Raw genomic sequence first — 53,511 nt, 5'->3', positions numbered from 1 at the left:
GGAGGTTTTAGAGAGAAGTTAGAAGTGAAAAAATGAAAGAGGAGTGGAGTAATATATATAGGGTATGCTTGATCCTTTGTGGCGGCCAAAGCAGCCACAATGACCAACGGATATTAGGCATTTGTGGCAGCCTGGGCGGCCAGAACGTGCCAACGGTACAACTGTAGTTTGTGGCGGCCTTTGCCGCCACAAAAGGTAGCGGTCTAATCCTTTGTGACGGCCTGAGCGGCCATAAAGTCCAACGTCATTGTGCTTCCTTTGTGGCGGCCTTTGCAGCCATAAATGCCAGCGTTCACTTGCTTTTGTGGCGGCCTATGCAGCCACAAATGGACATGTCACTTCAGTCATTTGTGACGGCTTTGCCCCTCACAAAATTTATTTTTTGTGGCTGTAAAATCCCTCACAAAATTCTTAAAAATTTAACTGGATTTTATTGCTGGGGCGGGGGCTTGTGGCTGAAAAAGCCCTCACAAATTTTCAAACATTTAACTGGATTTTGTGGCTGCCTAAGCCCTCACAAAATCACAACGTTGTGATTTTGTGAGGGCTTAGGCAGCCACAAAATCCAGTTAAATGTTTGAAAATTTGTGAGGGCTTTTTCAGCCACAAATAAAGACCAATTTCAATTTTGGTATTTGTGAGAGCTTTTTCGGTCACTAACTTGTGAGGATTTTATTCGGCCACAAAATATTTATAAAGTTGACCACAAAATAGTGTTTTTCTTATAGTGCCAAATAAGATAAAGGACTTACACACAAATAAGATAAACTATATTTATTAATTTGAGTCAATAGTGCCACATCAACATTTGTTAGTCACGTCATGCTTTTTACAATGAAAATTTATGTGAAGGATCAAAATTCATAGTTTTTGACATTGCAAGAATGTAATTGAAACAAAAAACTTATGCTATGTTTTGTTTGGAGGGACCATATTTTATCTCACTTTCTAATGTAAAGTCATCCGGAAAAATAAGAAGTTAAAAATTGTAGGAGGGAATAGAATACTTAATGTTGCACCGTAAAGACAAACGTTCACTTAAAGGGATTAAAATAAAAATAATATTATATATACACGAGACGAAACATATGTCTAAATATTTTCTTTTTAGATGTAATCAAAGATAATACTTTTCAACTCAACTTATTTTTAAAGCCAAAATTTCTTTTACAAATATATTTCTTTTTAATGAAAAATATGCTAAAATGATTCACTCAAAGATACAATCAAAGGTCATTTTCAGTTGAAAAAGTAATTTATGCACTCTAATAGTGGGTGTACTCGTGCAATAGAATACTCACACAATATGTAAAACAATTTTGTTGAAAATTCACACACACACAAAAATGCACCATTGTATCAAATTAAAATATATATCAACACTATGAAATTTTAGAGCACAACATATATAACCTTGGGAGAACGCAATCCACCCTTTGCCTCTCTTCATTGTCGTCAATCACAAATACGAATTTGCAAAACAAAAGGAACACAATGAATTGAGATACATGTTGAATAAAAAACAACAAATGAAAAAGTTATTGAGAAAGAGAAAAATGTTTGCGAAAGAATAAGAACCCAAATGGCATGAAAACTAAACGAATAGTAGAAAAGGCAATACACTAAACGATGTCATTGGTAAGGTGTGTTAGTGGTGCACTCTAGATCGGTTTTTAAAAGATATAATCACACTTAGTTTGGTTTAGATGACAAATTTAAAAAATTCTATTCGATTTAATTTTAAACAATTTAATTTGGATCAATTTTTAGATATTTAAATTATAATTGTAAAAAAATATATTAATATTAGTATACAAAAATGTTAAAATAGTAGATTTGATACAAAATATAATATATTCAAATTTTATATTTCAGAATAACAATGATTGAAATATTTGAGATATATATGAAATAACAACAAAATAAATTAAAATAAACTAATAAGTATTATTGAGAAAAAAATTAAAACCAACAAGTAATATATAAATGCAATAAATCATATTAATAAAAAATAAATAAATATTCAAATTTATGATTGTAGTTTGGTTCGATTTTGAATAAGAAATCTGAATTCTAATCTGTATAATTTTTCACAAAATAACATTTAAAAATATTTGATTTAGTGTAATTATTTATTTATTTTTTTTATTCACTAATTTTGTTTTAATTAGTTGATAATGTGTGCACATGAAGTGGAAATTGTACTAAAAGAAAATGAGATGGTAATGTAGTAAATGAATTTCTCTCTTTTCTTGAGCACATATCTTTTTACTCTATTTCCTCTTATTCTCAGATTACTAAGAGTTCTAAACTAACCCATATTGATCCGTTTGGTCTTAATGATTATGCTTCTAGTGATTGTAATGTTGAGAATTGCAGGACAAATACTAATACTCCACATGATGACATCCCTCTTATCCCCCGGGCTGTCCAACCACCTTTTGTGATTGTTGATCCTCCTTGTTACCCCTCTCGTCAACGTAAGTCTACTCAGTTACATGATTTTCTCTATTTCACTTACTCAACTTCGTTTGTTTCTTTCTTAACCTTTATTCACAGTTTGTCTGAGCTCTCTTCCTATAAAGAGGTTGTTCTTGATCCTCTTTGGCAGCAGGCTATGACAGAAGAACTATCTGCATTGCACAAAACCAATACTTGGAAATTAGTACCTCTTCCTCCTGGAAAACGTGCTATTGGGTCTCGTTGGGTATACAAGATCAAAATTAAGTCTGATGGGCCAGTTGAACGCTATAAAACACGTCTTGTTGCTAAGGGTTTCTCTCAACAATATGGTATGGATTATGAAGATACTTTTGCTCATGTAGCCAAGATGACCATTATTCGTACTCTTATTGTAGTTTCATCTATTCGTCAATGGCTTATTTCCCAAATAGATGTCAAAAATGCTTTTTTACATGGTGAGCTTCATGAAGAACTCTATATGGTCCCTCCACAAGGAGTTTCTCATAATCAAGGGGAAATATGTAAGTTAAAAAAGACTTTATATGGTCTTAAACAAGCTCCTCGAGCTTGGTTTGAGAAATTCTCTACTGTGATCACTTCTCTTGGTTTCCGCTCTAGTAAACATGATTCTGCATTGTTTATAAGGTCCACCACTTATGGTTGCATTATACTTTCTCTATATGTTGATGATATGATTATTACAGGTGATGATGTTAGTGGAATCAATGAGTTGAAATTGCAGTTAGCCAAACAATTTGAGATGAATGACTTGGGAACTCTTCGCTATTTCTTGGGGATTGAAGTTGCCTACTCTCATAGAGGCTACCTTTTTTCTCAATACAAGTACATTGCCAAGATTCTTGACCAGGCTCGTCTTTCTAATACTAGAGTAGCAGATGCTCCTCTTGAGTTGAATGTGAAATATGCTCCATCGGACGGTGTTCCTTTACCAGATTCCACTTTGTATCGTACTTTGGTTGGCAACTTAGTGTATCTTACGATTACCAGACTTGGCATTGCTTATTGTGTTCATGTTATTAGTCAGTTTGTTTTCTCTCCCACTACAATACATTGGGCAACAGTTATTCGGATTATTCGTTATCTTCGAGGAACTCAATTTCAAAGTCTTCTTTTTCCATCGTCATCCTCATTAGAGTTACGAACTTATTCTGATGCTGATTGGACTGGTGAACCACAGATCGTAAATCCACCACATGATTTTGTATCTTTCTTGGAGACTCTCTTATTTCTTGGAAGGGTAAGAAACAAGACATTGTCTCTCGCTCCGCTACAGAAGCTAAGTATCGTGCTATGGCATCCACTACCGCTGAAATAATTTGGTTGTGTTGGCTTTTGTCTGATATGGGTATCTCTCTTTCTGAGCCAACTCTGATGCACTGCGATAACAAGAGTGCTATTCAAATTGCTCACAACTCGGTCTTTAATGAACGTACCAAACACATTGAGATTGATTGTCATCTTACTCGTCATCATCTTCAGCATGGAACCATTACTCTACTGTTTGTCTCTTCTTCTTTATAGATTGCTGATTTATTCACAAAGATGCATTCCATTAAACATTTCTGTTTTTTAGTTGACAAACTCTCGATGCTCCATGTTAATGCATCGTGAGTTTGAGGGGAGATGTTATATAATGTTATTGTATATTAGTAGTAAGGGCATTTTAGACATTTCTATTCTTTTGTATATAAACTCATTGTAACCCTATTAACTCAAGTTTGGTTCATTCTATGTTATGAAACCCTAGAGTGGTTGTCTCTCTTCTTCCTCTTTTCATTATTAACACTGCCATGAGTGGTACAAGTGCTAGTGACATCCTAACTCTCACTACTGCAAATGCAACATGTAATCATCTTTATTATTTTCACTCATACTTTTTTTGATAAAATTATTTTGGGGGAAATTGAGGGTATAGATGCAAGACTTAGCATCAGATTTTGGATTTTAAAATTTGAAATTGGTATTAGAGCATTGATGTTAGTAAATCTATTGGTCTCAACAGTTGCAATGTGTAATGACTATAAGAGATCTATTTATGTTATCTGGAACCAAACATCATTTTAGGATTAACCTAACAATTTAGACTTTAGAGTATATATCTCGACTGTCAAATTAGTTCAATTGTTGACTGTATTTTGGTTTGCTACTGACTGTATTTTGATTTTGGTTAGATCTGGTGTTATTGTGACATTGGAGCTCGAAGGCTTCAATCCTTTTCAAAGCTTGAAAGTAATAAAACTACTAAGTTAAGCTTTACCATTTGGCTCAAATGTTTTTTCACCTCTGATTACTCTTTGTAATTGCTTAGTACTTGTGACTTAGAGGTAAACATGAAGGGAGTTATGGCAGAAATTGTTTGAGCTTCCTCTCAATGTTCAATGGCTTGCTGAACGTGTTCTCAACATTTTGTCCGAGAAATCACAAGCTTATGCTCTACAGGTACATAGCTCTGACCCCTGGCTTTATTTTGTTGTACACAACTAGATTGGGGTGATGATGTATACTCCATATCATTAGAAAACATTTTTCGTGTTGTTCAAATTACAAATTACTCCATGTAGCTGATACATGTTGAGGTTGTCTGCAGCGTCAAATGGTTGAATCAATTTGTATATTGAGTCTATTACATGTGTTTCTATATAAACTTTTTCTATGGTAACTTCCGCATGTGTTTTTAATGTTGTGGCTTATTTTGAGTTTTTTTATACCCAATATAAAATTAAGAGTTGTTTCATTGTTTCAGGTGAGTATACAAGTAAGGGATAATGAAGATCATAGTGTTATTATGAGTATTGAGAACCTGCTCAAACACTTCAGAGACGAAGTTGCAGCTTTCCACTGATTATATATGTTTACTTTGCTACTGACCTAGTGCTACCACTACAGTACAACATAGAGACAGTTTTAAACTGATTACATATGTTAGTTTTTTTTTATTTATAATTATTTGGATTTTATAATTGAATAAAAGAAATATTGTATTTGGCATTATTTATTTATTTTTATTTGTAATTGCTATGTTAGTTTGTTTATTTTATTATTTTGAATGGTTTTTATCTTATGGGGTGTACTTTTATTGGTGTGAAGGCAAACTAGAATAAGATTTTAGTTTTATCTGTATTATTTTGAGTACTTAGAAATATTACATAAATATATTATATTCTTTAGTTATATATGGTGAAATAATTAATGCTTTTAAATGATTTTAGTGTATGAACTTTTTAGATATTGAAATAAAATTAAAAAATTGCTTTTTTGTTCTTTTGGATATGAAAATAATGAATTAAAAAAAAAAAAAAAACAGTAACATTTAGAGGCTGAATTAGTGACCAAATATTTAATAAAAATAATAATTTATGTCACAAATTTTGTCTCTAAATGAGTCGCTAATGACATATCAAATTAATTCAAAGTAGTTGCTAAATCAATCTCAAACGTTAGTCACTAATTCAGTCTCAAACATCGGTCTCAAAATTCAGTCACAAAATCGGTCACAAAATTCGATCACTAAATCGGTCACTAAATTTGATCGCTGATTTGGTCGCAACAGTTAGCGACTAGCAGTCTAACTACTGATTTAAATTGGTCACTAAAGCAATTGCTATTGAATTTAGTGATCGGTTTTCTTCGTTTAGTGACCGAAAAATTAGTATCTAAAAACATTTTTTCTAGTAGAGATGGACAATGATCTTCACCCTTTTTTGATTTGTTTAATTGTAATATTGATATTGCATTCTTCTAGTATCTTGGCTATACCTCTATAAGGTTTCAGTACGTGAAACTATTGAACTATTGTGTGCTGTATTGCAAGATTGTTGATTACTAAGTTAATAGCTAAGTAATATTTTTTGCACTATAATGCTATAACTAATTGTAGATAATTTTTTAAACCTTTCAATACACGTGCGGTTTTTTATAATTTTTTTAAAAAATTTAACAAAAATAAGTGTTATTCTTAGAGAGAAAAATTAGATATACAAATAAAAAATTATTAAAGAAACAATAATAAAATATATATTATTAATAGAAAATTTTAAAAAATTAAGTATTCAAATTAGAATTTAATTTATATACACCGTTAGAATTTTTACACAGTCAATCACAACGGTAAAATCAATAAAAATATTTAACTTTTCATCAAAATTACGATTAGAGTGTTTTAGCGAATTGATTTTTGGAGAGAAGGATTTTAATTAATTAAATTTATATTTTAATATATATTTTATATTTACTATATATATATATATATTATACTCATTTATCACAAATACACCCTTAAAATTATCTTCATGTTGTGGAGACAATATTGGTTACTATAAATGTTTAATATAAAAATTCAATATATAAGCGATAAAAGATGACATTATTATCATTTAGCAAAAAATTTAAAATTACAAAACTATACCATATACCTTTAAAAGATTGAAGATAAGTCGACATCTATGTGTTATAATTTTTCTTTAATTGTCTTCATATATTAAAATTATTCTTCATTTTTAATACTATATAAATATTATAAAATCACTATAAAAAAATAGGGTTGGTTAAATTTTTAATCTTTATAAAATTCTAAAATTTATTTTTAGTCTCAATTTTTTATATTTTTGTAATTTTATTTTTATTATAAAAAATTAATATTTGTACTTTTTAAAAAATTTCTATAAAATCAAAATTGAATAATTTATTTTAAGAACTAAACTTAAAAAATAGTAGTTTTGTAAAAATTAAAAACATATTTAACTCTAAAAATATATTTCTTTCTAAATGGGATCAAACAAGTATTCTACAAATTATCTCTTACAATATTGTATATTACATTCTTTTACATAAAAAATTATTCAATATTTTTTGAACAATTGTTAAAATTTTAATAGAAATTAATTAATGACTAATACAGAAATAAGTAACTTAGTGTGGAGTGTGGACATATGCTCCAATTAACTTGTGTATTTGTCCAGTTCTCAAAATGGTTGTGATGGTATAAATTTTCTTACAAAAAAAAAAAAAATTAGATAACAATTGAACTCTTATTAGTAATAAATGTTAACACTTATCATACAATCATGGTTGTTGTTTTACTTTAATGTATAGAGATGTATAGATTTTTTACTTTTAACACCACTCATTTTCCCACTCTCATTCCATTATCCCCTTACACCTCAACTAAACCCTTTCTTCTTCTTCTTCTTCTTCTTCAATGTCTTCCATAAACTTCAACCCTTTCAGTGGAAACTGGTTCCCATTCTCCAAACCCCCAACTCCTCTCTCTCTCCCACCTCTCAACACTATCCTCAACCTCTCCCATTCCCCAAATTTCGCTTCCACATCTCTCTCCACCCCCAAACCCTCCACCACCACCACCACCACCGCCGTCGAAGACGATGAATCCGGTCCATTCACCAAAATGGTTCAACAATTCTTCCACGAATGCGAAACCCTCCCCGACCACAGACACACACCACAAGTCGAAAATATCCTCAAGGGAAACGACCTGTTCGAATACAGACCTAATGCGACCGAACAAGAATTGAAAGAAAACGATGAGTTCATGGAATCATTGAAGAACGATCCAGTGATAAAGATGTTGTTGAAAGCTGAGTTAGGCATTGAAAAGATGAACGAAATTGAGTTGAAGAAGAACGAGAAACCGTTTAGGAGAGAGGATAGAGAGGTTTGGAAGAAGGTTCCGAATGTTATTGGGCTTGATGGTTTGCCCATGCCGAGAAAAGCCCAATCGAAGTTGCTTGCGAAGATAAAGTTTTGGGATTTTGCTAGACAGTTTTTTTTTGGGCTTTGGGGGTTTAGACAAAGACCTTATCCTCCTTGTAAGCCTAATGATGTTGCTCAAGCTATTGGGTATAAGAGACTTGAGACACGCTACTATGATTGTAAGTTTTTCGAATTCGAGTTTTTATATATATTTTTATTTATTTGAGTTGTAGAGTTTGTGTTGTTAGGTAATTTGGATTTGATGTGGTGATATGATTTTGATTGTTGGATTGAATTGGATGGTTCAGGTTTCTGAATTTGTTAATTGAGTTAGTGTTGTTAAATAGCGGCTACTGAGGGGCTATATTGTAGCGGAATTTAAACTAATTGTTATTATTTTGTGTTACGTTATTTAGTGCAAAATGTTGTTGCTATGTGATACTATGATTGTTAGTTTTTCAAATTCGAGTTTTGTAACCATTGGCTTTTTGTTGTTAGAGAAGCATGAATTTGACCTAGTTATATGATTTTGATTGTTGGATTGAGATTGGACGGTTTGAGTTTCCAATTTTTGTTAATCGAGTTAGTGTAGTTAAATATTGGATACTTAGCGGAAGTTGAACTAATTGCTATTCTCAATCGAGTTAGTGTTGTTATTTAGTGCAAAATGTTGTTAAATGGCAGGTATAGCGGCACTTTAACATTATTGTGTAGCAAAATTTGAATGGACCGCGAGTTTTTGCAATTTGGGTAGACAACATTTTTTAGATTAAGATTGGAAAGTTCACGATCACGCTTACATTTTTTGTAAGTCGAGTTAGTTTTGTTTAATAGTGGATATAGAAGCGCTATAGTGCTATAGTGTAGTGGAATTTGATCGAATGGTGGATATAGAAGCACTATAGTTCTATAGTATAGTGCAATATGTTATTTAGTGCAAAATGTTGTTAAATAGTGGATTAAGCGGCACTATAACATTGTTGTGTAACAGAATTTGAATGAATTTCTATTTTTCACGATATGCAATTGACAACATTGGATGAGTGCAAAATACGAAGTTGGATAGTTAGCTGTCCAATGTTAATTCAATGGTTTAAATTGGAGACCGTTTTATTGTGTGAAACTGTGAATTGGAATCAAATTCATAAATATGTGCTTGAATATGCGTGTGTTGAAATGTTTGATTATTTAGTTTTGTTTAGATTCTTTGATTTGGTGTTGGTATTAGTAAACACGAATGTGAGACTCATTTCTAGGCCTTGTTAGGGATTTAGATTCTCTGTAGTGGCAGCATAGTCATTGATTTTGGATATTAGATGAAGATAGGGAGACTAATATTTTGAGATGTATTTTAGAGTTGATTTGGTTAAGTTAGAATACGAGACGTTCAATTTTTATCCAACAGTAAGAATACCTCACTTCATTGTGCGCTTTCTCTAACTAGAATCCGAGTCTCCTCACGATAGGAAAAAATGTGACATCTAGTAGTTTTATTGGATTTCACTACTCTTTCAATGGTTAGAAAATTAACTCTTGATATTCTAACACGTCCGTGATTTGTTATTAATGAGCACATAGTATTAAATATTAATGAATAAGATCAATTGCGAAGATACTTACTTTGCTCTATAGGATACCCATGTTACCCAAATGTGTCTATTCTATGATTCAAACAATCAAAGCCCTAATACTAGGAGTAACGTCACTTTGTTACAAATATCTTCTTTAGAAGATGTGATTAAAAGCTCTTTTAAACACACAATAATCTAATAAAAATAGCTTCCCAACAAGGGTTGGGCTTAGTTAGCAAGATGCTTAGGATTGAATATGTTGAGATCTAAAAGGTCTTGAGTTCGACTGTGACAGTTAGGTTAACTATTGGTTGGAATGAATAACCATCATAAAAAGGTCCTGCTTGGGCTCATTTCTGTTGGTGATCCTTCATTGGTAGGCAGTCACTAACTCAGGTGCACCTCACATTGGTTGTGAAACAATCTATCTTCCGCTTCTTTAGTTTTTTCTTTGCCAAAAATGAAAATATATTTAAGACAATTTAGAAAGGATAGTTATGCACACTGTGTAATTATATACAGTTATTTATTAATTAATTACTATGACATGTGAATTAAATGTGATATATCCAATCAATGTTATATTTATTTGTTTTAGGTTCTGTGGTAAAATACTAAACCCAGGATGGATGTAACTATTCGACTACTTCATGTGTCTTCTCATTGTTGTTTGTTTGTGTATCATGTTGATTCTATTTTCTATTCAATTTAGTTATCATGAGGAGTGGTGTATGGTTCTATAAGGATCGGCTGGGTCGAACGCGAGGACCTCTGGCATTGCATACGCTTAAAACTGCTTGGGGTGCTGGGGTCATTGATAAAAACACTTTCATTTGGGGAGAGGATATGGATGAATGGGCTCCCATCCACATGATTTACGGAATGGAGCGTGCTATCGCAACTTGGGAAGGTATGTTGAGTTCCATCTTTTTTACTTTATCTAATATATTTTCTTTGATAATCTATTGATTCCATATGTGCACAGTCTTTTATTTATTTATGGAAATTACGCAACTTGGGAAGGTATGTTGAGTTCCATCTTTTTTACTTTATCTAATATATTTTCTTTGATAATCTATTGATTCCATATGTGCACAGTCTTTTATTTATTTATGGAAATTAGGAACGTAGCATTTTGTTTTCCTTACAAAATGCTTTATTGATAATCTAATGACATCATTCTTTATTGATAATATATTCATGATCATGTTTGTCAAATTTCAATTAATTTGGATTCTCACAGGTGTGTTATCTAATTAGGAACATTTACTTATTTATAAAGAGCATATTACCCATCAAAATAAAGTAGTGCGATAGAGTGTCAAGTAAGTTTTCTATTTGTACGAAAATTTATAAGCTGTATCTACTTTAAAAATAACTTTTAATTCAATAGTCAGATTGGTAAATTTCGAATCCTATATAAAGTTATTAATTGGTGTAAGTCTCCAAGTTTGGCACCGGACTAATTTAATCGTGTCCTTGGATGTATATGAATTTATATCCATGTGTGTGTATTAATTTTATGAATTTTGAAGGATCTTACAATACGTGTTATGATCTCGTGATTTACAATCATGAGTCCCCTTCCCGATCTTGGGTAGGATCTCAATTTCAACTACCTTGCTTATATCTTCTTCCAAAGGATTAGCACCCTTACGGATCTGCCAGGCCATTTTTTGGTATAATTTTGAAATGTGCCCCCATCACTGCACTCCCTACTAATCAAATATCTTATTCCTAAGCTAATTTACAAAACTAACCCTTACACTTCAGCTGCTCCTACATAATTCCTCCCCATCTAGACTCTCAAAACCTCACCCCTTGGCTGTGCTACAGGCTGCTGGGCCTGTGACTGGGAGTGTGGTTATCAACTGATTGATTTTCTCTCTTAACTTCATGCACTGTGAATGAAATCACAATGAGATGAGAGGAATTATTCTGTATAGTTATCCAAATTTAATAGTCTTATTCCTCTCTCAGTTGACAAAGGAGAACCTAAGCTATCCAAATCTTTTTTTGAAACATGTTTTGCTAAAACATTGAAAAATTGGAACATAACATAAAATCCAATTTTGATAAGAATCTTGATAATGGTTTCTTTAATTCTTCACTAAAAAATGGTAGAACTGAAAGAATAAGTTATAGCTTCTTACTTATTATTAAAGGAATTCTTACTACATAGTTCAAACAGAACAATGTATTGAAGTCAGTTCATGTGCATAGCTTTCCACATGTTCTTAAAGACATGCCAATGAATCTTTTCAATGCTTAAGAATACTGCATATTAAACTAATCTGCCAAGGGCTGAACTTTCATAATTCATTAAATCTGAGACCTTGGTTTGGCATTTTTTCAGTTCGATTTAGTGCTTCAGCGACAGCTTTCTTTCACAAACTACAAAAAGGTATACCACCATGGGTTCCTCTTAAGGGATTTGAAAAGAAGACTTATAAGGAGCTTCAAGAAGAGGCTATAGAAAGCAAGAGACGTGATTTAGCAGTGTTGGAAGCTAATGGTGGCCTTTGGCCTGGAGTTAGAATTCCAAGTCATGCCCTATTTCTTTGGGCTAGTGGCACTGAACTGACCCCTACTTTGGAACAGGATCACATGCCCAACAAGTACATTCCCAAAGATCTTAGGTATGTCTGCTGGGACAGTTTTATATAAATACTAGCGAGCAGATGGGCACATTAGTGTCCGTTTGTCCGGGTTTTTTACTGCGCTAAAGTGTGTACATATATTTTGTTTTTGTGTCTCTTTGAATAATTTTGATTTTGATTATGTTGGATTGTAATACATTTTTTTACACCAACTGCGAAATTAAGAAAGAAAACTATCGTCAAACATTTATTAGGTGTGGTGAGAATTTAAACATGAAAAAAGAAAACTGAAAAGGGTATATTTGGAAAGTAAAATAGGCTACACCAAAATGAGTATTGCCTTTATATATCTCTGTATATTGTAGATATAGATTATAGAATTTTTTAGAAAATAGGCCTTCCATTTTTGCAAGGTTTCACTGAAGTTGTTTCGAAGTCAAATAATAAAAAATAAAGAAAATCTAGAGCACCCAAGTTTCTATAATACTCGTTTTAGGGCTGGGTCTCAGAATACTATTTAATATATATAGCCTTATTGTTGATTTTCCCTTTCTTTTTGTTTTTTCCTGGGAAAAGTCTATGTCCCCCAGTCTTTGTTTTTCTCTTTTTCATTTCAATCTACTTTTAGCTTATAGAAAGAAAAAAAAAAATTCTGCAAATTACAGCAAGAAGTTTTAATAAACTGTGATTGCATGTTCTCCACTTTATTATTGTTACAAACTCTTTCCTTTCTACCTGCCCCTTCCTTTATGTATATATATATTATATATATTTCAACTTGTATATTTAATTATTTTCTTTGGGTTGGGGGGATGGCTGTGTGAGATAGAAAGAAGCTGGCTAAACTTATTCCAGGATTGAGGCCATGGGAAGTTCTGAGCATAGAACAAGCAATGGATCAAATAACATTCAAGGGTGAATGGTACCGTGAGCCACTTAGTTCATACAGCACTGGTCCTCCATTCATCGAGACCTGGAATGCTGATATGATGGTATGTATGTCTTTCCATCAAAGGATTTGGATTCATTTATAACTTACCTTGAGTTCTGTTTCCTCTCTTTTTCTTTTATATGATAATTATAGGTATGACATGCTTTACCAATTACAACTTTCTGTTTCATATCTTGGTAGAGAGCAAATGTGAAGTGGTTTTTGTCATAACATGGTATTTTATTTGCTTTGATTATTTGCAGAGGTTCTACGATATATTTAGTGGCCTTAGCAATGTAGCGGTTGACACATTGTTGACGACACTTCCTGGCTTTGATAAAATTAAGGAAAAAGTCATGCAGAATTATAATACAAGAATGGCGAAATTGAGGAGAAAGCTTAAGAGAGAGGGCCGCCTTAAAGAGGAGTTGCCTGAGGAGGAATGGCCTAAAAATTAGAATTCGTACAGTGCCATTTCTTATGTGTTTATGCAGATCATATGGTAAGACTTCATTGTGTTTGACTAGTTCAATTTTTTGTAACTTGATTCACTTTGAACTGACCATTGTAACATCATTACTAAAGATGATTTATTTTCCAATTTGTTGGCTAAAATGATGAAAATGAATTGGGGGGAAGTGAGTTAATGTTTGATTATATATAGTCGCTATTTCCTGCAATTTTAACTCGGCCATTTCAGATTAGATGGTTGTGATTTTAAATTTTATTGTAAATTAGATTTGTGAATTTAATGGTTGTGATTTTAAATTTTATTGTATAAATTTTATGTAAAGGTGATAGTGTCCCACTTATTCAATGTGTATGAAGAAAGATTTGTTTTTTGGCATGTGAGGTGAGCATTGCCTTTCATTATTATTATTGTCCTAGTTGGATTAGCTTCCAACTTATGTGAGCATTTTAATTGAAATAATTATTTGATTTTTATTGTATTAAAAATTCCATTTTCACTTTTAAAAAGGTTCTCATGTTGAGAGATTTTATGAAGAAGTTGATTTCAATTTCTGAGAAAAGTTTGATTCATTTTATTTTATTCTTTTATAAGACTTTATTGATAAGTTTATCCAAACTAGCTTGATAAAGGAATTATAACATATTTGGTGAATATGCAACAATAGGGGCTTCATTGAACAAGTGTATCGAAGATACTTGAAATTATCATTTGTTCAATGTTGAAGTGATTATCGTTCAAGATTACTTTTATAGTGGTGAAGAAGTGATTACCTCTAAGTAATTGTTTGGATTCACAGTTGAAAAGTGCAAACTCGCAATGGCTTTAGACCGTCTTAAAAAATCAACTTGTTACTTAATAAAACAGTTAAAAAAAAAAAAAAATTGCACTTGTTAAAAAAGCCTCATTTTTCAATATTTTTAAATCTAAAATTAATAAAACTTTATCTAAAACTATTACTATCTCAACAAAATATTAAATTAATTAACTTTAATTAATAATTAAAAAAATATATCATATAAATTGATTATTATTAAATTAATAAATAATTGTATATTTTAAAGTATCTACAAAATAATTTTTCATAATATTATTAATAATTTCACTAAAATATTATTATAAATTCTAAAAATCTCATAGTAGAATTTATTTTAGGTTTTTTTGTCTTAGGTCCATGATGGAAACACCATGTAAGATTACCCTAGAAGGACAATGGATACGTAGTTCTTTGACGATGATACAACTTTGTTGAAGGTTTGTGGAAATTTTTGAAACTTTTCATATTTAAAAATTTTCGAAGCTTTCTAAATTTGAAAATTTGAAAATTTGAAAATTTTCAAAATGTAATCTTTATTTCAAAAATTTCTAGATTCAAAATTTTTTGAAAATTTTCAAATTTATAAACTTTCCAAATTTTTGAAATGTAATCTTTATTTCGAAAATTTAAAACTTTCGAAATCATCAATTTTGAAACTTATTATAAATGGTTAAAAAGGTAAAATTGTCTTTTTATGTGTTTTGTGGTAACAGGTTTAGGTGTGGGGGTGCAAAGTATAATCCTCTAGATTATCTGTGAACCAAGATTTTGAAGAAGTCCAACTAGAGACAAAAGTTTGTGATAGACCGAATGAATCATTTATGGCCAAGACACGGTTGATAAGGCGTTAGTGTGTCACGGTTTCTAAAAGTAATTTTTTTAGTATTATATTTTTTTTCTACAACTTTTCCTAAAAAAAAATTTAAAAATAAAAAATTAGATTAAATAAATTATCTTAAAATATCATTTTTAAATATTCCATCTATATATTATAATTATTTTTTAAAATAGTAGGATCATTAGATGTGTTCATGTAGGATTTCAATAATGTCCAATACACCAACAAATTGCTTAAATAGTCTGTTTCTAGTATGGTTCTGGATCTTTATTTCTTTGTGATGTTGATTGCTGGGCATAGAAATGAGCTTGTGGTGAATATGAAGATATAAAGGTTACGTGGAAAATGATTCAAATTCAATCATTGACTCCTAAATGTGCATGCACCATGAAAATGACCAATAAGTACTCTTCATATTCGATACTATGCTTTTAGCCAAATTGAATAAGGATATAGATAACTTATCCTAATGTTTCTACATGGACAAGGCATGTGTTTGAAGTTTTTTAGTAGGATAAGCTAAGAAGGGAGCATAGAGAAGTAATAAAGATTTGCAATGTATCATAACTTTAATTATATGGACTTGTAAATTTTGTTGCAAGAAAAAATTTCAACACCATCAAGCATTTTCATTTTCATTTCTAACAAAATAATTGTTGCATACTACAAACACTTGTTATAGAACATAATAATGGCTCCAAGTCTTCTACAAATAACAACACATTACACATAATAGCAACTACGTCTAAAATTACATTTGTTTTTTTGACAAAACGTCTAAAAATTACCTATGAGATACATTTATTCACTATACTACGGAACTTCATAATGGACCAAATGTTCAAAGATCAAACATTATCTTAATGAAGAAGACTTTGATCAAAGTGCCACAAACCTACAAGCAACAAAAACAAATGTTATGTTAAAGTCAACTCATGCATATATTTTAGATTTTTTTTTCTTTGATTTTCTAGTAAATACACAATTTCATCTCTAAAATAATACGATTGTATCAACTTAATCATCTACATTATCGTCATTTTCAAATAATACTAAAAATTATAAAAATATTAATCATTGAAGTTATTCACTTAATTTAAAATGCATTTGTTTATCATTTAATATTAGTATAGTTCTTGCAAATATTATTAGAAGAAGAAATTTAACAAACATTTTACAATTTTAAAACTTAATTTAATATACTATTAGTATAGGGAACTATGTGAATAAAATCCTACAATTTCAAATTTTTAATAAAGAAATAAGATATGTATACATACCGTGACCCTTTCCAACTAATCTGAGTTGTGTCACATACTCTGCTATCTTCTTGATTGATTGAACCTGTCCAAGGAAAATGCATATAAGATAAGAACTGAACCAGTGTCACACCTAATTACTCTTTGAACTACATTTTTTTCATATCATTTATCATTAAATGTCTATAACATATATAAAATATAATCTAAAAAACATGAACAATTGATATCAAGGTAATATATTCTTAAAAAACATGTACAATTGAAATCAAGGTTTTAAATCATGGTCTAAATACTATAGTTAAACACTATTTAAATTGAAGTCGTGTCTGATGTCCTACATGTGTCTATATCAAATTACGATAAAGCAACCATACATGTGATCATATTTATAGCATTTCATTTTATCAAATAATTACAATCTAGCAACAACAACAATTACGATCGAAACGCAATTATAGAGACATAAAAACCTTACCTGCTCATCCAAGAACTCACTCTCAATGAAGTCAGCCAATTGAGGATCATTATTACGATCAGCCACCTATATTTCATGAAGCATAAATCTTAGACTTATTAATCATTCAATCATAACACAATGTTTTATTCCATGAGAGAAAGAGGCATTACACTGTGAAGATTCAGAAGTTTCTCATTTACTAACTTCTCCAAAGACAGAGCTAATTCCATGGCTAAATCAAATAAAAAAACAAAAGATGATTAAAAGGGTTCCAACATTATGTCACATGAAATTACTTTCATTTTCTTACATTATCATATACATCTATGTGTCTGATATTTGTATCTATGTACAAAATACAAGATCAAGGTAAATAAAAAAATAAACAGAAAACTTACCATACAATGCATCTCCCTTTTCCACATGATTAAATTCTGAAGGGGGGCTCACAATAGGGTGCAGCACCACTCTTCCACCACGAATGTTCTAAGCAAATAAATACATTATTATATTATCAAAAAAGGACATTTTAACACACATTCTCTAAAAATTTAGGGTATTATATAAACCATCATTATTGGTTCTTTTATATAATGCCATGATATTTATCATGGTCCCAAAATTAAGTTATTTTAGGGACAAACACATGTGCAAAAGGGTCTTATAAAATGTGAGTGATATTTCTATAACTCAAATGCTTATCAAAACCAACATGATTTACTTCCTAAGTTAAACACTAACCTGATATTTCATAAGCTTTTCGGCATGCTCTCTTTCTTCTTCACTAGATTCCTTAAAGAATCTGTTTTCCACAAAAAAAAAAAACATCACAAAATTTAAAATCACATTTTGAGAAATTAATTTAAAACAAGCTACAAGATTAAGGTTATGAGGAATATTACTTGGCAAGTCCCTTGAGAGCTATGTTATCTCTGTCGAAGTATGCAAACAAGGAGTGGTACACATAGGAAACATTGTACTCCACACTGCATTTAGATCATTAATTAGATCATTAAAAAAACATAAAAACTCTTAGCAATTAAAAAGAAAAATACATTTAAGATTGTTAGTTGAAAATTAAAATAACAAATCAAATAAGATACTATTTTGATTTCTAAGGGAAAAACCATTGTGTTCCAAAGTAAATTTAGATCATTAGAGAAACCTAAAAACTCTTAAGTAAAATGATAGAAATGTGATTAAAATAAATAAAAGGTGATGCATATAATAAATAAAAAAATCATATAATATTAATAAATAAAATAAGTAACATCACCGGTTAATAGGGCCTAAAATACTTAACTAAAAATTAAAATAACAAATCCAATAATATATTAATGTAATTCCTAAGGGAAAAAATAGATCTATAGATCTTAATATTTTTACAACCAAAAGTAATAAACTAGGGCCTCAGATAAAAAAAAAATACAAATAACTAAAAACTCTTAGCAATAGTTTGTAAAAAAAATAAAAAGTCATAAAAATAATAACATATAACATACATTAAAAAATTAAAACAACATCTCAGATTAATAGTACCTAAGATTCTTGGGTGAAAATTAAAAACAAAAAATATATATTATAATATTGTGATCAACAGGGGTGAAAAGTAGATCTTTAATATTTTTTACAACCACACAGAAAAAAAAAAGTTGATCTATCATGTGTCATGAAATCAAAAAAAACTAAAAAAATAGAAAAGATAAAAAGATAAAAAGATTGATAAAGTTTTCTTACTTAATCTGCTCATTAATAGCAGCTTCAGATTGATCTTCAAAGTTCTGACGAGCCAAAGAAACATTATGAGCAATAGGAACAGCAAGAATCTCTTTCTTGACTTCTTCAAATGGTTCAAAAATAACACCAGTTAGTGTTGTTGTTGTTGGTGGTGGTGCATTACTACCACTAGCACAAACCTTCAAATCCTTCCTCAAAGATGAAAAAGAAAGATCAAAGCTCAAAGAAGAAGAAAAAGTGAGTGCTTTTGGAGATTGACCCATTATAGGAGAAAGTGAAAAGATCGAAACTTTGGAACAAGAAAGAGCCATTTGAGAAGAATGAAGAAAAGGGTATTCGAGAAAATGAAGAAAGAAATGAAGTTTATAGCAATGGCGGGTTTGGGTTTGAGTTTTGTGTTAATGGTGAGAAGGATAAAGGTGATATAAGTAGTGGTGGAGAGGGGTATTTTGGGAATTTAGGATTTGCGGAAATTGTTGTAAGCCGTTGGATTGGGTTTGAGGTGGAGGGTTGAGATTGAAAGATGAAAAGGGGCGTGTGGCGGACTCGTGGGTTGTGTAGTGTGAAAATGTGAAATGGAAATATCCGATCCACGTAGCAATCGAGTATTGATCATCATATTCGGTCCACTTATTCATTGTATCACGCGCTTCATTACTTTTTGGTGCCATACTCGCTACTCACATTTCAATCATGACTAGATGCCGTATAATTGTTCAATTATTAATATTTATCAAACTGTAATAAAGTTTTCTAAAAAAAGTATTTAATTTGTTTAGATAGTTCTTAATCATTATTAAAATATATTATGATATATTATTTATAATATATTAAATAATTATTTTTTTAGTTAAAAAATTGAATAAAAAATTGAATGGAGTGAATAAAACTGTTTAATCTTAAAATAAGATATGCAAATTGATAAAAATAGGAGAATCGATATTGAAATTAGGTATATTTTTAGTGGTAGTTGTTTTGAAGTCTTAGATACTTTTGGAGCATAAACATGACAATGATCAAGACCATTAAGAGATCAAATATCACATTTTCATTCAAATTTTTAAGGCACTTGGTATATAAATCATATATTCAACATTTAGTTTATTCTCAGTCAATTTGAAACTAATCGCTTTGATTTGAATCTCAACAATTTGTACTTTTGTTACCAACCAACATAACTTGTTTCTTGACTACGACCGCTTAAAGATTTTCGAAACAAGCATCCAATATAAGGATGCACTTTTGCTCCTTCACCAAGTTGAACTATACACTCATACCATTGTTGGATAATGAGGAGAGTTTAGGATATTATCACATATATTCAACATTTAGTTCATCAAAAGTCGATATAAAACTAATCACTCACACTTGAATCTAAAATATAATTTGTTAAACTTCTATTTTATTACTAAGTGTGTTCCTTTTCATAAGTTTATTTGGTATTTTTGTTGAATTGTTCAGTAATTCATAACATCTGCTTGCAAGCTTGATGTTTGGGAGTTGTGTTATGTACTAAACTATTTGGACATGTGATCATTCAAGTTGTCTTTATCTTTCATGCTTTATGCTTGGAGGCTATATTTTGTATCCATATAGACTAAGATCACTAAAGGGTTTACCAATGATCTTAATATTAAGTGGAGTGAATGGTATGTATCGTAATGGAATATTCATTCATGTTTGATGAAGTAGGTATTTTAGTCGACCGAACTCATAACTAATTTATTAGGATGACAACTCGACTGAATGGATACACAACTCTATTGTTCATATGGTATAAAAATATGGGAATCATGAAAAAGTCTTTTTCATTTTATACATAGGGAGGGAGTATTTTTTTCTAGTCGATGTTTCTATCATCCACTATTGTAGAGGTCATCCACCACCACATTTAGGTTTCTGAACGAGAACATTATTCTCATATTTTAAGGAAGATAGATATAGACATTGTTTCTCTATAAACATGTTTGAGCTCACACTTTCAATTAGTTTGATCCATGGAACAAGTTTAACTTATGATATAATAATTATAGCGCTTACTAAAAACAAGTATATTTTTTACAATTGTTTTTGGTAAAATTTAAATTTGATACATTAAAATTATAAAAACAAAATTTTTATCAGCAAATTATCATCTCAAATATCTTAATTATGATTAATTAGATAAAAAAATCCTAATATTCACTTAGTCTTTTTCTTGACTTTATTCCATAAAATGATTTTCTTATCTTTTTTTTCTTGACTGAATTATTTTCTTAACCTTTTTTTTTAACGAATTTTATCTTCTTAACTTATGCTGTTATGCATATCTATTACTAGTACCTTCCGTTGAAGTTTCTTTTGCTTGAAGACCACATAATCGTGGGTTCAATTTGTGACTTTATCATTTTGAAATATTACTTGTATATTTATTATAAAAGTAATTTAAATAAAAACGATGAAGCTGTGGATTTAGTCAATATTTATATAGTATTTGGTTATAAATTTCTTCGTTTACACGTATAAAGGGAACGGATAGAAAATCAATTCTTATTTTATAAGGGCATGTCGTTTTTCTTTGTTTGCCTTATAGAAGAAGATAATTCCATTCAAGGTCAGCAAGTGAGAAGAGATAATTCAATTCAATAATTTGAGTATTACACAAGAAGAGCTTATATATAAGTTAGTTTGAATATATATATATATGTGAACATTTTTTAGAATATACTTTATTTTTATTTTTTTTTACACTAAAATACCTCACTCCCAATTTAATTTATTTGATTATTCTAATTTCTTGAACCTAATAGGAAGTCGTTGTCCCAAAGTGTGCGATAAATTTTTTTCACCTAGTTGGAGGTCGCTGGTGGGCGACCTCACACTAGCATTTTAATTTTAATACATTAAAAATAATTAAATTAATAAATAATACATTAATAAATAATAATAATTAATTATTATTATTATTAAAAATGATTAAAATAAATAATAATAATAATAATAATACATTAATAAATAATAATAATATTAATTATTATTATTATTAAAAATAGTAAATTATATTTGTCGAACAATATTTATATATGTCGAACAATATCTATGTGATCCCCGTTTGCAACCACCGTCATATCCTTCTGTGTCGTCGACCTCTCAATCAACCCCACAACAACAAAACATAGCACAATCATCTATATCATCATCTCACCTATATGTCCCTACAGAAGTTTCATGTTATGATCCACCAATGACTCAGTACTACGTTCCGTCGATTCCATAAATACCAACTCCCGATTATCTAACAGAAAGTGGACTTTTCTATAATTTGTTTGGAACTCAGTGCACAACTCCTGAGTCAACTTATGATGTGTTTGACTCCATGTATAATCCTCAGTCTCAAAATGATATGGAAGCAGGTGATAGTGGTTTTAATCCACCTACAACTTACATTGAGAATAATGATCAAAATCAAGATGAACCTCGGCTCGTTCAAAAAGCTAGACGAGTTCGAGACAACCTAGATGTGGAACTGGAGGTCATTTAGGTGAACATCAATAATATATATATATATATATATATATATATATATATATCTTTAATTTAATATATTTTGTTTCATGTTATTAATATAATTTTTTTAATATATTTTCTTTTAAATTTATAATATAATTTACTATTTTAAATTTTAATTATTTTTAATTATAACAATTTTTAATAATAATAATTATTTATTAATGTATTATTTTTTATATATTAATTAATTAATAACAATTATTAAATTCATATAATAATGGTTAAAATGAGCCAAAAAAATTAAAATCTAGTGTGAGGTTGCCTCTGGGCCAGTGACCTCCAACTAGGTGAAAAAAATGTTCCCCTTCAGCTTGTCGCATACTGGGCCAGCAACTTCCTACTTGAGGCAAATAAGTAGGGCAACCAAGTAAATTAAATTGGGAGTGAGGTATTTTGGTGTAAAAAAAAGGATATATTAAAAAAAATCCTATATATGACTACTCAAAACTTTCAATAATTTTTAAAAAAATCCTACTATTTTTATTTTATTTATATATGAGACTATTCTACCCAAATTCTAATATTACTATTCTAGTTCAATTTTTTTATCTCCTCTTTGTGGGGATGTGTATAGGATGGTGTTCTCAAAGTTCAATATAGAAGTGTGATCTGACGTAAAATTTGGAGGAAACATAAATTTGTTTAAATTTTATATATATAAAAAATTGTTTATGTTAAAAAAATTTGAAAAATGAATAATTATTAATTGTTACAAAGTTGTGAAAACCAAATTATATAAGTAATTGTAATTTAATATATGCTCATCGGTGATGAATTTCGACTAGACATGACATATGTTAATAAATATGTTAATTAATATAGATATTGTTGTGTAGGTTGTTGTAATTTTGGGATTGTATTTTATGAGTCGCATTGTTTTGTTTTTATGAGTTGAATTGTGGTGGTTAGATTATCGTTGTCGAGATATATATTTGAGTCTACGTGAAGATGACATGCTTTATGTGCATCTTTTCTTGTTACACGAATTAACTTAATCAAATGATTTGTACCGTGTAAATTGTATCATATAGATTGGTATGTGTAGATCATCATTGCATAATGTAGATTGATATGTGTATATAGACTAAAATTTATTTTACCAATTTTTTTAATCATTAAAGTCATTTTTTTTATTAGGCTCAATTTTGAAGATTAGAAAAGACTCTCCAAAATCTTTAAGATGGAACAAATACGCAAATTTTTGTAGACCAAATTATAATTGAGACGTCTATTATAAAAAAATGGATGGAATAATTTATAAAAAACTGACAAAAATAGCTCATATAATTATAAAATAAAATAAGCTTTCCAACCTAAATTCCTACTAAATTTTAATTATTAAAAATTTAAATCAAATTTTGATCTACTACTACTCTCTAATATATTTTTGTAAATTTACAACTTAAAATTCTTATATACAATATAATATTATACTTTTTATTTACATATTAAAATTTTAAAATTTCGGCCAGCCCATTCGATTAAGATTTAACGATTTAAAAAAATGCAAATTTCAATTTTTATTTTATAATTTAAAACGTTGAGTTTAAATTTAGATCGTCTGATCTTGATCGAACGATCTCCAATGTCCTACCGCGTAAATGTGTTACTATGCTGCTTTAGTAGACTAGCACAACATATGATCCTACATAAACGATGCTTAAAAATTACCTGAAAACTCTAACGATGATCGTCGATACTCCTAAAAATTATAAGTTCACGACTCTCTCCATCATTAGAGTTGATATGGTGACATATTGATGTGTCAATTCAACGAGTTCAAATTTGATAAGTATATATTCTTTATCTCTTGTGTTCGTCAAACGAGTCTCAATCTAATCATTTTTCCAATGATTTTTGAACGATTTTTAAATATCAATCTACTCTAAATCACTTAAAATTAGAATTTGCCTTAATTCATATTAGATTTAAAAAACAAAGAATTAATAAATCAGAAAATAACAAAAAAGAAAAAGGAACGTCACAAGAAGATTGAATTGAATTCTTGGTGAGTGGATTTGGGTGAGAGTGGGGAAATGAATAATCCATAAAAGGAAAACGCCAAAAGTTGGGCAGAGAAGCTCTTTTGTCTGTAGCTTTTGACAGCTCAACTTTTTCTTTCAAAGGCTGCATAAATTTTCAGTCTTCTTATTTGTTTGGATACAAACATTTTTCTGCCAATTTTGTAAAGCAAACATTTTTTTTAGATAATAATGACACTTTTTAACACAAATATAAATTTATCTTATTAACTTTATTAATCACTAACTATGTCCAAAAAAAACTTTCTTAATCACTAAAATATAAGTAGTTAATCTCTTATTTAATTTGTTAAAAATTGAGTGTTGTATAAAAAAATAAATAATTAATAGTTAAAGTATTTTATGTAGTTAATGCGATATTATAGTATTACATTCAATTTATAATAAATTAAGTAAATAATTGATAAATATTTTAATGATTAATGAGATGTATTCTATATGAAAAAAAAATTCTTCATGTTTATCTGAAAAATGAATACTACAAATTTCTCCAAGTACAATTCTCAATAATGGATTAAATAAAATAGAGTTAATAATATTTTTAGTTTTTAAAAAACTATTCAAAATTTTAATCTTTTAAAATGTAATTTTTAGTTTATACCAAAAGAACTTGTACTTGAAGCTATATTCGCAGTAATTTAAAAGTATCTACTTTTTCAAATAAAAAAAGTTAATAAGATATATATACACGGCTCGGCGCTCGCGACCGTGTGACTAATTTATATAAGGTTAATATTATTTGTTATGTAATCTAAAAGATAATATATTATTATACATAAATTGTGAATATGTTTGAAAAGTTAAAAACAATGAGACATGGATATTTGTAAAATACAACTGTAAAATTTTTCTCTTTTATTTGTTGTACGTATAAATTAAAGAAACAGATAAAACTTAAGTATAATTACAAAGACAAAATTTATTAAAATTTTCATTTTATTATTGAAATTTTATTTTGTGTGAATAATGATTTTGATATTAGCGCAAATTTATCTTATGTATGATTATTTAATTTCATAAGCAAGAATATATCACATATATGATAGTTATTTCAAAACTTCATTATTGTTTGATAATTTATTCTCATAATGATCATTTGTCATAGTGTCACCCTAAGACCACTGAAGTAACCGTTCTAGGCCTCCATAAAAAATCAAATTTTTTACTTTATCAAATGTCTAAAAAAAATTATTTAATAAAAATATCTCATAATTTAATATTTTTAAAATTAAAACATATAAGTCTTTTCTAAATTTAATATTGTCTCAACAATATTAAATCAATTGAAAAAGAAATATTTACATGACATCAATTATATTAATTTAACGATATCATATTAAAATTTAAAAACTATGCTTTAGGCTTCCAAATATGTTGGATAGTTCGTATGATAATTATTTTGAAATTTTTATCAGTGATGATTTATCTCATGTATGATAGATTAATCTCATCATTGACAATTTCTCTTATGTATAATAATTATTATGAAATTTATAAGAGTGAAAAATTATCATGTGTATGATAGTTCAATCTCATAAGTGTTCGAAATACTATATGTAAAGTCTAGCTCAACTGACAAATAATAATACTGTTATGATGTATATTATGTCTCGGGTTCGAACCCAAGATCTCGCAATTGTGCACAAATTGAATTTGTATGAGTTTGGAGTTCATATGTAACCACAACTAATGAGAAACCATACAACTTCAATCGTGCTCAGTTGATGAAATCACAAATCAAACAACAAAACATCTATATGAAACCCACTTATTTAAATAAAAGAAAAAAATTAAATAATTAATTTCAAGTAAAAAGCAAAATACTATAAACCACTCCTTCCAATAGATAAAAAAGAATGAACCGACAAATTTTTCATCTTAGGAGGAGGCTAGAAGAGTTTTTATCACCATTCTTTAAAATATTTCATAAAACAATACAAACCATATCATATCTATTTTATTTCTCACCTCATTTTCTATATTTTTTTTCTCTCTCACTTATCACACTTGTTTTCACCTCTTTCACTCATATTTTGGCCAAACTGATTAGAAGAGTTGATCCCAAATTTTGAATGCAAGTGGGTAATTTGGAAGAATCTCTGAGGCTTAGAATGTCTAAAACTGGAGTGTGGAGACCATGTGCACTGTGGACCACACGTTGTAAAAACAACAATATCATTGTTTTTTAAATTAACGTGCAATGTCGATTTGTCGATTGAAATTTGAATCAGCCAGCAATTATTGTGAGGATTTTTGCTATATGACAAATTTGAAGATTCTGGCTTGTGGATGGCACACGCAACTTAAGATAAACTTGACGAACATGAAAACAACTGAATTTTATACAGATGATTTGTGTCTTATTTTATATTAAGTTTTGTATTCTAATAATATTTTCTCTTAATATATTCTTTTTAGTAATACATTTTTTTAACTTGGTGAAATTTAACTTTAGGGTGCAGTTTAATTCAATTTTGAGGAAAAAAACTATTTAATACAAAGATTACAATATTTACAGCTCAGTTTGATTTGGATGACAACTTAAAAAAATTGATTCGATCTAATTCAAATTATTGTGTTTTGATTTAAATTAGTTCTTGATTGATCAGAATATTTTGTAAAATATTATTTTAATATTAATATTATAAAATTACATTAATATAACAAGTTTAAAGCAAAATATTATATATATAATATGCTAAAAATTGATATTAGATAATAATGTAGATCAATTATGTTTGAATGATATAGAATAGTAAAAAAGATATATCAAATTAAATAAATATTATTAAAAATTAATTAAAACTAATAAATACTAGTTTAATATAATATTTCATACTAACAAAAAAATAAATAAGTAATAAAATTTATAAATGCAGCTAGGTTCAATTTGAAATGATTTTTAAAAATGAAATTTGATCATATTTAAGCTGTTTTCACAAAAGATGATCTAATTCAATAATATTCAATTTTGTGCCCTTTTTCATTTTTTATTGGTTTGTAGTTTCGTTTTATATTTATTTAGATGTGAGATCCCCTAATTTAAATACATCTCATTAAATCCATAAAATTCAATTTAACTGACAAATACTGATACATAAGTTGGACATTAAATTTTAAATTTAAACTTTTATCTGAGATACACAATAGTTGTGAAGTGATATTTTCGCCTACATACAAAAAATAATACATCTCATCATGAATTATTTTGACGCAATATCAGTCAATTTTATTCTACGATATCAATAAAATTAAATATATATTTTTAGTAATTCAAAGATTATAAGTTCAAGTTGTAAAAATCATATAGTGTGTTTGGAATCACGGTACCAATTCACATCGTAACGTTTAAAAGGCACTGGGACGCATAAATAGTGGCCAAAACGCAGATAGAAACATAATATTCAGTACAATATAAAATTTATTGACCGTAGTGTTTATTTTCTGGTAATGTAAGAACCTTTTTTCACTACTAACCCTTCTCAATTCATATCTATTTTTTATATGACTTCTTAAAGACACATGTTAAAAATCAATAGAATAAAATTTTGACTTGAAAATAGCACCACCCATATATTAAAACATTGCATAGTTGTTATGGCTAATGGGAAATTTTTGTTTGTTTTGAACCTGTATTTGACCCGTTTAGGGTCCAAATGCATTCACTTAGAGGCCTGAAGCTACTTTTCAAACCCCCACATTTGTAAAAAAAAATCACATGCTTTTGGAAGTGTAACTTCATACTATATAATTTATCTAAAAGTATACTTCTAGACAATATAAATTTTGCATTTTTTCAAATGTGTACATTCAAAGTCATTTAGAGGGATGGAAAAAACTTTTCCCATGATAGATTGATGTCGATGACGAACCCACTAAATAATACTAAAAGTTTCTATTAAATAAATGATTGTGAATATAAAACACAGCTATCTCTTAGATAAAACATGCTGTCGTATCCGATATTCATAATACACTTGTATGAAAATTCAAATAAATGTTCAATTTTTTTCTCTCTGTCATTGTTTTCTGACATCAATCGTTGATCTTTCTCTCCGATTTAATGTAGACGCTTTCTCTCTCTCTTTCATAGTTCACTCGCACTGGCGGAGTTTTTTAGGAACATAGGGTGGCCACGGCCACTCCGAAGTCTTAAAAAATACTACTATTTTCAGTTTTTTTTATAAGAGATATTAAGTTAGAATTTAATCAAATATTGATCTATTTGATCCACATTATGTATCAAATATATCAAGTTTTGTTGAATAAATTATAACTCAAATGTCTATTAAGTAAATCAAAAGGAATCATTTATAAAAAAATTACAAAAATAACTACGATAATTATAAAATAAACTAAATTTTTCAACATAAATTTCAACTATGTGACTTGTTAATTTTATATAGAGATATAAAAATCAAACCAAATGATCCTATGATCTCAAAATTTTAATCAAAACTAATTAAATTAGTTTGATATTTTTTTATGGGTTTGAGTTCAAATTAATCTAAACCAATAAATCTGACCTTTATTTATTTGAAATATAGTTTCATGTGATTTTTAAATAGATTGCTTAATACTCAAACCAAACAATTATCTTTTCTCCACACTATGTCAATATTGGTATCTTAAACAATGTGTTAGGTTTAAATGTATTTTAATAATTATATATATTGTTTGTGTCCTTATAGTTAAGAAAATTGTAATAATAGTGTAAAAATTTAGATTTAATTTGTATGTGTCGGCGATGTAAAAATATTTTACACTGTCAATTAATCATAATTGTTAGATTAATAAAACAGTTTGACTTATATCATAATTATTTTTAAAGTCACACTTATAGATGTTTACGATATGCTGACAGTGAAAACTTTTTACATTGACAAAACATGTCAATTAAACTCTTTTATTTTAGTGTTTGAAAAAAAAAATTAAAAATATCAACCAAAATTTGATCTACAATATCCTCTAATAAGTGTTAAACATTTGATCGTCAATTTTTTTTTTTTTTAAATCTTAGAGTTTAAAATTCAGTTCAAGTTCTACCACCTTATGAAGCTTCAGCTCCCAACAATATATATGACACTTTATATCTGTAAATCTATATAATTAAGTTCAAGAAATGCAAACATAACAGAGTTTAGCAGTGCTGGCCTAGCTTTTATTACTGGCTGCATTTTGTTACATTTTATTAAGCCCCAAATTAAAATAAATGATATATTGCTATTAGATAAATAATATAAAAACTGCACCAATTTGTAACAACCGATCTTTGTTCTAGGCACATTGGTTTATAATCATGATTATCAAAGTTTGCGATCTCGTGTTGAAAGTAGTCCCACGTATGTATTGAGCTCGGTTGGTGAGCTAAGGCCTAAGTGATGTGGAAGAAGATTTAAAATGGAGGTTAACATTACTACTAATTTACTAACATTTACCTATAAAAAAAACTTAAATCATAATCATCAACAAGTACCAAAGAGACTTTTCACTTTCCTTAAATCACAAATCACAACACAAGATCCAAAGGTTTTAGATCTTATCTGAAATACATATTTACTACCTACAAATAACCTCCCAACCTGCATGCAACAAAGGATTTTACAGAATTTAAAACTAATAACAAAATAATGTGAAAGTTTTAGAACTTATCTACAGGTACACCATCTCTTGTAGCATCATATGCTTCTCTACTCCTTGTTTTCTTCATGCCGGCTGTCACAAAGAGCTTTGATCCTTCGGAGACAATGGTTGTCACTTTTACCCAGATTATAACTTTTGTCTTCATTCCGTCTATGTCTGCTAGCTTTCCTTTCTCCAGATAACCGGTTATGGTGGTGAAGAAACGCAAGACGGATGAATCCTTGTAGCCTACTTCGCAGACTTGAGGAACGAAGACTACAAGCTTTCCTGTCTCTTCATTGAATTCGTAGTTTGTTGCATCGCGAGGAAAAATTCCTATTGGTAGATCATACTCCTTTAGCAACTCTGGTAATGGCTTCTGCATCTTTCCTGTAAAGTTATTTTTCATTAAAAAATAGAACACATGCAACTATTTTATAGAGTTTAAATTCGAAATCGAAATTCCAAAGCAACAAAAACAATTTATGATAAATTGATATAATCAAGTGCCCTTCAATATAGAAAGTTATGTCCAGTAGATTTATGTGATTTCAAATATTATGACAAAGATGTATTTAATACACTTCATGAACAATAATAGCTGTTATATCAAGTAGGATCTTGATAATATTCAAACTTATTGCTTGAGGAAAGCCTCTTGGATTAAATGCAATTCATGAAATATGGAAATAAAGCAGCACTATTGGTGGTTTTGCTTCGTACCACTAGTGTCAAAAGCCTTTTCAGATAATTTTTGCCAACAAAATTGGAGAAGGAAAGATCGCAAAATCATATCCCACAACATTTTTTGTAATCAATTTTAATTGTAGAATTGTAGAAAAATAGAAAAGAATACAAATTTACTGACTTACAATTCCTACAGTTTAAATTCCTTTTCATTATTTAATTATTCTTCAAATAATTCTGAAAGTAGCTTTGCGAAAAATTAGCAAAATAACTTGGTAAAAACATAGTGATCCAGAGTTTGAAGTACTGAAATTCTCAAGTTGTTGTTCAGTCCATCCATTGTAAGATTTATTTCAGTGCATATATCTATTTCAAAACCACCTATTACTAAGGTGTATATTAAGAGAAGAAGTGAAAAGGATCTGAATCGTACTTCTAAATTGCAGTTTGCAACTGCAATTGCGGTTGAAATATAAAGTTTTAGAGCTCTCTACAACATCTCAACCAAAATTGCAGCTGCATTGACCACATTTGTCTGCATTTTGTCACAATATCAATGTTTGCAGCGTAACCGTAACCACAATTTAGAATCATGATCTGCATACAGTTAACGTAATTGAGTGCAAGGGGGGGTAGGAGGGAAAGCTTGATCAGAACAGATATGAAAAGAAGATACGAGATAAGATAGAAAGGTATGGAAAAAAATTGAACTGAGTGCAGTGAGAGAATGAAGTCTCTCAATATCCTATGTTACCTATTTTTAGTTTCAGCTCTTCATCTTTCATTCTAAATCCATAAAAGAGGTACTGATACCATACACTGATATCAATATGCACAGGAGAATAATATATTACATTAATCCTAATTGTGTTTTGATCCAGTTTCTAATAATTTCTTAATTGGGGATAACAAGGTTAAAGAAAAATGAAATCTTAAATATTGCACAGGTTTCATAGCCTGGAATTGAAATATAAATATTTGAGCAGCATATGTAAATAGGAAATACAAACCTTTGATTTTGTTGACCAACCATTTGGTTCCGCCTTCGATACTATTTGATATTGACTGCGCATCAAAAGAAGGTGTCAGTAAAGACCTTACCTAAGCAATGCAACTATTCACCTACACATACATTCAATAAGTTCCATTTTTCGCGTGTCGGTGTTAGTGCTTCATAGAGCAGGAATAGGTAAACGCTGAGTCAATCAGTAATTTTTAAGCAAAAGAACACATTTACTTTCATTAAGCTAAAAGCTTTCAACTTTTCAAGCACCTGATAGTAATCAAGTATTCAGACAATTATATAATTGGTATATTTTAGGGCACAATTTGACACTTCTCCGAACTTGTTTAATCAAACTAGAAACATTATATCATAAGGTGCCTTACACACATAAGTTGGAGAGCCTCACCACTTTCCTTTGCTTACTTTGTTACTCGCAACTTAAATACAAGGCTCTCAAACTACATAAACCTAAATTATTTTTACTGACAGAACCCATATCTCAAATAACTTCACTACTCCCTCACCATAACAAAATCATCTCATTAATTATAAAATCTTAAGAATTAAACCATAGATAATATGCCTATATCTCATATTCATCAATCGCTATAATTAAGCTTAGAGCCACATTTCCCTTCACCAACATATCATTACTTATTCATTAAAATCAAGAGTTGGTAAATGCAATACCAACAAGGCAAGTTCTACGGTGCACCATCTTGATAGGTGTTCCAGGGTGGACCAATACTTAAAAATCATCCAAAACTCTAACAACAATCCACGACACTCGTCAGAAGTATAAGGTTACGGTTCTCTTCACCCTTAAAGCTTAGATGGTGACGTGATCAGTGTCCGTTAGACAGAAACAAGAAAAACCGAATATGATTTGAGTTTTGAGGCACACATATTCGTTTTTCATTGTTTTTGTCAGGCTAACATCAATCAAGTCACCGTTTAAATCGTGAATACAAACCAAGATTCACAGCACTCGGCCCCCCTCCAACTAAAGTGCAGTCATGCACGTCGGGTAATCAGACAGTTCAGATTTCAAACTCAGATTTTAAATTCAAAAATAACAAAAATCTGAACTTGAAATTTGAAAAGTTTGTTCTCAATCGCCCAGTCCAGATGTGCTGACTGAATTGCAGTCAACAATCAAAATTCTCGTGAATACGAGGAGAATGGTGTGAGGTTTTACTTCCAAAATGTGTCTATCGCATTTAGAATTTCAAATGACTTTTAAGCACCGCGTATGAATTTCCCTACCAACAAATATAAACATTTGGGGAAATAGGTATTTTACCAATTAAAAATTCAGATATCTTACAACAGAAGAAAACTTGTTTTTTTTTTGGCAATACCCTATACATTCAATTTTCCTTAGTAGTTATCAAAACTCACACGAAACGAAAAAAGAAAATTATCATAAAACATAACAGCGTGGTTCCAATTTCCATAAGGTGCAATTATCTAAAAAATTAATAACTTTTGCATCGTTTTTCAGATAAAATATATTAAATTCAATAAATAATAATAAAAATTGAAAAGGGGAAATATACATTGAGTTCATCACCGACGGAATTAAGCTCCTTGCTGGCTTTCTGATTGAACCAATAGGATCCAACCTTGTTGAATACTTGATCCATATCCTTCTACAACAACACCCTCAAAACGCTATTTCTCTTTAGCAAATTCGCAATCTCTCACACTCCTTTGGTTCGGTGAGAGAAAGAGAAAGAAACAGAGATGAATGTCAAATGAGATGATGGAGGAGAACGAAGTTGCCTGCTTCTTCGCAAGGACTTTTTCGTAAAAGTATATTTATTTTTTCAGCTTCCAAACACTAAGATAATTACATCCATTTATACGAGTGTTATTGGGTGTCTTTCTCGATTTTTTCATGAAATTTTTTATTTTTTTAAATTATAAATTACTTCATATTGTTTAGATCGGCTTTGTTTTAAATTTTTTTAAATTATTTTTTTAATTGAAAATAAAAAGTTAATTTCGTCATAGGTGATGGCGACAGATGCCACATATTTTAAAGGACCAAACTTATGCCACGAAAGAAAATAATGTAATTTTTATTTTTTTTTGAAAAATTTAAAATTGTTTTTTATTAGAATTTTCTGATAAAGATTTTCATCAACTAAGTTTTCTTTTTTATGTATTTTTTTATTATTTTTTTATAAATATTTAAGGTACATTATCAATTTTAAAATGTATTTAAGAAATGATAATTAGAAAAGTCATATTCTTTATAATAATTTTATAATTTAAAAAATTGTTTTTAGAAAATTATATATAAACATATTAAAAATATTATTTTAAAAAAATTATTTTTATAATAATAAACAAACAAAAATAAAAAAATTATTTAAAACAAATCTTTATAAAATAATCTCTAATATATCAATGTAAAAATTAACTTACACTATAGTCTATTTAGTATGTGTATTAGACTAAATACTACGTGTATTTCTTTTTTTGAAAAATAGTTATATAAAACGACTTTTATTTTTGGCGAAACTACTCATATAAAAGCTTCTATTTTTAGATAGTTTTTGATTTTTTTTCAATTTTTTTTTTTATAAAAACTGTAACGACCATTAATTGGTCAAAATAAAACAGCCATTAAAATATTATCAACTAACCATAACACCTACAATGGTATATCTCACTATATCATATGGCACTTCAAATGTGCAAAAGCCAAAACCTTATTTGGCTTCCAAAAAGAAATCACCACCATGCTTTTGGTTGTAAAATCACCACCATTCTATTAAAATTAAATTCACGGAGTTTAACATTAAAAAAATGTTCATTTCAGCTTTAATCAGATATTTTCTGTAAATTTAACAATGTAATATGCACGCTATTATTAAATTACTTTGAATTACATTTATTTCTAATTATAAATACCATTAATAAAAAAAAAAAATCATCCTCGTATAAATCGTTTTTAGTTACTAGATGCATTTTTTATTTTTTCCAAACATAATTTTAATTACCATTATTTATTTGTCTTGAAATATAAAAAATATACCCAAATGATATTTTGGTAATTTTTTTTATACAAAATTGACATATTAAGTACACTATTAGTTCTTTTGAATAAGAGTGAAATTTATATATATTTTTTACATTTTAAAAGAGATGATAAATTAATCATAACTAACCCACACAATTGTAATATTCTACATTCAAATCTGAGACAACCGAGATAAGATGTCAAAATTAATAATATTAGCATTTGTTAGTTGAGTTAGAGTTTAAGGAGAATATAGACTTATATTTTGATATGGAGGGGAAGTATTTTGGATAGAGTTTTTATTTATTGAAAACAAGAAATGTGTGGTGTCTATGCAAATTAAAGTCCTATATTATGAAACTGTACATTTTAATTTTTTTAATTAAAGATGATTGATTAATTTCTGGCAAAAAAATAATTAATTTAACGTTATTTTCTTGGTTGAAAAAAGAACATTATTTTGTGTCTTGTCACTTTTTTATTTATTCAATAATACGGTGATTGCGATGTGGTTTGAATCGATTTTGATGCAAAAATCATTTGATCGAAAGATAAAATTGCATGCGGTTTAGTTGAGTTTGGATGACAAGTTCAGAAAATATTCAATCTGATTCAAGCCAATTTTAAGTGGTTTAATTTAAATCGGTTATCAAATATTCAAATTTCAATTCTAAAAAAATATTAATATTATAAAAATACACTGAATTAATAGATTTGATATAAAAGATAACATATAATACATTTAAATTTAACATTACATAATATAAATAATTAATTATATTTAAAATATACGAAATAGCATCAAAATAGATACAAAAAACCGAAATTTGATTAGATCCGTGTGATTTTCACAATAAAACATCCAAATATATCTAAAAAATTCGATTTTGTGCGATCCTTGATTTTTTTTTTTATTGATTTACGGTTATTTTTAACAGTTTGGATGTAAACACCCATGTTAAATACTATTCTTCTTCGACTCTTGTTTTATGTATCTTTTTCTAAAATAATAAAAACAAAACATTTATATTTTTATTTATTTTATTCATCTTAAAATACTAATTGTGTTCTCCACTACCTACTATGCTACTCTATCTTGTCTCAATTATAAGAAGAAAAATAAAAAAACATCAATATCAATAAACTTATTTATTATTATTATTTTTTGAATATTTTACAAATATATTTCTCATTGAAAAATATAAGATATTAAATACAGTCACTAATATTTAAAAGACAGATTTAAATAAAAAAAATTATTTAAAAAATAAATATATCTTAAAAGTTAGTTTATAAAAATGAAAAAAAGAATCTCATAAATTTTTCTTATAATTACTATATATTTGCTCACTGGAGATTAGTAGGGTGGCAATGATAATTTGAAGTCTATGGTGCCACTGGAATAACAAAAAAAGGACATTCAATAAAGTGTTTATATTTTATGATATTTTGATGTTGCTATAGAAAGAGAGATAAAAAAAAAATATTAAATGAGCGTAAGAAAATTAAAAACAAACAAATATTGATTTTGCTAAAATAATGTCATCAAAATTCAAAAGTGCTTGATAGCGTCTCTTGTATGTATTAGGGAACTAGTTATTGAAGTTTAAGTTACCTAAGAGTGCAAGTATTAAGTATTCATAAATATCCTCTCATACAAAGAAGCTCCATTGTTCTCTGCTGCATTGGACTGTTGGTAGATGTTGCTAATCACTCTTTTTTTTACTCAATGTTGCTAGTTGCTATGATTAGTTTCTATTGACATTTTTAATTTGTTGTTATTTTATCATAAATTTTTCTTATAATTACTATATATTTGCTCACTGGAGATTAGTAGGGTGGCAATGATAATTTGAAGTCTATGGTGCCACTGGAATAACAAAAAAAGGACATTCAATAAAGTGTTTATATTTTATGATATTTTGATGTTGCTATAGAAAGAGAGATAAAAAAAAAAAATATTAAATGAGCGTAAGAAAATTAAAAACAAACAAATATTGATTTTGCTAAAATAATGTCATCAAAATTCAAAAGTGCTTGATAGCGTCTCTTGTATGTATTAGGGAACTAGTTATTGAAGTTTAAGTTACCTAAGAGTGCAAGTATTAAGTATTCATAAATAGGTATATACTTAGACTCAAATGTTCTTATTTAATCTCATTGTATTTATCATTAATAGTATTATACATTTCTAACTTCTTCTCTACCTAATAAAGGAAATAACTGGTATTTTTGATAAGATTTTTAATGAGACAATTGTTCGGCGATTATTTTGTGGAACTATTTGTTTGAGTTTTGGCCTAATGCCATCAAGTTATACCTAGTTCTCTATTATTTTACTTTTAATATATATTGAAATACTACAAATAGGGATGAGAATAGATTAGACTGTCCGTCAAAGACCAATTGTTTGGTCTGACCTGACTTATTAAATAAAAAGGTTAGACTCGAGCTATTTTTAAAGCCTATTTATTTAAATAGGTCAAACTCGTGCTTATAAAAAAATCTATTAAGTCTGACAGGCCAGCTTATATATATTTTATTATTTATTAATGTTATTTTTTATTATTATATTAATAATATTATTTTCTATTTTAAATTTTATCAATTAGACAATCACTCGGTAGTCATTCCATATTCGGTAGTCGTTTCATATTCAGTAGCGATTCCATATTTGGTAGTCGTTCCATATTCTATAGCTGTTCAATTAGTCAATCACTCAGTAGTCGTTCCGTATTTGTTTTATGATTTAAAGGATGTTTGTTTCAGATTTTTTAAAATTAATCTGTTAGAAAAATTATTTTTTGTTTAATATATATAGATATGTACATTGATATTGATATGTGGAGAATATCAGGTATGAGTAGATTATTTAAATATTTTAATATGAATAAGCCTTTTAAATAGGCTTACAAGCCATAGCATACTTTTTAAAAGGCTAGACCAGCCGAAAAAAAAGTATTTGATAGATCGTTGACCTAAAAAATTAATTGTAAGATATATTTGGACCTTTCAAAGTCTGGTCTGACCTGACCTATTCCCACCCCTAACTACAAATGATAAAATGATGGAATTGAAGTGTCAATATAGTTGAGATGTCAATGTAATGTTATCGCACTCTAACATTTAAAAAAGAAATTATGAAATAATTGACAAAAATTATATTAATTTTTTGACACAAATTTTTTTAATTAATTAGTCTTTGAAATTCTAAAATTTCATTAATATTGAAACAAATATTAAAGACTAAAATTATCAATAATATTGGAACGAATTGAGTTTCTTTTTTTGCTTTCGACATAACATTTCTTAAGCTGGGCTCAGATTTGGTCCATGTTTAAGAATTAGGCCTTGGCTTGGCCCATGTGCCTTTTCGAATGAACAGACCAAATAACGCCCTCTCCTTACAATATGGTGGCAACTATTACACCTCCACCATAATAATAACTTAACATATTTTGAGACAAAAATTATAAACTCTTTTTATAGAAAATTGAAGGCGGTTGCTTATCCACCCTTTTGAAGAAAATTGTGGATTTGTTAGAGTTTAAATAAAAATGATTTTAGTTTAAAACATTTAGAGATTATTTTGTAGGGATTTATTAAAAAATGATTTTTATTTTTTATTTTCGTTTGTTTACTATCATAAAAATGATTTAAAAAAAAATGATTTTTAATCTATTTTCATACAATTTTATAAAAGTGATTTTTTAAATTGCAAAATTACCATAAAAAATATGACTTTTCTTATCATTTTTTAGACACATTTCAAAATTGATTAATTTACCTTAACATACAAAGTAAAAAAAAAATCGTATCAAAATATGAATAATGTAAAAATAAAATTATTCGAACAAAAGACATAGAAACAACAAAATACGACGGAGAAATTGAAAAGGAGAAGAAAACTTATTGATGAAAACCTATATCAAAGTCTCATGGAAGGAAAAAAAACGGTCACAATTGAGTGCGTGAAAACTGTGATGTAGTATGAAGAAAACCCGAGTAAAAATTTATGGAGGACAATTTTGGATTTTCCAAAAAGGTTAAAAGATCACTAGTGAGTTAAGTACCGTGTTTTTAAAATTTGTGTCATCTTTTTCCCTCATCTATCGTAAAGAGCGAATGTGAGAAATTACTATTTATAACTTCTAATTTTTAGTAAAAAAAATAATTTTTTTAACTAAATGATTTTTCAAATATATGAAAAAAAATACCATTCAAACAAAAAAATGATATTTGGTTTAAAAAAATAATTTTTTTCATAAAAAAATCTAAAACAAACACACAAAATAAGTATCATTTTAATTTATTAGATGTATTTATTATTATTTTTTAAACATATTTCTTATTAATACTACTAATTTATCTTAGAATATATGAAAAGTCAAATTTGACACATTCAAATACAAATATAATTTTTGAAACATTAGCATATAAAATGAGCACATCAACTTCATTACTAACTTTTCTTAATAAAAGTGAAAAATAATGAATGCTTATAATTAAGGAATAATGTAGTATTTATTAAAAATTATATAAAAATACTATTAGATTGAAGGTTTCAATAACATCATTAATGTTATATTTTCCTTAATTTTATTTTTGTTTTCCTTAATAAAGTAAACATATATTTTGGAAAATTTGACACGTGTCAGTTAAACAGAGTGTTGGACAAACATAAATTTTCTATTAATAGAAACTAATGTGTAATATGTGCGTCGCACGGAAATAATTTACGATAAATTATTATATTAATTTATATATATTAATTCTCATAAATTTTATTAACATTGACATTAAATATATAAATTGACTTAAAAATAAACAATTTACAAAAAAAATAAAATAAAAAATGTAATTGTAACCTAAATTAAAAAATCATTTTTTATATTGTCAATATCACTATTCAAAAGCATGACTCGCTCTTTACTCTTAACGATGGTGCCTTACTTTTTAATTCTCTAAATAATATTTTTTCTTTACAAAAAACTTATTATAAAACAACACTTTTAATTTTAAAAAATAAAAACAATAATTAGATTAGATGAAATAAGAATTTTTAAAATAATATATATGGACATATATAAATTAAGTAAATTAGTAAATGTAAAAATGAGTAAGTAACTTAATAATTAATTTTTATTTTTAATATTCAACATAGTATGTTACTTATATGAAATACATGACATTTAATAATTCATATAAATTTTGATGTATCAAATGGCAAAATATCTTTCATTCTGTACTACTCGTTATAAAATACTAAATAAAAATAATTTTCTCATTCTAAAAAAAATTACAATACACATAATAAAAACTATGATTATCTTTTATATCTTTTATGTTTGAATTTGCATGTTAGTCTTCATGAATCTTTTGAATTCCTTTGAATTTGCACGATATTTAATAATAAATTTAGAAGATAAAATGTATAATATATTAGTAAAATTAAAATATAACCATTGAAAAAAGTAGTGTTTGAAAAATCATTATAGTTTTACAGAAGTATCATATCGTCAAAACGTGATATAATGGATTTATAAAAGTAGTGTTTGACTTCAAAACAAAAAAATAAAGTAGTTTTTGATTTAAAAAAAAAAAACTGTCAAATTAGATTGTATTTTTTTATTTCCTATAAATTATTATTTTTCTCATTAATATTCTAATATTATTGTTTTTCTAATTAATATTCTAATATTCTAGAAATTAAGTTGTTTGCATTCATATGTAAAAGCTCGCATTCGTGTTATGTGTCAGCATTATTTATTAAAGAATTTAGAATCGGAATTATTAGAATTGACAACAACTATTTAGTTGAGAATATAGATATACATACAATTTTTTAGACAAAATTTAGAAACATAAAAAAAAAAAAAGTATACAACAAAATAGAGACATAAATTTTTTAATTAAACATTTCGAATTGATATGACAGGTTGAAATAAATTTACCGAATTTGAACGAGTGTTCGATTGTTCCACATTGAAACAGCTCTACCAACCAAATTCCATGACTCATTTTTTGGAGAAATTAAAACAGCAAAATCTAGTTATTTTTTTTCACATTGAAGAAATATAAACACAAAGATTAATAACGAATCATTGGTAAAGAAAAAAATAAAAAGGGAATTGTGTATACATGATAATCATAAAGTAGACACCGGAAATAGGAGATTATGAAAGAGAGACGATTTATGAAGTACACCGAATTAAAAAAAAAGAATTAAAAGTAACATAAAATAATATTTTTAATTAAATTCATTTGAAGTGGTGCTTACTAAAACAGTGTTTAAACCATTACTTACAAAAAAAAAAAAAAAACTATAAAGTCATGTAATTGATTATATTTTATTTTTAATTCATTCTTCTGATTTTTTAATTGACCACTAAATTAGATTCGTGATGGAACAAAAGTTCTATTTTTTTCTTAAAAAAAAAAAAGTGCACAATGTGGTTATTTCTCTTAACCATTACTTTCAAAAAAAATCTCAAATGTAATTGATTGTATTTTACTTTTAATTCATTCTTTTTATTTTTTAATTGGTTACTAAATTCTCAACGAACACGAACGCATCATATGAAATCGCGATGCAATTGGAGTTTTATTTTTTCTTTTAAAAAAATTTGCAATGGTTATTTCTATTAATAGAAATTTTATAATAGAAACTTTATATTTGTCTAACACTTTATTTAACTGACACGTGTCAAATTTGCCAAAGTATTATATTTGTCTATTAACCATGACTATAAAAACTGTCGGAGTGTAATTGATTGTATTTTATTTTTAATTCATTATTCTTACTTTTTAATTGGCCACTAAATTCTCAATGAACTCATGTGATTTAATAAAAGTTTTATTTTTTTTTTTAAAAAGTATGCAAGTGGTTATTTCTATTAATAGAAAGTTTATATTTGCCCAACACTTTATTTAAGTGACATGTGTCAAACTTGCCAAAATATAATGTTTGCTTTATTATATTGTATAGATAACCACTTGCTTAACTTTTTTAAAGAAAAAAAATAAAACTTTCATTATTTGACATGACGGAGTTCGATGAGAATAATCACCTCTTTGTTCAAATTTCTTTAAAAGAAAAAAAATAAAACTTCCATTGTATTGTGATTTGACATGTCCGTTGAGAATTTAGTGACTAATTAAAAAACAAGAAAAATGAATGCAACCACCGCTTTAAATTAATTTAATTAAAAAATCTATACAAAATAATAAAACAAATATAATATTTTGGCAAGTTTGACACGTGTCAGTGAAATAAAGTGTTAGGCAAATATAAAGTTTCTATTCTAAAGTTTCCATTAATAGAAATAACCACCATTGTGCAAATTGTTTTAAAAGAAAAAAATAAAACTCTCGTCACATCACGATTTTGATATGATGCGTTCGTTGAGAATTTAGTGGCCAATTAAAAAATAAAAAGAATGAATTAAAAGTAAAATACAATCAATTATATTTGAGACAATTTTTTTGAAAGCAATGGTTAATAGAAATAACCACTCGTGCACGTTTTTTTTTATAAAAAATATAAAACTTCTATTCCATCACGATTTGAGTCCGTTGAGAATTGAGTGGGCCAATTAGAAAATAACAAGAATGAATTAAAAATAAAATATAATCAATTACAATTTTTTTTTCGTAAATAATGGTAGTAACCACTCATTCAAATTAACTTAATTAAAAAAATTATTTTATGTTACGAGAATCATATTTTTTTCTTCATAATTCAGCGTCATCCATAAGTCGTCTCTCCTCAATAATCTCTTATTTTCGGTGTCTTCCTTATAAATATCATTCATATTATCATATATAAACAGTTTCCTTTTCATTTTTTTTACCAAATATTCTTTATTTATCTTTGTGTTTATGAAATTTGGTTGTTAGAACATTGGGACTAATAAAATTCGTGAGGGAGCTGTGTACAATTTCGTTTCTTGGTGTTCCGTCTAACTCTTGAGCATATAGAACAAAGCTGTGTACAATTTCGTTATCTTGTTGCGTCTAACTCTTGAGCATATGGAACAATCGAACACTCTTCAAATTTGGTAAATTTATTTCTAAATTTTGTCTAAAATTTTGTGTATATATATATATATATCTCCTCTTAATAATTCTGATTCTAAATTCTTTACTAAAAATAATGCTGATAGAGTTATATTGAATATACAGTTAACACGAACACACTTTTATCTGTGAATACAAACAACTTAATTTCTAGAATATTGGAATATTTTAAAAAATACAATCCAATTCGACAGTTTTTTTTTTTGTTTGAAGTAATCTTCAAACACTACTTTATCAAATCCATTATATCATGAGTTGACGATGTGACATGAGACTCTAATGATTTTTCAAACACTATTTTTTTAAATAGTTACATTTTAATTTTACTAATATACTATGTATTTTACCTTATAAATTTATTATTAAATATCATACAAATTCAAATGATTCATGAAGACTAACATGCAAATTCAAACATAAAAGATATAAAAGATAATCATAATTTTTATTATGTGTATTGTAATTTTTTTTTTAATGGAAAAATTATTTTTCTTTAGTATTTTATAACGAGTAGTACCAGAATGAAAAATATTTTGTCAGTTGATACACCAAAATTTATATGAATTCTTAAATGTCATGTATTTCATATAAGTAACATACTATGTTGAATAATAAAAATAAAAATTAATTATTAAGTTAAGTACTCATCTTTACATTTACTAATTTACTTAATTTATATATATATCCATGTTCATTAATAAATTTTTTCGAAAGAAAAAAGATTATTTGGAGAATTAAAAATAAGGCATCATCGTTAAGATTAAAGAGCGAGTCATGCTTTTGATTAGTGACATTGACAATGTAAAAAATGTTTTTTTAATTTAGTTTACGATTAGATTTTTTTTGTAAATTGTTCATTTTTAAATCAACTTCTATATTTAATGTCAATGTCAATAAAATTTATGACAATTGATATATATAAATTAATATAACAATTTATTTATCAAGATCGTAAGTTATTTTCGTTCGACGTACGAGTTACACACTAGTAAGATAATAATAGAAAGCTACTAAGAATAATAAACCTCAACATCTACGAGCTTATTAGCTAAATGACAATTAGCACATACAATCCGGCCGGTAGCTTCTCGCGGATCTGGGCAAAAATAGGATATGCATATAATTTTTTTATTTCAAATAGTTTTTATTTGATATAAAAATATTAATTCAAATAACCGAATTCTAAAATCTATAAAAAAAAAAAACAAGAATTTTTGAAAGAAAAACATCGGACAAAAAAGTGACTAATATCCAAAGTTCATAATCCATAACTTGGGTTACTTTAGAATATTTTTATTTTTAATTAATTGGGGGTGGGTGTGGATTTGGTATGGAATAAACATTTTCAATTGGGCCGTTATGATATGTTGATTTTGTTGGATTTAATTAGTCAAGTGGAAAGAGTAGGAACTTTATTTAAATTAGAGAAAAAAATATGATAAGCAAAGTAAAGCGACATAAAATAATATAGATCCCTTCGATTAATTGGTTCTGAAAAGCATGCAAGTGGGGATATATATAACTTATAAATCCAACAACTAAGGGGATAGTGTTAGAATCTTTTAATTATTTTGTTGATAAAGTGTAGACTTTTAATTTTATAGCCACACATCATATGGACCTAGCTAAAATTACAGGTTGGGGGGAAATGGTTCTTAGATATACATAAAGGACTTCTACGAGAGATTTAAGTATTGTTCCAAAATGGATACTCTGCAAGTTCCATATTAAACAATGTAAAAATAGAGAATTATTATAAATATAAATGTAAAAAAAAATACAAAAAATAGAGAATTATAAATAGTTAGTTTGAATTTTATTCATCCCTATTATTCTAGTTCTTTTAGTGTAATGTTAGTTTAGATAGTTGTGCGTATATGAGATGGTTACAACTTACAATTTATTAATATAAAATTGTGTGAGAAGTTTAAATTTTTTTTAAATGTGTGGGGGTTTTATATTTTTTCATTTTAAATATTGTAAGTTGAGTGATAAAGTATTTTGTTGTGAGATTGTGGATTATATATGAAATGTCGAACCATAATAAATTATAAATTGACTTCTATTTCTTTCTTGCTTCTTAAATTGTCTCTATTTGTACGAATATTTTCTCTTATCGGTTTTTCAATATTAACAAAATTTAAGATATATAATTATAAATTAATCATCCAAATCAAAATACTATATACATTAAGATTTATAAACAAAATATAAATATAGATATATTTATTAAAATAAACTATTGAAGGACCTACATACATATATGGCCTATATTAACATCAAAATCAAACCTACCAATCATGCAAAAAAAAAAAAAAAGTATATACTCATGTTTAGTCACATAGGTGATAGGGTTTCAACAAGTGTATTGAATCGTGATAAGTAATAATTAAAACGGTAGTATCGTATGTCAAACTCAATGTTTGTGTTATACTATCGAATTGTGTTTAATTACTAAAATTGAACAAAAAGTTTTCAAATTGATTGAAATAATATTTGAAACTAACAAGAGTAATAAAATTTAGCTTTTATAATAAGAAAAATGTCAGGGATGAGTTTCACTTCGAATTCAACCTTCATTTCTAATTTGATCTTATTTGCTAAATTATTTTATTGAACTATTACTGAATTCAACCTTGGTTTATTGAACTATTACCTCTGCAACTTATTCAAGTGGTTTCATGACCTGCATCTATCCTTAGATTACAATATCATGAATTTCTCATCTTAAGCATTCGTGAAATCCACTTATGTTTCAAAATACGAATCGTAAAATAGTTTAAAGTTGATCAAACAATAAAATGCATAAAACACATAGATGAGAAAATAATTCAATAAACTTATTCATATAACTAAAAATCAAATCAGACAAATAAGTGTTTCATCTTGTTTCACTTATCTGTAACAAATAGGGTTTAGTTATTCATGATAGAGATACAAAAGATAGAGATTAAAGAAGAATTACAAGAAAGATGCATGAATTATTCTTGATAAAACTCTTTTCATGGTGTTAGAACCAATTGCCTCTGAGTTTCTCTGTTAGAGCTCAAGTCTCTAAACTTCAAAATAGTCAAAAAGATACTTAGAAAGTGAGAAAAACACATTTTTATGCATTATACAGCGCGTCATGCATCCAGATGCAAATATTTGCACTCCAGGCGCACCTGGGCAAATATTTTTAATTGTTTTTTCTATCATTACCATCACGCATAAAAAATATGGACCTTAATTTTTTATAAAATATTGTATCTCAATACCCGTTATAGGTGGATCATAACTCCACTATAATAATAAGTGAACATATTTTAAGGAAAAAAATACAAATTCTTTCAATAGAAAATTGAATAGAAATCCAAAGGCAATAATCCATAATTTGGGTTATTTTACTTTAGAACATTTGTATTTTTAATTAATTGGGGTGGGTGTGGATTTGATATGGATTAAACCTTTTTAAATTGGCCGTAATGACATGTTTATTTTGTTGGGAATTACTAATTACTTATTTTTTGGAAATAATAAGATCTTTATGTTTTTTTTTTAATTAAAAAAAGCGATACTCATTCATTTAAATTCTAGAAATTATATTGATCAAGAATAATATAATTTAAAATCGATAAAACTGAAAAGAATGAATCTACAAAAAAAATCTACATCATTCAGATTGATAACATAAAAAAATCAAATATTTACAAAAATGATAAAGCGAAAAACTTAAATAGTATCACACTAAAACGGTCAAATTGCAAAAAATAAACACAAGAAAATTAAATATATTAAAAAATATTTATTTGATAACAGAGAATGAAAATAATTTATAAAGATACTTTTAGAATAAAAATTTATCTTAAATCACTCTTCTAGATAAAAAAAGAAAGAAAAGAAAAAGAAACCTGTGGCTATGTTTTATTGAGGGAGAGAGACCAGTTGATCTACAAAAATATCTATAAGAATCAAAATTAATTAGTACTTTATTTAAAATTAAAGAGAAAAAATGATAAAGCGACTTAAACAATATAATAGCTCCCTCCAATTAATTGGTACCGAAAAGCATGTAAGAGGGATATATTAATAAAACCATCAACTAAGATCGATCAGTCAGAATCTTTTAAAACTTTTGTTGATAAAGCTCATAAAGGGTAGACTCTTTTAATTTTATGGCCACACATCAAACTTTTAAGACACCAAAAGCTTATAAATCCTATATGTGATATGAACCTAACTAAAATTAGAGGTTGGGGAAATGGTGCTTGGGCATATATACAAAAGTTCTAAAAGAGATTCAATGATTGTTTCAAAATGAATACTCATTCAAGTTCAATATGGAATAGTGTGAAAAAGAGAAAAGTAAATAATTATTATAAATATAAAAAATTAGTTTGAATTATACTCACCAGCAATTATTGTCCATTGGGTATATTCACTACGCGAAAAATGGTATTTTACGGCACTTTTTTTAAGTCATTTATAGCGCTTTTTCAAAAAATTAAGCGCTGTAGTATTCAGCGCTGTAAAAAGATACAACAGCGCTCTTTAAAATAAAAAAAGCGCTGTAAATCTCTTCTAAAAACGCGCTGCTTGTTGTATTAGTTTTAACCGCCCTAAAAAAAGCGCTGTAATATGCATTCCTTTATTTCAATTAGATCTCTTTCTGGGATTATAACAACAATCTCCTTCATAAATCGTAATATACAGTATCCGCAGTCTATGTTGTTAGTTTGACGAGAGCACTATAAAACATATAAGTCAATAAATATTTGTGGATTGATTGTTAATGAAATTTTAAAGCCATGCATTTCAAACCTTTATTGGAATCCATGTAATTTATTTGATTTTTGCTTCGACACTGTAGCACCCATTTGAGCTCGAAAAACTTGTAAAACACTATCAAATAAATGTGATTATTAGCATTAACAGACACATTATATATATAAGAAATAAATGAATAAATGAATACAATACCTGAAGAGTGCGAAGAAATACGTAGAGTTCATAGGGTTACGGTTTCGTTTAAGAAGAAACAACGAGAATTCGCAGAACGGTTCGTAGGACAGAGTAGGGTTCTCATTGAGAAAAGTACGTAATAATGTTTGTAGGGATAGTAACAAATATGGAGATGATTTGCAATGGAGATGGTTACAGCGCTTTTTTAAAGAGCCCTGTAAAAGACCTCCTTATTTTATTTTTTAAAAGCCTATTACAGCGCTTTTTTTAAAGAGCGCTGTAAAAAACCTCATTATTTTACTTTTAAAAGCCTATTACAGCGCTTTTTTTAAAAAGCGCTATAAAAGACCTCCTTATTTTACTTTTAAAAGCCTATTACAGCGTTGAGCGCTGTAAAAGACCTCTTTATTTTATTTTTTAAAAGCCTATTACAGCGCTTTTTTTAAAGAGCGCTGTAAAAGACCTCCTTATTTTACTTTTAAAAGCCTATTACAACGCTTTTTTTAAAGAGCACCGTAAAAGACCTCCTTATTTTACTTTTAAAAGCCTATTACAACGCTTTTTTAAAGAGCGCTGTAAAAGACCTCTTTATTTTATTTTTTAAAAGCCTATTACAACGCTTTTTTTAAAGAGCGCTGTAAAAGACATTCTTATTTTATTTTTAAAAGCCCATTACATCGCTTTTTTTAAAGAGCGCTGTAAAAGACCTCCTTATTTTACTTTTAAAAGCCTATTACAACGCTTTTTTAAAGAGCGCTGTAAAAGACCTCCTTATTTTATTTTTTAAAAGCCTATTACAGCGCTTTTTTAAAGAGCGCTGTAAAAGACCTCCTTATTTTACTTTTAAAAGCCTATTACAGCGCTTTTTAAAAAAACGCTATAAAAGACCTCCTTATTTTATTTTTTAAAAGCCTATTACAGCGTTTTTTTAAAGAGCGCTGTAAAAGATCTCCTTATTTTATTTTTTGAAAGTCTATTACAGCGCTTTTTTACAGACTTTTTAAAGCGCTTGTCCAAAAGCGCTGTAAAAGACCTCCTTATTTTTTTTTAAAAACCTTTTTACAACGCTTTTCCAAAAAGCGCTCTAATAGGTCCTTTAATTATGTGAAATCAAAGTCTTTTACATCGCTTTTTTTACAACGCTTGTCAAAAAAGCGCTGTTATATCCTCCGTTATTTTTAAAATATCATACAACAATGCTTGTATTTAATAAACGCTATAAAAGACGCACTATAAAATGTCATTTTTGACGTAGTGATTGTTATGATATAGTTAGTTTTATATCCTTTTTTGTATTTTTATGTTACTGTATTGTCCCTCTTGGAGAGATTAGGTACTAGTTAGTTACTTGGATTAGTTTGTTAAACATGCTATTATAAATACTTGTAACTTTATTTTTCAATAAAATATTTCTTTTTCATTCACAAAAATAACAACCCTAAAATATTGTTTAACTTTACTTGGATTACTTTTTTATTAAGTTGTAATAAAAAAATGTAAAGAGACCAACTTGTCTAAAATAGGCCTAAAGATACTTAGTTTACTTTTTTGTTTGTATGTATTTAGTCCATCTTAAAGATCCAAAAGTTTTAAATAGTGTTTGGTTTATTTGAATTTAATGCAAATAATGAGCTGAAACAAATGAATAGCAAAACCATAAGAGTATTCAAATAGAAGGAGAAAATAGTGCTAATATTAAAGAAGGAGAGAGTGGTGCCTACATTAGCAAAAAGGGCAATGGGTTGTCATTCACTCAATCTTATTTATGAAGAAATAAAAGTGTAACCACCCACACGACCATCATTGCCACTTTCTCTCTTTATTTTCATTCAATTTGTAACCATTTGGCAATTATATAAGCTCTAGACTTTGATGTTAGATTAATTGGATGAAGTCCTAACACTTAAAAAGTTTCCTTTGACATTCTTAGTTTGTAATAAGCCTGAGACCCTCTAAATTATATATAGGGCGCAACATATGAATAAGGAAGAAGAATTTTGATAAAAAAGCTTACTTTGTGTGAATTTGAGAGCATTGCTCTTTTGGTTATCAATTTGACCAACATTTGATCTTATCAAGAAACCAAGTTTCTTACGGTGATCTTCACTTGGCTTATCATCTTTTCTAATCAATAGAAAGACTGTGGCGCCCCATTTCTCATATTTTCCACCAATTTCTTTCATTTTATGTGTATTCTTATGAGCAAGGATTTTGTGAGTTTCAAATATATGGTTAAGTTCTCAAATAGTTAACCATCAATAAAAATCTATTAAAACCAATTTAAGTTATGCATCTTTTAGTGGTACTATTGTTATCTCTAAATCTCTTATCCTTCACAATATTCTATTTATACCTTTGTTCAATTTCAATATTATGTCTGTTAGCACTTTAACTGCTTCTGATCCATGTACTCTAAATTTTATTGATGATTCATGACTTGATTAGTTTGAGGATTACTGTAGTACCACCATTCACAATGATCTTTATGAGCTGATCATTCCTTTATCTAGAAAGTTTAATCATGATACTGTGGTTGTTAATGTTGCTTCCGATATCCCCTTTTTCATTTAGATGATATTTGATATTTAAGATTGCGTCACCCATGTATCACTTCTTTTTCTAATGTCAATAAAATTTACTCTTTTGAGTTACCCGTACATTCCTATACATGTAATATTTGTCATTTTTCAAAGCAAAGAAAACTTCATTTTTCACATAGTTCACGTAAGCAAACTCAATTCACGTAAGCAAACTCTGTTCACGTATGCAACCTCAGTTCACGAATGTTTTTGGGCAAATTCAGTTTGCGAATAAGAACAAAAACAAGAACAAAATGACGCAAACCTGATGTAAATGGAAGCTAATGAAGATGATTGAAGATGTTGAAGTTATTGAAAATAGAGGAAGAATGACAAAAAGGTGTGAGAAAAAATAATGAATATGAGTGTGAAGTAGAAGATGAAGATAGAAATAGAGGTTAAGGTTGAACATAAAGATAGAAAGAGAAGTTATGATTTAAAGTATGTAATAAATAAGCAAGGGTATTTTGTTTTAATATAAAACTTGAGGGGTGTGATTAGCAAAACTGGAGTGTGAGTAGCAAAATTGAATTTTTGGTTTCAATTTTTAAAAATATGTGTTTATGTTATCTTTGTAGTATCCCAATTTTGTCTGTTAAATTATACTCATAATATATCAACTTTTATGTTCTCATTATTTTATTTATATTTATTAAATTTAAAGAAAAATATAATAAAGAAGATATATATATATATACATAATTATTAATAAAAAGGGTATAAATTAGAAAAAAAAATGATACATAAATTACAATAAGCTAAATAGTCATTTTGTCTCATCAAATTACAATAAGCCAAATCAAATAATAGTTTTAAAGTCAAATCAAATTACAATTTTAAACAAACTTACCTTGCTTAGTGATGCTGATACACTATATTCACTAGCCTTGTATCATTCTTCTGTTTTCTTGTATATGTTGTAACTAATTAGAGAAAAAAGCACAATTATATAAGTCAAATTGTTATAAATAATTGGAAAAATGATAATTTTATAACTAAAAGTTTGATACAAAACATGACCAAAAATGGTATGTAATGAATTAAGTAATTCTCTTTGCCTTTAGCCATTGTACACATTATACACATCAAAGAGAATAACTTCTGAGTTTGAAACAAAAAAACTAAAAGAAAAATTATGTTAGATTCATATACAAAGCTAACCAAAGCTGCAACTACAAAAAAGCTCTTTAGTCCAGCAAATCAGCTTTGTCCAGCAGATGAATATAATTAGATAAAAACAAATATGCTTAATTGTAGTTTTGATCCCCCTATTTTAGTTGAATCGCGAAAGTAGTCCCCTCATTTTGTTTCTCCTCAGTTATGGTCCCCAAACAGAATTTTGGTAAAAAATTTAATGAAATTTCATGTTTTAAATTCGTACTACACCATTTATAATCATAGATTCCATGTACAATTGTTGCAAATGAGATTTTGAGGCATGATGTGACTTAAATAAATGAAAAAAAAAATGAAATTTCATCAAGTTTTGGATCAAAATTCTGTTTGAGGGACCAAAATTGGGGAAAAACAAAATGGGGGGACTACTTTTGCAAATCAGCTAAAATAGGGGGACCAAAACTGCAATTAAGCCAAACAAATAAAGCTAAAATTGTGAATGCATGCATCAGATGTGCAGAAAATCAAATTATGAGGAAAATAAATTGTATAAATATTTAAAAAAAGCAACTAAACATTTAAAAAAACTGTATAAATACATTTTCATTTGTTTTCAAAAGAGGATATGAGATTAACACTGCTGATAAAAAAAAACACATACAAAGAAGGAGAAGAGGAAGAAATTATAAGGAGTATCAGTAACAAAAAACAAACAGAAAATACAAAGGTATATTTCGTATATAATAAATTTGTTTGTTCTTTATCTTCACCATGTAATTACTCTTTTGTTATGAAAATCTAGATTTTTGATTTGTATGAGGAAAATAAGATAACATAATGTACGAAGATATAAAAAATAAGACTAAAAAAATTCAAACCTGTGATGAGGGTGTCCTTGCCGTCGCCTCCGAAACGACAACCTTGCCTTTTGACGTAGTCATGCTCCCCGTCTCAGTCTCCTCCCCTATCTCGACTTCTTCTTTCTCCCCCTTAATCTTTTTCTCTTCTTTGTTTTTCTTCATTTTTCCTTTTTTTTTTCAACCGCTGATGCATTTTGTCAACCCAAGTGGCCGCCTCCCTTAGTTTGTAACTAGGATTTTCAATTCTATGTTTTTAACCTTTTTATTTTTAAGTTAAGTTGGACTTGGGCTCTAATAAAAAAACAAAAATCTATTCATATAAATTCATCCCATTTAGAGTTTACTTTTGTTTTGTTAAAAAAGAGTTAATTTGATTCATAACGTAAATATCAAATTTCATAAAATAAAAAAAAACAACAAATATTTCATTAAAGATTAACTAAATGTGACATTTTTTTTAATCTTTAAGTTATTAAGACACAAGTTGCGACAACTTGGCGGTTCTAAATCTCATCTTCATAAATAAATTAATAAATTAAAATCATAAACAAATTAATAAATTAAAATTATTATTAAAGGTTAAAGTAAGCAACTTTTTAAATTTGATTAATTAGATGCGATTTTTTTTTTAATTTTTTTATTTTAATTTTTGAGTTGTTAAGACACAAGTTGTACTACTTGGTGGTTTTGAAAGGATTAACTAGATGAGACATATTTTTATTTTGAATTTTTGAGACACGATTTGTACAACTTGATTGTTCTAAAATTCACATTTTAAAATGATTTTTGAAGTCAAACCTGCTCATTTTCTTTTCTCGTCAAAACATTTTTTTTTATAACAAAACAATTTTTCTTAAAAAAAAAAATCAATATATCTGCATTTTCTACTCAAGAACTACGTAGTTTTGATTTTTTTATTGTATCGGGAGATACGTAGAAGCAAGATCACATTCTTGTCAATCACGTTAATAAATGTTTCTTTTTTGTCCTTTCTCTCTTAAGCACACATTTATTCCAAAATCATACTAAAAAATAATTGTTATTCATATTTAATAATAAGAAGAAATAAATATACTTAAGTTAATATTAATTTTGCACAATTAATTATAGGTAACCGTATTTTA

At 27.9% G+C, this 53,511-nt stretch overlaps 3 protein-coding genes across 3 annotated transcripts; 1 reads left to right on the top strand and 2 right to left on the bottom strand.

The window, feature by feature from the left end:
- The first annotated feature begins 7,543 nt into the window (after positions 1 to 7,543).
- Positions 7,544 to 13,975, top strand: LOC101498099 (protein TIC 56, chloroplastic). The gene is made up of 5 exons (XM_004506741.4): positions 7,544 to 8,372; positions 10,477 to 10,674; positions 12,121 to 12,403; positions 13,194 to 13,356; positions 13,559 to 13,975. Exons 1-5 carry the CDS (start codon positions 7,682 to 7,684, stop codon positions 13,751 to 13,753), a joined length of 1,530 nt encoding a protein of 509 aa, XP_004506798.1. The 5' UTR covers positions 7,544 to 7,681; the 3' UTR covers positions 13,754 to 13,975.
- Positions 13,976 to 16,027: 2,052 nt separating this feature from the next.
- Positions 16,028 to 19,287, bottom strand: FER2 (ferritin-2). The gene is made up of 8 exons (XM_004506742.4): positions 18,876 to 19,287; positions 18,041 to 18,124; positions 17,880 to 17,940; positions 17,537 to 17,624; positions 17,309 to 17,370; positions 17,157 to 17,222; positions 16,700 to 16,763; positions 16,028 to 16,314 (listed from the first exon to the last, which is right to left on the bottom strand). The coding sequence occupies exons 1-8, from the start codon at positions 19,184 to 19,186 to the stop codon at positions 16,280 to 16,282; spliced, it is 771 nt and encodes a 256-aa protein (XP_004506799.2). The 5' UTR covers positions 19,187 to 19,287; the 3' UTR covers positions 16,028 to 16,279.
- Positions 19,288 to 29,937: 10,650 nt separating this feature from the next.
- On the bottom strand, positions 29,938 to 33,619 carry LOC101498773 (uncharacterized protein At5g01610-like). Its single transcript, XM_004506743.4, has 3 exons — positions 33,341 to 33,619; positions 31,786 to 31,840; positions 29,938 to 30,478 (listed from the first exon to the last, which is right to left on the bottom strand). The coding sequence occupies exons 1-3, from the start codon at positions 33,425 to 33,427 to the stop codon at positions 30,108 to 30,110; spliced, it is 513 nt and encodes a 170-aa protein (XP_004506800.1). The 5' UTR covers positions 33,428 to 33,619; the 3' UTR covers positions 29,938 to 30,107.
- Between the last annotated feature and the right edge of the window lie 19,892 nt (positions 33,620 to 53,511).

The sequence above is a fragment of the Cicer arietinum genome, chromosome 6, assembly GCF_000331145.2.
Source record: "Cicer arietinum cultivar CDC Frontier isolate Library 1 chromosome 6, Cicar.CDCFrontier_v2.0, whole genome shotgun sequence".
NCBI classification, from domain to species: domain Eukaryota; kingdom Viridiplantae; phylum Streptophyta; class Magnoliopsida; order Fabales; family Fabaceae; genus Cicer; species Cicer arietinum.
Note: the sequence above shows the minus strand (reverse complement) of the source record. Positions and strands in the feature narration are given on the sequence as shown.

Bases quoted from the DNA above. Each gene is read 5' to 3' on its own strand.
- FER2 (XM_004506742.4), bottom strand. From the start codon at position 19,186: ATGGCTCTTTCTTGTTCCAAAGTTTCGATCTTTTCACTTTCTCCTATA. The intron at 17,371-17,536 runs GTAAGTTTTCTG...TATTTGATTTAG, and splicing joins AAAGGGAGATGCATTGTATG to CCATGGAATTAGCTCTGTCT. The intron at 17,223-17,308 runs GTAATGCCTCTT...CATGAAATATAG, and splicing joins AACTTCTGAATCTTCACAGT to GTGGCTGATCGTAATAATGA.
- LOC101498773 (XM_004506743.4), bottom strand. From the start codon at position 33,427: ATGGATCAAGTATTCAACAAGGTTGGATCCTATTGGTTCAATCAGAAA. The intron at 31,841-33,340 runs GTATATTTCCCC...TTTGATGCGCAG, and splicing joins CCGTCGGTGATGAACTCAAT to TCAATATCAAATAGTATCGA. The intron at 30,479-31,785 runs GTTTGTATTTCC...ATAACTTTACAG, and splicing joins GTTGGTCAACAAAATCAAAG to GAAAGATGCAGAAGCCATTA.
- LOC101498099 (XM_004506741.4), top strand. From the start codon at position 7,682: ATGTCTTCCATAAACTTCAACCCTTTCAGTGGAAACTGGTTCCCATTC. The intron at 10,675-12,120 runs GTATGTTGAGTT...GCATTTTTTCAG, and splicing joins TGCTATCGCAACTTGGGAAG to TTCGATTTAGTGCTTCAGCG. The intron at 12,404-13,193 runs GTATGTCTGCTG...TGTGTGAGATAG, and splicing joins TACATTCCCAAAGATCTTAG to AAAGAAGCTGGCTAAACTTA.